Source organism: Daucus carota, chromosome 1, assembly GCF_001625215.2.
Source record: "Daucus carota subsp. sativus chromosome 1, DH1 v3.0, whole genome shotgun sequence".
In the NCBI taxonomy this organism is placed as follows: Eukaryota; Viridiplantae; Streptophyta; class Magnoliopsida; order Apiales; family Apiaceae; genus Daucus; species Daucus carota.
Genome location: NC_030381.2, coordinates 36,182,059 through 36,252,243, shown reverse-complemented (window position 1 = coordinate 36,252,243; position 70,185 = coordinate 36,182,059). Strand labels below are relative to the sequence as shown.

Below are 70,185 nucleotides of genomic sequence, written 5' to 3'. Positions count from 1 at the left end.
GCAAAACAGCCTCAATTTCAATGCTGGAAGTTACTAGGAAGATACGACAATAAAACCTTATTTAATATAATAAAGGGCTAGAGTTGTTTACCTATTTCATAAATTAATAAACGACGACTCAAGAAGAGCTAGAAAAATAAAAGAAAATTACAGTTCGGGTAGAGTATCCCCATGAGTTCTGCCACACCATGCGTTTGTTGCCCTTCTCATCCTCGAATTTTATATCAAACATGTTCGCAAAATTTTGACCAAGGCAGTGAGAAGTAGCTCCTTGTATACCCCGACCGGTATTAGGGATAAAAGCCTACGACCCAATTGCAAAACACATCACAAATGAGAATGATATGTATCCAATAAAACTATTAAAATGTCAATACAATATGGTAGTTGCCGCAAAAACCACAGCTTTTACCTCCACCGATGTTGTGTAAAGGCCACCAGCAAACTTCTCCATTTCACTCTTTTTACCCTTTACAACTGGTATTGCCAAGTACTCTTCATATATCCTTCTATATAATTCCAATATCGCAAGTACCTAAGATGATAACAAAATCACCCTGATTAGAAAATTCAGATAAGATAGGTGATTCCAAAACACATCTGCAGTAAATAGAAAGCCTTATCCAAGACTTTGAAGCTAAAGCATTGGAGCAGAGGTGTTTTAATCAGTGTTCTAAAAATCCCCGATTTAACCGATAAATCCCCGATTAATCCCCTGCAAGGTCGGCCACCGATCCGATTTTTGAAATCCGATTAATCCTTGTATATATTTCATAATCGAAGTATATTTTGATAAATTATTAAAATTAAAATACTATATTACTTTAAATATGAATAATTATAGAGTTTATGAATATAGTAAATATATTAGTCACTAAATAGCTAATATAATAATAATTAAATATTAAATAATATTTTAATATTAAAATAAACCCGATTTTAACTCCGATTAATCCTTCCGATTAATCCCCGATTTCTGATTAATCCTTGAATCGGTAGCTCAACCGATTAGGTCCGATTCCCGATTTCTGTAACACTGGTTTTAATATATGAATCAACTCCAAAGAATATTTAAAACTATAAAACAGCGAGAATATGCATTTAAATTTATGTGGGAAGGGTAAACTAATAAATGCAAAAAGTAATGTCAATCTTGACAACACAGTACCTCGACATCAGCTTCTTCCTTTGATGCAAATGCTGTGTGGCCTTCTTGCCAGTGGAACTCCCGACTCCTACAGTTGGAATAGGAAGAAAATATCACTTACAAGGCTAAATGACAGGTAATCCGCACATATTCTACAAGCGTGCAACCCTATGTAGGTATTTATTAAATATTATTATGGTGACATCTTACAGAGTTAAATTATGATCAACTTTGTCTGCCGCCTTGGAATTATTATACAAGTTACTTTTCCAGTCAAAAAGAGGTTGAACTTTAATATTTCACCACTTAGAGGATGGCAAATAAACTTGCTGCATGATTTTGCCAACTCTAAGCAAAAAGGGATGTATATGAAAACAACCACTCACTCAAAGCTCCTAAAATTCATGTTAGCCTGACCATGTAACTTTAATTTATAAAAAAGAATAAGTTAACGATAGTAATATATGTTGAACTACGCCTATTTCTTCTGCCCTCCACAAGACTATCAGATAACTTCTCTAATCATCTTCAGCGATGGAAATATTTAAGTCTAAAAAAGCATTTCATGACTTCATCTCTTGGTTAATAGCACTAACAGTGAGAAAAAAGTGAAGGTACAATATAATTACATAGTTCTTTCATAATGGTTCTACTAGTTAAATCAAAATTTTACGGTAATGATATACGAGTATACTTTATAGTTTATTCCCGTTCACTATACCACCCAAAAAAGGCAAAAAAAAAAAAAAAAAATAGTACTGAAGAAGACCTGATAAATGGAGTAGGATTGCTGAACTCCCAACGGACAACATTGTTCCACTGATTCAGCTTCAAAGGCAAATCTCGGTGACCTCTTATCCACTTTGGGAAATATGGATACATCACTGTTTCACTTGTAGGGCGGATAGCAATAGGAATCTCTAGGTCAGATTCTCCAGATTTTGTAACCCATGCAACCTAACACATACAACAGTACTTAAGGAAAGTGCACAATACCTCTCAACCACTTTTTAGGATTGAAAGGTGCATATAGAGTACAAAGTAACACATACATACAATAAATTTCAGGAAAAATTAATAATTAGCCACCACAGATCATGAGATAAAAACTCAACCAAGCTAAAACCTACCACACCGTGTGAAAATCATGCAAACTCATTCACTACTCACCTCAGGAGCAAACCCCTCAATATGATCCGTTTCACGTTGCAGTGCGGCAGGAGATACAAAAAGTGGGAAAGAGCAATCCTCGATCTCCATCTTGTCTATCTCTTTCTCAAAAAATTCCTTCCATTAAGATTTTTTTTTAAAAATGAGTAAAATTAGGCTCTCTGCTAGTGGGAAAAAAAGGATGATTTACAGCTGCAAATTTATCTTGTCCTCAACACAAAATGACAGAATCATTTAGTAAAATCAATTGTACAGCAAAGATACAACACTAGCAACAGAAAAAACTACACACTTTCATTAGCTTCCAAATCTTCCAAGCCCACGGCCTTATGATGTAGCAACCTGATATATCGTAGTACTCAATCATTTCAGCGCTAACAACCACCTGAAACGATCAAGAAAGAACCAAAGGGTAAGGTAGGACACTTTATCCCAAAGGGTAGGTAAGTTAAAAAAAAACATTATTAATGCAGAACTTGAACACTCAAAGATGCACAATAGTCAGTTCATAACAGATGTTTCTGTGTCAAAAAAAATGTATTTTCTAAATGCCTTCAGGCATAATTTGCAGTGTCTACAATGTCAAAGAGATACAAGGGAACCTTAAAAGAAACATGTCACTGTTACCTGAGAGTACCATTCTCCAAAGTTCTCATCCTTTTTGAAGGAGAGGCCAAGTCCAGTTTCCTTCTTAACTTCCTTCTTCTTACTTCCTGAAACATTACAGGTTTGTAACTCACACACACATCACATAAAGAAAACCAGAGGCAGAGCATGAAACATGCATTCAATCATTATAATCACAAATTAACAAACATAAAAGCAAACTGACCTCCTCCTCCACCTCCACCCTTGGCATTAGGTTTCTTCTTAGCTTCATTGGTAGCCATCTCCTTCAAAATAAATTGCTATTAAAAACACAGAATGTCAAACTATATGATAGCCATCTTCTACAATATGATGATCAACTATATGATACATGAGCTGTGTACAGAGATAACTAATCTTAATTCCAAAATTAGAAGCAAAAATTTAGTTTTAAGTAGTTTGACTATAGCGAGATTAGTTCAAACACAAGCCAGATTCTTGGAGACACCGAAACGATAAACAATCAAACCCACATACATTTTTTTTATAGAAAATCCTGGTAAGATCCCACAGCGAGAACCAAATGAGCTGTTCACAAATTATAATACATAATGCAGTTCCTGAACAACATTTCTGGGCTACAAGGCTACAATCAAATCGAGACATCTCTTCATATCTAATTTCCGACACTAAGTTCATCTCTCTTAATTAACACTCACTTCTTAATTCAACTACAAATTAAGCTAAAATTGATAAAAACAAGTAGAGTGATGAAGATAATTAAACTTAAAATCAACGCAATCGATGATAAATATGAGAATATTATACCTGTTAATTGAAGAACAATTAGCTTGAAAGAGCCGCCAATAGGGATCAGAGGCGCTGCTTATCTTCTGTGTTTGTGTGTCAACGTTTATATTCTTCAGACAAAACCCTAATGCTCTGTATACATATCTGACCACTTTTATTTATCCCAAATCTATTATATATCTCATACTTGTCAAGTATGAGTAATTTAATTCGTTGAGACTAAACTGCCCTTCCACATTATACATATATATTCATAAATAGTGAGGGTATTATTGAATTTTTATACTAACATATATTTATAAGACATTAATGTCTCTTAATTAATATACATTAATTACTTTATAATTAAAATTCCAATACACATAAGTATATAATATTTATAATTATGATTTATTAAAAAATAAATATCTAGTGTTGTAAAAAAAGGGCAATTAATAGGAATAATTAACATGTTCATTATTTGAAATTAATCTAATATTATATATGTTAAAATAATATATAATCAATTTTTAAACTTTAATTTTCCCCCATAAATTTTTGTATTCTCGCTGATTTTCGAGCTATCATTCAAATCTCTTACCAAGTAGACATCGATTTAACCGGATTTTACCAAATCGGATCAAAATCCTTCTGATTATCGATTAATCCGTTAATTCGGTCGATTTTTAAAATTTAATTATTATAATTTAATAAAATTATATATATATATATATATATATATATTAGAATGATTATAAATATAATAAATAACTATATGACAAAAGACTCTAATTCGGCAAGAGTCTCACGTAACAAATTTTCAATAATTTTAGGTGAGTGGTATTTTAATTATATAATAAAATTTTAATCCCTTTAATGTATATTGCCTGAATCCATTTTATGCGTGTTTTTACGCTTATGTCCTCCGACTTTTGACCGTATTTACTGATAATGGTGTATAAAATCCGAACTTCGTACGTACAATACATTGCCCGCACGTGTTCATCCAAAACAGGTGTCCATCTTCGGACATTATCAAACCGAACCTACAGGTAAAGACTTTCTATTTCGGTGAAAACAGCTAGAGCTCCTTAATATCTGGAAAAAGTAAGCTTACCCACGTACGTGTCCTCTCCTTCAACCCTTAATTTCAAAATACCGTCCTTTTCACCTTGAGATTGATTATTTTGTTAATCCCAAAATCCTTATCAAGTTTAGATGCAAGAGAGGTTTCATTTCTTAACACAGCTGAAATATTGGAGTACTGGCTGGAGCTTTTAATTGGTGAGTTGCTTTCTTTTTTTCCCGCGTTTCTTGATTTCCCGTATGCTTCGATTTTGTTTGGCTTTGATTTATTGTACTCTAGAACAATAGCTCTATACACAACTCAGATGTCCGTTTTTTGATAGTTAATATCGATGGAAGATGTTGTTGATGATTGCGGAGGTAGTGAGAAGAAACGAAGAAAAGAATCCCTACTTTCTAATGTTTGTGAGTATTGAATGATCTGTACTTTTTCCACAAGTTTAATTTTTTTGTCCTTTATTCATCAATGTAGTTTTTTTTTCGCCATTAATAGTGAAAGGCTTTGAGTTTGTTTCATTAATGTTATTCAGTCAGTTATGGGCTTCAAATGATGAAAGAGAATAAAAGTCCTCGGAAATCCAAAGTTGTGTTGGGCAGTGATTTCACAGAGGAGTACTTTAAGAAGATGGGTAATATTATCCAACCACTTGCTGTTTTTAAAAATATGTGTTTTAAGATAGTACATGAATAAATATTCTTGATGTTTTCCTGCAGTTGATGAAGAATATAGTAGTTGCAGTTTGTTGAAAGACACTCCTCATGTTGATTCTTCGAATATACATGGTAATTTATTTTAATAGTTTGTATGTAGATCTTTGAATTTTATTTATTATTATTCGTTTGCCATTAGTAGTTGTAGTTTGTATGGATATTAGTAGTTGCGGTTATTAGTAGTTGCAGATTGTACGGATATGTAACTGATTTTTGGTCAAGATTTTGTTTGTATGTGCAATGTGAAGTCATTTCGGGGTCTTACAAGGGAACAAAGCATTTCATCCCCCGGATGGAATTATCTCCATCCGAAACCCGTTTGCCCTTTCGGTTATGTAGAAAGCAAATGCCACTGCAAATCTGCTATGCAATGACCATCAACAAATCACAAGGGCAGTCTCTTGAGAAGGTTGCTTTGTTCCTACCTAAACCAGTCTTCACCCATGGCCAATTATATGTCGCTATTAGTCGCGTCACTTCTCCACAAGGTTTGAAGCTATTCATAAATGATGAAGAGGGTAACACTACCAACATCACTGCCAATGTTGTTTACCGGCAGATTTTCTACAATTTACCAGTCATTTAGTTATGTTGGTTGTAGAGTGATCGTAGTTACCTTCAAACTTACTCTGTATTTTGGAACTAAATGACCTGCAGTCTATGTACTAACTGCTGAATCAGCATCCAGATGTGTAACTCTTTAAGCTATGAATTGTGTAGTCCTTTTGCTATTTAGTTTGATCAGTACACATGCATGAAAACATCTTGAAATAGTAATATGTTATTATGCCTTGGTATTTTGGTCACAACACTTGAATTAATGTGACTGGCCAATTCATTATGTGATCAAGATCATCTCTTAACATTCGTTTCATTTTCTGATAATGACTGTTTAGTTTAAATATTACAGTATTATTATTCAACACAGAATTATGTCATCACCAGTGTTTTCAAATTAGTCCCGAGAAAAAAAAACTCATGATCAAATTTAGAATGAACTGGATTTTAGTTTGGTCTTGAAAAAAATTTGGAAAATAACAAAACAAGGTAGTAAACTGTTTCTCTTTATTACTTTATGACTTTAGACAGATAAGAAAGTTACATGCAAGTACAGTTTTTGGTGTTGTATGAGGACCACACAAACAGTTTTGACTAGATCTAAATCTAATATCCCCTTCCATTGTCTCTTTAGGTTAAGCTTCTGCCCACTACATTCATTTGTCCGGAACTGAGGTATCTCTTAACTTTTGCTGCCTTACAGATTTGTTCCTTAACAATACAAGTTCACTAAACCTAAAAGTTTTTTTAGATCTTTGTTCACAGAGTACGTTAAGATGCCTTTCAACAAGTATGACAGAATATCAAGCTTGAATGATTGTACGGATGAATGGCTGATAAGAGTCAAAGCACAGGCTGTTTGGAAGGGAGTTAATCGAACCACGGGTGAATTCAAAGCCTTGAATGTAGTTTTCTTCGATGATTCTGTAAGTTTTTTGTTTTATACTTCTTTTAACTATAGTCTCAAAGGAGTAGCAACGTTTCACTAATGAGTTTGACATTATGCATGAATAGAGTGAAAGAATTCATGCCTTTATGAGCAGTCAGATTGCTACAGATCTGAAGGTGGAGTTGGTAGAAGGACAGATTTATAATATCCAGAATTTTAAAGTGAAATTTTACAATGGCGATGAAACAAATCGTGCCGTAAGAAATGAGAAGCATATCTATTTTTCTGCTGATACCATAATTGAAAAAGATAATGGTCCCGGACTTAAGATACCAGACCACAGCTTCGATTTATTCCCATTGTATTCTATGATTGGAATGTTAACAGACGAGAGGTTCTTGACAGGTACACTACCAAACCACATGTCTGTACATAAGCAACTGTATATGAATATTAATTGGCCCAGTGTTGTGTCATATGCAGATGTAATAGGGGTTATAACAAATGTTCAGGACAGGGCAGTGTACATGAAAGATGAGGTGGAAAAATCACACGTTCTGTTCACAATCACAGATGGAAAGTGTGTACTCTTTTTGTCTTCACGTTCATTATTACACATGCATATAAACATTTAACACACATTGCACGTTTTGATTTGTTGGTAACTTTGTAATAGGACTTCAATGAATGTGACCTTTTTCAATGAGTTTGGTGAAGCATTTCTATACGAAAGAGCCAGAGCAATAAGTGCTCCGGAGATTATTGTAATAACAAGTGCCAAAGTTAGTCAGTTTAAAGGTAACATTTTTACACTACGACAATAATTTGTGGATATTTACTTGCAAAAAATTCTACCAGTGATTTTTCAAATGCAGGTCAGTTGTATCTCACCAATTTCCCAGCGACACGTTTTTACTTCAAACCTAAACACCCCAGTGTAGAAAATCTCAAGAAGAGGCAAGTAGATATCTGTTGTTTGTACTACCGACATACACTATCAATCTGATTTTAACTACTTAAGATTATATTGTTGTCAGAGAAACTGAACCAGGTTTCTATGTGTTGCCCGAAGAGGTTGAGGAAGAAGAAGAGGTTTTGCAAACTGTTAAGATTAATGAATTGAAGAAGCTGACTGAAACTCATATTGAGGTATAACAGACAGAACCACTTTCGATTCAATGTTATTTAGTAATTGCAGTAAAACATGAATTTAACATTACCTGTATAATCTTCAGAAGAAAGTTGTTTGCCAAATGTTAGTGAAGAAAGTTGATGAGAAAATGAGTTGGTACATCTGCTTCTGCACACAATGCGACATCCAGATCCTTTTAGAAGATGGAACTTACAAATGCACAGGCTGTAGTCGCATTATTCCATATCCAGATAAAAGGTAAATTCTCGGAACTCACAAGTTATTAATTTAAAGAAATTTTACTAATATAATTAAAAGTTAGGTTCCAACTTTATACACTGTGTTCGGATGAAACTGGAATCATTCCTGTTGTGTGGCCAAATGATGAAATTGTCCGTATAACTGGGAAAGAAATTTACGAGGTGGAGGCTGAACTAGATGAGGTAGAAACTTTAATCATTCCTCACTCTGATACTTCTGTTGATCCAGTTATAACATTATAATATGTATTCAAATCTTATTTTGTCTAATTAAATTGTAGGCGGGAGATGATCAAAAGTTCCCAGCCATACTTAAATTCCCCCAGAAAAAGCTCTACAACTTTACTATCATGCTTACCAAGGAAAATGTGAAAGAGGGATCTAATGTGTATAAAGCAGTTCAGATATCTGAACCAATGGATATATCTGGGGATCATTCACCGTTGAAGGCCACAACAAATAATCAAGTGGCAACTGAAATCATTGACGTAAGTGTATTTTTATCTAAATTTCTAAATTATTTTTGGTGAATGATGAAGTACGTTTCGAACAGACACATGTTCAACAGACTAGATCGAAGGTAGATACTCCTCTCACCGGCAATTCCAGCAACAAGACTAAACCTCGGTTTACTGTTAATTTGGACAAGTCTGAAGCAATGGATTTATCTGGGAATGTTACACCAGTCAAGAGCAGCAGAGAACATGAAGTTCCAACTGAGATCACTGATGTAAGTGTATTTTTATTAATAACTCTAAATTTTATCAGGATGAGGTAGTAAATGATTTTTGCATGTTTCGAACAGACAAATGTGAAAGAAACTCAACCAAAGGTAGATACTCCTCTCAGCACCTATTCCGCTTGCAAGACTAGACCTCGGTTGAATGTGAATTTGGACAAGTCTGAAGAACCTACTGTTAAGCAGCCAAGGGTCCGCAACATTAAGAAGGAGAAGGTGAGACACTGTTAATACTAAAAAAGTACTAACTAAAATTTGCTTCAGTCAAACTAATTATATAAACTAACGTGTGACAGGTTTAAATATCTATGGAGCTGTGAAGGTCATGGGGATGATGACATTAAACTATGTATGAATGGAGCACATTAATTTTAAGGATGGAAACTTGAACATCTTATTTTGTTGTAATATTAGACCCAGCACTTTTGGTGTGTCATCCCAGATTTTCTTGCGTACTGCTATATATATAACATTGCCTATCACTATTGTACTATTAAACCAGTACAAGGATGTTTTTTGGGTATACTTCACTAACTACATTTCAACAAACAAGTCAGAAATATTCAAAGCTGGAACCAAACTTCGTACTGTCATTTATAAGATCCAACCACTACATTTAATACAGATCTAAAACTCTACTACATATCAATGTATTTGTACAAAGAAACAAACAGACATCAGAGAGAACACAAAAATACAATGTCAAAAACTACTTCTGATTTCCTTAGAAATGTGCACTCAGGGAGAGCAGACTGGAAAGTAAAAGTCCGAGTTATTAGAGAGTGGAGAGGTTCCAAAGATGGCCAATTGTTCAAAGGATTCAATCTTCTGCTTCTTGATTCAAAGGTTTTCTCGATGGTTTATAATCTGCTTTCTTATGTCATAGTTTTCCTAAACGTTTTTTGAAAAACTTCCTCTTCTTTCTCAGAGCTGTCGAATGGTAGTATACGTCCCGGCCTCTTTGGCAGATTTGGTTGGGAGAATGGTGCAAGTTGGAAATCTCTACATGATTAAGAACTTTGAAGTGCAGGATTACACAGAGAAAGACAAATTCAGACCAGTTAGAATGGACAAGAAGATCAAATTCACTACGGCTACAAAGATAAGTGACTTAGACGAAAATGAAACTTTTATCCCTAAGAATATGTTCGATTTGTTTCAGTTCTCAGACTTAAAAAAAGTGTCAGAGCAAGTGCTCTACCTAGCTGGTATTACCCTTTCATTTCCTCAAACTTAAGAGAAACTCATAGCGGATTCCATTTACTCATTACTATCTCATTTTTTAGATGTCATAGGCATCCTTCCAAAAAAGGAAAAGCTTAACGATTTCAACAACAGACACGGCAAGCCACAAAAGAACATTAAATTTAAGCTGTTTGATGGAAAGTAAGTTAATATTTCAAAACAATAAATTTTCAGAAAAGACAAAAATACAGATTGTTAAGAACTAACAGTTGTACTCTTGCAGGACTAAAATCAATGTCACATTCTGGGACTCATTTGCAACTCAGTTCATGGAAGCTTTGGAAAAAGTTACAGAAGAGCCTATTATACTCATTATTACAAGTGCAAGAGTTACCAGCTTCCATGGTAATATAACATTCTTTCAGTTCTCAAAATATAAAATGAAAAGACATATGTGACTAACTGATATGTTTTTTTTTGTAAAGAGCAAATTGACATATGCAATTATTCTCCGACCACCTTCTACATTAACTACGATCACCACACTGTTCACAAGCTACGCAAAGAGTATGTAAACATTCAATACTGCTCATTTATCTTCATATAGAAAAAAAATTCACATCTAACTTATTTTTTGGCAATTCTACAGTTTAAACAACCCTGATTTCAGTAAGAAGCAGATCTGTGCTAAAACAAAAAGCCTAAATCTGTTGACTGTGGAGCAGATAAAAAACCTCGGAAAGGATTCTATTGAGGTTAAACTCCTGTATTCAATATCAAATGTCTTACTCTTTTAATTTAAAATCACCAGTCCTATGAAACTGTGAAGAGAGTAACAAAAATTACTTATACTTATCTGTTTTCCGATATAAGGATGAGGTTGTGTGCAAAGCTATACTCAAGTGTCTACAGGAGTACACTTCCTGGAAATATTTTGTCTGCACATCATGCTATACGAAAGTTGAAACAGATAACAACGGCTACACTTGCGGAGCATGTAAAAGAGAAGTTGTTGAACCAAATCAGAAGTATGAATAATATATTATTATATTAAGCGTTAATGTATCAACTCAGTATACTAAATATCTTGGTTTGCTGATAGGTTTGCTATTCATGTCATAGCATCTGATCAAACTGGGGAACTAGATCTTATGCTGGATGACAGGGCAGTTAGAACTTTATTGGAGGAAATAAATCTCAGTACAACAACAGAAGTAATTTCCATAGAAGTACAAAATATCATACATATTTTTTAATGAATTTTTAGTAATTTTTACTTTCAACTGTATAGGATGATGGAATAGCAGAAATGCTACAAATGTTGAATGGAAAAGGGTACACTGTCAAAGTCTCCATTAGTCAGGCAAATGTGGAAAAGAAAGACAAGGTTTTCCTTGCAACAGACCTTTTTTCAGGATTCGACTATGAGGAAAACAAAGGAGGGCAACGACAATTACAAGAGAACAGCGAAAGCTTCACTGCTCAGGTGACTATCTTCCTACAACTATATTGAAAACCAATGTACTTGCATTAAAAAAAATTAGCACAGCTTCTAATCTTATTGCATTCAAAATGAACAACAGCCGTCTACTTCGTCATACCATCTTGATGACATTTCTCAGCTGAACTACAATGCCACTTGACTGAACAGGGTACTCAGGAGCACAAAAGTGGTACTGTGTTTTATTTAACGAGCTATGTCTGAAGATTGAACTCCTAATTTTCCATATTAAACTCAGCCTGTAATATTTTCTACCACTGTAACCTATGAAACTATTTGATTTGTCTAACATTGGATTACACCTTTGTATTAAATATTTGCTTAGTACTAATCTGTGGTTCAACTTATCAAACTCTAATAGACATCTTGCTTACATTCCTAAGTCATCCTATAACTTAATGATCTATATATATATATATATATATTCTTTCTTTTTCTATTTCAAGCATGTTACCTAATTAAAAATTTAAACTCACAGTTCCCTGTAGGACATAACTGAAAAGAAAAAATCTTCTTCTACCAACCTGAGGAAACAAATAAAAACCTACTGATATTAAAACTGGGAACATTCAATTCATGTTAAAGTGTACCAAATATCCATAGACATTAATCAGTCAATAGAATATTGTTCGAAAAAAAAGATACACGCTTAAAAACGTAGCACAAAGTTCAGATATTATATTCACCATCAACCAGAAGCCTTCTCTACAACCACCGTGAACCGATGATATGACTCATCCTTCCACTTGAACCAGCAAGTGTCACCAACTTCAAGCTGAAGATCATCACGCATTTGTATCCAACCATCGTGGATCGTTGTCCTCTTATTATCAGCACGCTTACGAATCTCAAGCTCCCAACAACGACGACCTCTGAAGATGCTGATTTCTTCTCTTTTGCCCCACCAATCAGTAAGAGTTCTGTACTCCGCAGAAATATCCTATAACAAACAAGCTTATGAGAAAATATACAATTATGCAATGTCATACAAAATATGAAATAGATTAAGATGTTTGGGGCAATACCACTCCATGACAGTACTCCAGCATATGAAATGGCTGGACTACCACCGCAAAAAATGAAGCAGGCCTGATGGACTGCAGCATCGCACCTACAAATACAAATCTAATTAAAACTCAATCTCTCTTTTGGAACAATTTGGAACTTACATTTTACATTGAAAAATGTTAATGTCATAGAAATACCCGAGTGTATCGTATAGGTATGAAACACCAACTCCACATTACGACCATCAAAACAAGTTACATCAAACTCCTTGAGGTTATCAAAGCTGAAAACTACCAAATCAAAGAAATTCAAATCCTCCAAACGTAGGTATTCAGGAATTGAACTTAAACCAGTCAATATGCCATCCTGCCTATTGTAGTGGCCTCTAAACTCAGCACCATTGTTAAGGAAGTATTTAAAACGAGTAGGCAACGTAGCAGCAAACTTCCCAAGAAAAGACTGAGGTGGAACCTATTATTAAAACATAACACTTAGGACACAATCAAAAAACTAACCATAAAATAGTAAAGCAATCTACCACCTATACTCTGTGAAAATGCATAAACAACACAAACTAACCACTGCATCACCGAAACCATTAGCAAGATTGAGATGTTTTACAAACCTCCAACCATCAGGCCTAACACACACTACAAAACATAAAAATTTTAGTACATTCAAAAATACCAGACAACCTAAAGCTTTGGAAAATTAGCACTTCCACTCCAAGTCAACAAAAATCGACAAAAACATATTACCAGGTTGAGGAGTACATTTCTGAGCAGAGTGAACAATAGCCGGGTATTCAATTTCACAACAATCAACACCAATGATATAAACTTTGAAACAATCCCTTCTACATAATTGAAAAATAAGCACTTCCCCGCCAAATAAGCCGAAATCGACAAAAACGTCATGCATGCCTAAGAACTCACTCCCATCCCGGTCGAAGGTCACACGAATCTTATAACCGTTACGAAACTTGAGCTTCACTGAATCAGTAACCCGATGACCAAATCTGCTAGAAAAGCTTGAGGGGATGGGCTGCCAACAAGATGTACAGAATCATATTTTGCAAAAGATATAGGCCATGGAAACAACTATATAAAATAATAGGAAATACATACCATTTCATCAACAGAACAATCTATACAGTCAAGGTGCTTCACGAACTGAGGAACATACAAAGAGGATGCCATTTGGAAGAGATAACAAAGTCGAAGAGGTTACACTATCACTCAGCTACGCATAAAAACCGACTGAATCTTTATTACTACGAGATTGAGCAGATGTTTGTCCTTCGTTTAGAAAACAAATTCCTCAAAAAAATACAAACAGTGGACTGTTAAAACAAGCTTTTCATGGACCCAATCAAAGCCCTTTGAAAAATTGTGCATAGCATTGAAAGTCTTAACGTGTAACGGTTACAAAAAACTTTTTTACTGCCCAAGAGGCAATTAGTGTTAGGACAACCCCCAACAACTATAATCAATATTTTTTAGCCTTTGTTTTTAGGATGTTTATTTTCATAAAAAATTGGCTTTGTAACATCTTTATTAAAAAACAATTTGTTTATTCATATTTGCTTTTACGATTTTTTAATAGATTAAATTAATAGAAAAAAAATAAAAACGGGAACCATGCGTAGCGGGCAAAAAATACTAGTAGTGTATATTTTCTGTATTTATATTTTAATAAATATCATAATAGTGAGGATATGTGTATATATACATCAACATAGGGGTCGTTTGGGTAAATTTAAAAAAAGTGACTTATTTCTTAAAATAAAAAAGTGGACGATTCATGAGAAGTAAATCTAGACTTACAAGTATACTAAAGTGTTCGAAAGAAAGTAGAAGTCCTGATAAAAAGATGGAATTTTCAGTTTCTTATATGTGCTTCTGAACTTTTACACAAACGGGTCAACGGGTAAAAAAAAGTGGAAACCAATTTTCTTCGAAAAGGAAGTCATAAGCCGGAGGCAACCTAACATAATGATGATATGACTTCAAATACAAACAAATATTACGTTTATAATACAAATAATCTTAATTTAGAAAAGATGAACAAAAAAATATAAGATATATTGAATTTTTTTTTAAAACAACCCGTGCTTTGCACTGGTTAAAAAGCTAGTTATAATTAAAGTAGCAGTAATAAGTACAGTAATAATATTAAGGAAGGGTGAAAATGAAACACTTTTCATATTTTCCATGTTAGGTGCTTCTGGTTGTTTTATTAATCATAGTAAATTCATCTTTTATTAGAAAAAAATGTTTAGATAATAACACCATGTTGAAATAAAAATATATTTTTTTATTCCAAAAATTATATATATTCTCTAATCAAATTATATCTCAACAAAATACTTACAAAAGAAAGATGACTTTATATAGCTCTCCAATAAAATTATTTCCAGATATTATCCTTGTTTATTGTTATGAATAAAATAATTTATTTAAATTTTTAAAAAAACATTTAATATAAATAAAAATTATTAATTATTAACTAGTGCACAATGATAAATAACTGACTGGATAAAAGTGAATAATGATTTCCAAACCAAATAACAACTAGAGTATTGGCCCATACTTAAATATTTAAATTAAATTATAAAAATATTATTATTAAAATATATGTACCAATGGTTTGATTATATAATTTGAGTATTTCGAAAGATTTGAAAATGAGAACTGAATCCATATCCAAAAATTTTGATTTTCAAATTATCAAAATCGAAACCAATTCAAATCACTAAAAGAATGATATTTTCATAGAATCGGTTTCAATAATCATGTCCAAAGATATACCTAGAGCCTAGAGGTGTACGAACTTTGCGGGACATCCACGTATATCATAAATCAATCTATAAAGAGAAATGTATCTCGTGTAAAAAGGTTTATCAACTTGAAGAAATACAAGATATCTCTGAAATTGAAGATAAATTTTTCCAGAATACTCTTTTTACATGTGCTATAGCATTCAAAGTATATGAACTGTGTCGGTTTGTGTGTCTTGTAGAGTAATCTTTTATGCGCAGCATCATCATCTGTTATCTGCTTCTGCGAAATTTGAATATCTCGAGTCGGTGACGCGTGTCCTAAACAAAACCGCCACGTGTTCATCTTCCCATGCATGTCCAACACGTTGCACTCTGTTCTTCCCTATAAAGCTCTCCTTCAGATCCAAGTTTATAGACCCTCAACCTTTACACTATCGTCTTGTAATCTCTTACAACTCGTACAAAAAATCTTTAATCTTTAAACATTATCATTTTGTTGCTCGAATATTTGCAAGTCAGAGGTGTTGTGATATGCAGAGGCCTACGATGGGTTTAAGAAAATATGGTGCGTTTATGATGGTTATGGTGCTGGTGGCTTTGGCTGTCAGCTCATGTTGTGGAGCCACCAGTGGAGATGTGTGGGGACATGACAAGGCTGAAGAAGCCAAGGTAAAGAGTGAAGAAGCTGTTGGTGATGCCAAGGAGGCTACAGAGTCATGGACAGGTTGGGCCATGGACAAAATATCTGAGAATTTGGGTCTTAAAACGGAAGAGGCTGCTGATGCTGCCAAGAAGGCCAAAGATAAAGCCACTCGTACTGCTTCTGGTTAGTTCTTTCTCCCTAATATTGTTATGTTTGCGGTTGTGGTTGCCTTTATTATTGCCGTTGCGGAACCAGGATTTAATTTGACTTGACCGAAATATTTAATACTGAAATTCTTGCTCATTGTTTAGGAATAAATGTTCAATGACATGAGTGTAGAAATTGGGAATCGAATCTAATTAGTTTAAGGATTTACAGGAAATTTATCGTAGATTTTTAGTCAAATTGGAGTGTCCGTAGATAATTTGGTGAATTTTTATTTTGAAGAATAATCGGGGATTTATTCAAATCGAGGATTTTGGAACACGGATATGTAACAAAGTTTTTTGTTTTGTTTGTGAACAAGCAGATGCAGGAGAGTATGGGTATGAGAAAACAGGGGAGGTAAAGAATTCAGCTGCAGAGAAGGTTGCCCAAGGGAAGGACAAAGCATATGGCACAGCCGAGGAGACGAAACGAATGGCGAGCGAGAAGGCTGAGCAAGCATACGACTCCACTGGGAAGGCCAAGGACAGTGCTTACAAAACCGCAGAGGAAGCGAAGAAGGTGGCTGCGGAGAAAGGAGAGCAGGCCTCTCACTTGACAGGCAAGGCCAAGGACAAGGCGTACGAGACTGCGGAGCAGGCCAAGCAGGAGGCCTTGGAAAAAGGGAAGGAGGCCTATGAGATGACGGATAAGGCCAAAGACAAGGCCTATGACTTGACAGGGAAGGCGAAAGACAAGGCAGCTGAGAAGGGGAACGAGGCCTATGAGATGGCGAGTAACGCGAAACACACCGCCTATGACTTAACAGGGAAGGCGAAAGACAAAGCAACTGAGAAGGGGAACGAGGCCTATGACATAACAGGGAAGGCGAGAGACAAGGCCTATGACGTGACCGGGAAGGCGAAAGATGAGGCAGCCGAGAAAGGGAACGAGGCTTATGACATTGCAGGGAAGGCGAAAGACAAGTCCTCCGACTTGACCGGGAAAGCGAAGGAGAAGGCAGCCGAGAAAGCAAACGAGGCCTCCGACATAACAGGGAAGGCGAAAGACAAGGCCTATGAGGCCGCAGAGAATGCGAAGAAGAAAGCAGAGGAAAAAGGAAACGAGGCCTATGAAATGAGCGGGAAGGCGAAAGACAAGGCTTATGAGACCGCAGAGAGTGCGAAGAAGAAGGCGAACGAGGCGTATAACACGGTTGGGGAGAAGGCAGAGCAAGCCAAGGAGGCGACAGAAGGGAATTTGGAATGGGCTAAGGAGAAAGCAAAGGAGGGGTATGAAGCTGTGAAGAGCAAAGCTAAGGAGACGCTTGCACCAAATATTGAACGTGCTAAGAGCAATGTCAAGCGTGGGGAGGAACTTTGAGGTTTTTGTAATTGAGTAGCTTTGTTTCTGCTGGATAGACTGGGAGATCCTCTCTGTATTTGAGCTTGCTTTCTTTGTTTTGTTTGTTTGATGTATATTTGTGTTTCTCATGTATGATGGAATGAATGAACGTTGTTTTCTGGTCGTTGATTAAGTTTGGGCTTTTGTTAGATATAGTTGGAAAGCCCAGCACTCTGATGGGATAGAATAAAAACGTACACTAAAGGAACAAAAGGCCAACAATGTTTGTTGGATCTGTAGACCGCAACAGTCAGTGTTCGTAAACATCGGAATTTATAGGTTGAGGGATCGGGGAGTCGCTATAATAAAATAATAGTATAAGATAAACTTGTTACACGTGAGTAATTATTATATTTTAAACGGAATTAAAATCGAATCGAGGATTGGTCGAATTTAAGAAATTCAATCGGTAGAAGCAATATATGCGTACGTATTGCTATTGGGACTGTTTGACATACCTTAAAAAAGTTGCGAAGAATTATTATAAGTGATGAGTAGACATCAACTTATAAATTGATTAAATGTTTATATGATTAAATAAACAAAAAAGTAGTTGTAGCAAATGGAAAAAAGCTACACAGCAGCTTCTGACTACTATCCACAAAATCCTAAATAAGCCGCTCAAAAACAAAAAAACTTATCTCCCAAACAGTCATGCATAAGCTAGCTTACAAATAAAAAAAGCCACTCCGGTGTTGGCCAAACATCCATTCTCTGAGATATTAGTAATGTTTTGTTCTTGATATTGTAAGAAGACATTTGGTTTTGTTATAATTAAGATAATGAAAATTTTCCCTTTCGACCTTATTTAGCAACATAATATTAGGACAATTCTAACTCATGACAATTGAATCCGACATAACTATATCTGAAAATTTAGATCTGAATCTGATCCGAACCTGAAAATTAGAAAATTAAGCTGACTCTATCTCTATAAAAGTCAAATACTCCTAATATTTTGTTCAAAAATGAAATGTTAGTAAATTCTCTATTGCCAGATTTTGACTTCCAAAAACAAAATACTCTTATATAAAATTGCAACATGTTAACATGGTGAAATTGTATTTTCACACCATGGAGTCATGGACCCATACCTTCACTCCTTTACGATATGCTGTTGGTTGAGGCCACATAGTTGCATTAATAAAACGATGCATGTAAATTGTGATCACAGCTGCGGATATGGTGTTGTGTAGGTAGCAGCAGCATATGTATTGTTGTTCGTCCACACACATTATAGTCTTCTCTGACGCTGATTTGATTACATTTTCTAGCCATTTGATTTTATGTGGATTACAGTTTTTTTTTATTACCACAACTTGCGTATTCCCAGCTAGGCCTGCCGATACTAGCACATCAGTTTTCTATTCATTTACATGACATGAGCAATGGCATTTTGGTTCAGCAAATGAAAATTTTATAAAACTAAAGTATAAATATGTATGTTAGATTTATGAAATAACAAAATACTAGTTTATAACTCAGGTGAATTATAATATTTGTTATGTTATGATACATGTATTAATATTTTACTTCTATTGTCAAGAAAAAATAAAGTCCATAATAATATGAGTTTTCTAATTAAAATAGATTTTTTTACATATCTAATAAACATGTTGAGGTTAATACTTGTATTGTTTATGTTAAATAAGTAGTTTTATTTAATATTTTAGATAAGTTTTTAATAATTAAGTACGTAAATAATTATTTAAAAATTGTTGCTAATAAATATATTTTAATGAGTTTGTTTAAGTAAATACGATCGATCAAATTTTAAATATTTCAATATTATATAATACAGATTGAGAGAGTAAAATATACGCGTGTCGAATAAACTATTCAGAGATTTGGTAATAAGATAAATCGAAGTGGCATTAAATTGAATTGGTAATAAAAAAATCAGCTTACACCAAGCACAAATCAGTTTAAAATCGTTTTGTAATATTGGGGCTGTTTGGCAACGGCTTAAAAGCTGACTTCTGAGTTAGAAGCACTTATTTTGTATCGTTTGTGTAAAAAGTCAAGAAGAATTTATAAAAAGTTAGGAATGCTAACTTTTGTCTCAGAACTTTTACTTATTTACCAAACATTTTAATCAGTCTTAACTTACTTCTAACTTCTACTTCACTTATTTATCTTAAGCAAGAAGCACTTAAACTCACTCAAACGGTCCCATTATAAATTTTATTCATCTAATCACATCATGAGCTATGAAGAAGCTAGTTCGACGTACCCAGCAGATTTTAAACGTTTGCACGGGATACACGACGCGTACTTTTCTCCTTCGGCTATAGACTCCTATCACGCAGATTAGCGTCAACGACTCAACTTGATTAAAATTAAATTTGGGTCTAATAAATTAGTACATTATCTTATTATTTCGATGTGATTGTTGCTGCCAAAATTATTCTATATAAAACATTTTAATCCATATCGTTTCGGCTTGTATAAATTTCACTACTGCCAAAGGTCTGTGTACAAACTGTCTTTGACTTGCTGCTTATTACTGTCGTCAGAGAGACACCGATAGATTCAAAGGAGACGCTAATTTTTCGCTATTTAATATTATGCCTTCATAATAATGTTAATATAAAATGATTAATCAAATAGTAAAATAATAAGCACTTTCATTTTTACTTTTTTGTAAGGAATTACTTAAATCTTTAAATTAGTTGTATAATTATCTCGATACTATAATGCATAAGATTTTTTAGGAGTGCGATTAAAAATTGTTCTACTGTTAAAAAAATGCTAGTAAAAAAGTTTGTTATAGATTTCAAACAATAGTTTGATATTTTTTTTAATATCTACATATTTTTAGTTAAATTATGAAAAAATAATTTTTTGGGTGAGATTTTGATAATAAAATCTATAATAATTTCACACAAAACTTAAAAAACGGCTTATTCAAAAAGTACGAGGACTTACTTTTCTTAAAATAACTTTTAAATTAATTTCTTATTCTCAATAACCGCTTTTATATTTATCAAACAGAACTGATGTTACCATCTGCAACAATGATATCAAACGTATCTGTAATCACTAATTTTCAAAAATATTCAACTAATCGTGTTTCAGCTTATATCAAACTCGAAAATGTGATACATGTCTCAAATTTGTTTTAAAAACGATCCAAATCTTACAGAAAAATTAAATCCAAATAATATATGATTCGGATATGAGCACTCATGTACCCACTCAGATTAGGTCTCATATTATTTTTTCGTAAAAAATCCTATCCGAATATCCTAATATGATCAAAAGTTCATATTCGACTTGAACTCATATAGAGATTATATTTTTAACACATTGCATTTGTAAAATATGATTTATTTATCATGATAATACACATTACTTTCTTATATATTTAATATACACACACACACATGCAAATAATTATAAGTTGTGATATATAATTATTATATATTTATACTATTATGTTTATTTAGACTAAATTATAATTATTTGAAAATTGAAATAATAATGATGTTTAATGTTAGTGGATCGTATCCGTCTCATATTCGTTGGATCATAAGCTACTCGATTAAAAGATAGAAAATACGATCCTCACTCATATCTAATTCATATTTGGATTCCAAATACTCGGGATGGATTTGTATCCGAATAAAATGATCAATAACTCAAATCCAAACAACCCAAAAATAATTTGATCCGATATTTGAACAGAGGGATATCGGGTATCACCAAATTATTTTACAGTCCTAATCGGTTATTATAATAATCTAAATTTATCAGATATTAGTTATTTTTTATTTTGTTTTTATAATTTCAAATCCTTCCAAAAGGGTAAACCATGAATAAAAAATAGAACCAATAGCTTGCATCATTGAAAATAAAAATCCTTTTATGAAATTATATATGATATAATCTGAATAAATTGATAACTGCATAAATTAATAAATTTTGTTGATAGAAAGCATAAAATGAGTGCCTCGCATCTTGCCTCTTGGTTCTGTTACGGGGGTTGGGGCATGCTGCTTCCCTCCGCACAAACAAGAAGACAACTGGAACCGATATTAACTTGGCATCATGCAAGTTGCTAGCTGCTGCCTGCTTGCAAATTGCAACATATAACTTCGCGTGTACGTGTTATCCGTCTCATTTTTACTGTCGGTTACTCCGTCACTTCTTTATGTTTAACACGTTTTTTCACACTCATTTAAAATATTGTTTGATAATTTATTTTTTTATTTTTTTTCTCTGAAAAAACTTTGATGTCTAAATTTTTATCCGAAAAAAGAAATGTTTTAAAAAGGTTATAAAATTATATTTCATAGAAGTCTCAAAATGCGTGCAAACCGTGAACGCAAACAACCACGGGGACCGAGGGAATCAAAATTTACATTTCCTACAAACAAATTATATATATTGAAAACTTTAAAATTCTGATTTCAGCAATTAAAGTTTTACATTCAATAATAATTTGTCAAAATCAAATACGCACAATTCGTTATTTTTGAAAACTATTTATACTTCATGATCTATTCTTCATGATCTATTCTATTTTATACTTTATGTAACTCTATCTTTTTTGGCACAAAAAGGTACACCCCTAAATTATTGTATTTTGTTGATGGTCCATTTTAAAGCATAAATGTCGAATTTTACATAAAACAAAATATTTAAAATTATGCTTTTGCACAAAATAAAATATTTAAAATTTATTACACTGTAATAATATAAAAGATCAGGTCACTTAATTGGAAAGGCATCGAATCTGGTTACCTGCAAGACCGAAAGATACTGAAATGCATTGGATGTTGTATGATCTTACTTATGTTCTTGTTTTGAATTGGAAAGAAAAACTATATCATCATTCGAAAGATTGCATTGAGAAAAGTTAAAATATAATGATGTCTAAGTTTTTATGATAAGGATTATAACAAATTAATGAAACAAAATGGAATTATGAATATTTCTTTTTATGTGGGTTAATTCTGGTTCAAATAATTTGAAAACAATGGATAAAGGAATAAAGATGGAGTAAATACTTTTCGTATCACCCATTCACCCTTCATTAAAAGTAGAAATTTAATTTTCCAATATAATTTTTTGTTTTGTGAGAATTAGTCGAATTAAAATTTGTAGTTTCCTTCACGGTTTCTGCTAACTCCCGGTTTGTAACCCATTTGCGTTTTCGAAAAACTTTTTTGATAAGATTTGGTTCCTCATCATAATTTTTCTTCTCCTCCTCCGCGAAGAAAATTTATTTCACTAAACCATTCAACACTACATTTCCGAATGAACATTATCCATTTTTTAAATACAAAATTAAGCTCCTAATCATTTTAGTTATTCAACTGTGATCAAATATTATTAAAAATGTTTGGGTAAGTCCCATGTGAAGAAGGCCATGGGCTAAGGTATTATATTCTTATTATAGCACACACTATTTTATTTGTTGTGCACTAAGCCGGGGGTCTTCACGGAAACAGCCTCTCTACTTTAAGGGTAGGGGCAAGGCTGTGTACATCTTACCCTCCTCAGACCCTGCTGTAAGCGGGATATACTGAGTATGTTTGGTTTGGTTTGGTTTGGTTAACTGTGATCAAATATTATTTATTTTAAGAGTAAACTTTAAAATTGTGGCTAAAATTTATACCGATTTTCAAAAAATTGCCCAGAGTTCTAAATTCTCATAAATGTGGCCAAATTTTGACTCCACTTTTTAAAAGTGTGCCTCCCGTTAAATGTCACTAACGGAGTAACAGACAGAAGGGTAAAAATAAGTTTCAAATTGTAAGAAAAGTTGCCAAACTTTGGTCCATTTTTTAACAGTGCGGCTCCCGTTAGTGACACTTAACGGGAGCCACATTTTTAAAATACGGAACCAAAATTTAGCTATTTTTCGAGAATTTGAAATTCTAGCTAATTTTTTGAAATTCGATGTAAACTTTGATCATAATTTTTAAAGTTTACTCTTATTTTAATAATAAAAGATATAATAAAAAATTACACGTGACCTGATCAACCTTGTGAACAAAGGGAATGTCTCCAATTATGCATCCGAAAACTTCCACTACAAATACTCTAATAACCACATGCTAACACGCCTCTTAATTTGTGTGTGGGGGTCTCAGGTCTGGGGGCAACAGGGCAAGCCTCCATTTAGCTCTTTGTTTGGTGGTAGGGGTTGGGTCGTGCTGCTTCCTTTCGCATCCTTTGAGCAACCACCAAATTTTATGTGGCTGTATATCACCAAGTTGCTAATTCCGGTAATCATTATTTTACTTTCGCTTTATTTTTGGTTTTATGTGTGTTGTCCGCGATTAATGCTCCTTCAATTATTTGGAAAAAGATGTCGAAGTTTTATACTAATTACTATTTGAATGTAGTAAATCTGAGAAAATTAATGTGGTATTTTGTGCATTGAAACAGAGAGCTACTTACTGAAGAAGCTCACAGAAATGTGCATTTTGAGATGTGAATTGAAAAGGACGGGCGGATGGGGTAAGGTCATATGCTCCATCAATCCTTTTTTATGCTAAAAGTAAAAAAGAACAAATGAGAAAATTTTGTCTAAATATTTTTTTTTTAAATTAAAATTTTGTCTAAATATTAAAAACAAAGCGGAAAATTCTCATTTTAAGGGAAGTCAGTTATTTTGTTTGTTACTTATTTTTAATAAATATATTAAGCTGTATTAAATTAGTTGTAAGATAATACTACGTATTTGAGATTCTGTTCCAATTTTTCTTCCAAACATGACAGACATGAATAATTTTGATTGGATGATTTTCGTGGATACATGTGATCTTCTTATTATTAACATACATAGACCGGTCAGACATTGGCCGCTATTTGAATACCTAATATTTTTATTATTTAAATATATCATATATGAAGTAGTTGAATCTTATAATAATAACAGAAATAGTCAAATTTAGAATAATGAATATTTTATCTTTACTAGTATAAGAAGTTCCGAAGTAGCACATGAATCTTGACCCTAGATGAATAACTAGCAGAAGCGAAATGCATGAATTGTCTTCCAAAGCCACACATATTTTGTTGAGTATACAAATACGCGACCTGCATGGTCCCCAATATGTCTCGTATATTCACAAAAGATACTCAAGGTTCGTCATTCCTATCCGATTCTGAAGTGAGGGCATTTGTGTAAAGCTGTTATAACTGTCAGGAGAATATGGTCATTTCATACTGTAATTCTGTTACAGAAGTTAGTTACATTGCTGTGTGAGTTGGTGGAAATATAAGCTCATGTATTTCATTACTAAGGACACAACAGTGAGTAAGATGTATAATCTTCAGTGCATATTATCACAGACATGGCTTTCTGTTATACACTTTGATTGCTTGTAGTTTTCTTTATGGTATCAGAGCTGCAATTAGAGGTGTAGACACTTGTTCTGCTGTTGATTAATAGGAAGATTGTTAAATCGAGTACTCGTAGCTGTGTTCAAGCTCTCAAGTCTGTATCAATGGCGTCTGGGAGTAGATTTTCGTTTGCTGATATGCAAAATCCTCTGTTTTTGCATCCGAGTGATGGACCGACTTCGATAAATGTGTCCAAACTCCAAGGAGCAACAGATTACAGGTCGTGGAGGCGATCTATGGAAATTCAGCTATCATCGAAGCGTAAGCTCGGTTTTGTGACTGGATCTGAAGAACGAAGCATGACTGATGCTACTGATGCAGTGCAGTGGGATACCTGCAATAATATGGTGATTTCGTGGCTGCATAACAATTTATCAGAATCAATCAAGAAAAGTATTCTGTTTGTGAACTCTGCGTATGAGGTATGGAAATTGTTAGAAAAACGTTTTCAAGTTTCCAATGGTTCTCGCAAGTACAAACTTAATAGAGAATTGTTTAATCTCAAACAAAATGGATCCACACTAGTTGAGTATTTTACTGCTTTAAGCTCGATTTGGGAGGAAATTGATGATATGAATGCTTTACCTGTGTTCGTAAATCTAACTGATGAAATTAGGGCTTTTACTAAAGCACTAGATGTTCAGAAACAAGAATCGAAACTGTTTCAATTCTTGAATGGACTGGATGATGCTTATAATGCTCAACGTAGTCAAATTCTGATGATGAGTCCTTTACCGACTGTTGAGATTGCAACATCTATGATTCAACAAGAAGAATCACAGAGAGATATTCTCAAGCAGTCTCAAGGACCAGAAATAGCTGTTATGTACAGTAAATCGAATGTTAATGCTGATAAGATTTGTTCTGAATGTGGTGGAAAAGGTCACATTAGAGAATCATGTTAGACAGTTATCGGTTATCCAAAGTGGCACAGTAAGTACAAAAAGAGTACTAAAGGAACTGTGATTGCTTCTGGAAAGTGGAATAGAAACTCAGGCCACAGAGCTGCAAATGCTGTGATGAAAGCAGATGAAGATGAAGAGCATGATAAACAGATTGGGGATGAAAATGTTGTACTGAGTTCTAAACAGTTTGAACAATTGCTCAAAATGCTTCTAGTTTTAAGAGATGAGTTGGAGAGTCCTTTTTCAGGAATGGTGATGTTATGCAACAATGTTGAGAAAAATGTTGATGAATGGATAGTTGATTCCGGTGCTACTGATCACATGACTTCTCAGCTGGACATTCTCACCAATATCAAACTTGCTGCTTCTCAGATGAAAATTAAACTTCCTACAGGGGATACAGCAGTGATATCACATATTGGTGATGTTGAATTGAGCAATGGTTTGAAGCTGATTGGAGTGCTGTATGTTCCTACATTTAACCACAACTTATTGTCAATACATAAATTGGCACATGATAATGCTTGTCAGGTTATGTTTACACCAGAAAAGTGCTTGGTAATTGGGAATCAGACAAGGGAAGTACAAGGCATAGGTTACTTGAGAGATGGACTGTATTATATGTCAAATGCTCCTGAGAAGTCAACTCTGGTCTGTAATAACAGTGTTGTAGACAGTCAGACTGCAGCATATGAGCTGTGGCATAACAGACTTGGTCATGCACCCATGGCAAAAATTTTATCAATTTCTGAGATAAAAAATAAGGTCAAAGTTGCAAAAGCTGGTGTATGCATTACCTGTCCTTTGGCAAGATTCACAAAGCTGCCATGTGCATTAAGTGACTCACATGCTGAAAAGGCTTTTGAACTAATTCATGCTGACATTTGGGGACCATACAGAGTTACTACAAAAGGCAAGTACAGATACTTTCTGACAATTGTTGATGATTTTTCCAGGATGGTCTGGGTCTATTTGCTGCAATACAAGTCTGAATTCTGTAAAAGTATCATCAGTTTCTACAATTATGTGGTGACACACTTCAAACAATATATTCAGACTCTTAGAACTGATAATGCTTTGGAGTTTAAAGATAAGCAGAGTATTGAGTTTTACAGTGCCAAAGGCATAATTCATCAAACATCTTGCCCATATAAACCACAACAGAATGCAAGAGTTGAAAGAAAGCACAGGTATATTCTTGAAATGGCAAGAGCACTTAAGTTTCAATCAGGACTGGAAGTGGAATTTTGGGGAGATTATGTGTTGACATCTGTCTACATAATGAATAGACTTCCATCTTCTGTATTGAATGATAAATCTCCATATGAAGTTTTGCATAATGAGGTTCCAGATTATGATGCTATGAGAGCATTTGGCTGTCTTGATTTTGCTTCTAATACATCTGCAGTTGGAGATAAATTCTTGCCAAGAGCTGTTCCTTGCGTGTTTTTGGGATATCCACCAAACATTAAAGGTTACAAGCTGTTGAGTCTTGAAACTAAGGTGGAATTTATCAGTAGAGATGTGATATTCAAGGAGAATGTGTTTCCACACAATGCAAATTCTACTGCTGAATATTTGGCACCACTGCCTGTGGCACTGCCACATCCTAAACCTGCTGTGGATTATGACTGTGATTACCTGATAAATTCTGAGTCTGATAATCATGCACAGACTACACATGAAACTGAGCCACTCGAGAATCAAGCAGATGACTCATCAGGTAACCAATCAGCAGAGTCACAAGAAAATGAAAATGTCTGGAGATCAACCAGAGTGAAGAAACCTCCTTCCTGGCTTAAATCATATTCAACAAATTTTGCTGAACATGATAATTGTGATCCTAAACCAGTGTCTGCAGTCATAGATAAAGTAGTGGATTCTAAATTTCAATGTTTTCTGACTTCAGTTACAACCAATAATGATCCTACTACATTCAAGCAAGCTGTATAGCATGCACATTGGATTGCTGCTATGAATCAAGAATTGGATGCACTTGAAAAGAATGGTACTTGGATTATTGTTGAGTTACCACCAGGTAAAGAAGCCATTGGGAGTATGTGGCTGTTTAAAACAAAGTACAATCCTGATGGTACTATTGGAAGGTTCAAAAGCAGGCTGGTAATCCTTGGTTGTAAGCAGACACAAGGTGTAAATTTTGGAGAAACTTTTGCTCCAGTTGCCAAAATGGCAACTGTTAGAACAATGCTGGCAGTAGCTGCTATTCAGAACTGGTTAACATTGCAAATGGATGTCACCAATGCATTTCTGCATGGTGACCTTGATGAGTGTTTATGGAATTACCACAAGGTTACTCAGGATGGGGAAGCAGGATAAGTGGTGATAACTCTCATATTGACAAGAAATTTGCCACTGGAGCAAGATTGGTATGCAAGCTTGTGAAAAGTCTATATGGACTGAGACAGGCACCAAGGTGCTGGTTCCAAAAGTTGTCATCTACTCTGATTCATGATAATTACCAGCAGTCAAAAGCTGATTACAGCTTGTTCACAAAAGTCACTGGAAATGAAATAACACTAATTCTGGTGTATGTGGATGATTTGTTAATCACAGGAAGTTCCAGTGCACACATTGGTGAGCTTAAGAACATGCTGTCAAAGAACTTTCATATGAAAGATCTAGGAGAAGTGAATTATTTTTTGGGACTGGAAATTCACAGGTCTGCAGAAGGGTTTTTTGTTTCACAGAAGAAGTATCTTATGGATCTTCTGAAAGAATATCATATGAGTGGAGTTACTCCAAGTAAGTTGCCAATGGAAGCTCATGTTAAACTGACACCAGACAAAGGGGTGCCACTGCAAGATGCACAACCATATCAAAAATTACTTGGCAAGCTCATATATTTGACAGTAACAAGGCCTGATATAGTATACTCTGTACATATACTCACTCAGTATATGCAGAAACCTACATCAGATCATATGCAGGATGTGAAAAAATTGTTGAGGTACTTGGCAGGAAATCCAGGTCAAGGTATTCTACTGGCAAGTAAATCAGCTGCACTATTAACTGCATACTGTGATTCAGATAGGGCCAGCTGTGCATTCCCAAGAAGGTCTACTTCTGGATCTTGCATCATGTTGGGAAACTCTCATGTCTCCTGGAAAACTAAGAAGCAGACAGTTGTAGCTAGATCAAGTGCAGAAGCTGAGTACAGGTCCATGGCTCTGGCAAGTTGTGAAGTGACCTGGTTAAGAACTCTACTGAAAGATATGGGTATTACTCAGTTGCCTCATACTGTTCTTAAGTGTGATAATCAAGCTGCCTTAGCAATTGCTGCTAATCCAGTTCTTCATGAGAGGACAAAGCATGTAGAAATTGATTGTCATTTCATAAGAGACAAGGTGGCAGCTGTTGAGATAGTCACCACTCATGTACCTTCTTATGCACAGATAGCAGACATGTTTACTAAGCAGTTATCAGCAAAACAACATGGCTACCTGATGTCCAAGCTTGGTGTTTCAACCTTTGAGTCACACTGCAAGCTTGAGGGGGAGTGAAGTGAGGGCATTTGTGTAAAGCTGTTATAACTGTTAGGAGAATATGGTCATTTCATACTGTAATTCTGTTACAGAAGTTAGTTACATTGCTGTGTGAGTTGGTGGAAATATAAGCTCATGTATTTCATTACTAAGGACACAACAGTGAGTAAGATGTATAATCTTCAGTGCATATTATCACAGACATGGCTTTCTGTTATACACTTTGATTGCTTGTAGTTTTCTTTAGATTCCGCTCTTTTATTTCCCTTCGTATGTCCTCTCATTAGTCATTACTTGATTAAACTAGATTTAGATTATCCGTTTCACGATACAAGCATTCATGAAGACAGTCGATATAAATCTAATTGTAAGATGTGGAAAATTTAAAGAATTTGAATAAGATTAAATTGCAATCTGAGTATGTAACGAGACGACACTGTTTTCAAGTGTTTTTTTATAAATCCAAGTGGTTACTAAGAAAAGGATTATTTTACTTCAAAAGAAAAAGGATTATTTCTTTTCGACCTCAGTTTTGATTTCGGGAGTTCAGAAGAAGAAAAGGAAATATTCAAATATTAAACTATTAATTTATTCCTGTTTACTTAATGAAATAAGATAGATTAATCCAAGTATCGAGCTTTACGTTAGCCGCGCAACACCCATTAACTCTGCATTAACATGATATTGTCCGTTCTGGACTGTGGTCAAGTCCGCACGAATTTATTTTTGGGCTCCTCCCAAAACGTCTCATATTAATGGAGTTCTTTGCCTGCTTATATTCAAGATAAATCTCTAATCGTATAGAATACTTAAATAAAAATCATTAATATATGTTGTAAATAAAATATAAAAACTATGTAAAAAAAGTTCAACCAAGTAACTAAAAATCATTAATACATATCGCAAATAACAAATATGAGAATTATGTAAAAAAAACTCAACTCCAAAAATACTTTTTCATCGTATAAATATATTGTCGAATCTTTAGAGAGATCTGTAAGTAATTTGTAAGAAAAATTCATACCATTTACTCCCTCCGTCCCCTTTTACATATCCCCGTTTGACTTTTGACCAATCAAATTGACTATATTTTGACTGAAATTTTACATATATCATATAATTCAAAAAATAATAAAAATTATATCATTAGAAAGTATACTTAGTGTATTTTAATATGCAATTTTCAGATTTCGAATATAATGAAGAGATAATTTATAATGTTTAGTCAAAATTTGGTCAATCTGACTGGTCAAAAGTCAAATGGGGACATATAAAAGGGGACGGAGGGAGTATTATGATATTCGAGCGATAGTCAATCAAAGATAGCTTATATCATCAAATCACACTGTTGCACAATGCCTTGAGGGTTAACAATTTCTACACAATGCACTAAATCCAATTTATCCAATCCTTTTGGAGATGCCATTAGAACATCTTTGTTGAACCTATAATACATTGTACTTCGATAATATTATTTATATTTTGAAAATAATATATTTTTAATATTTTGAATTATTATAAATAAAATATATAACTTCAATATGTTAATAAATGATGTAAAATCTTCTTATGGGTGTGTAGATATTCAACACATATAGTCAGTATGAGAAAGCTGGCTATATTTATAAAAAAGAAAAATGTACAATATTTGAAATTAGTTTTTTTATATAATACCTATACATTTTTATTTATAATATATAATGATAATTTTTAATTAAAAATTCTATATTATTAGAAATACTCTAAACCTTTCCTACCACCTCACTATTTTAGAAAAATTAATATAACATGATCAACACAACCAATATGCCAACTAAAAACAAACTAACGTATAAAAGTGAATAAAATGATGAGAAAATAAATGAAAAAAGGGAAATTGTAGGATGGAAGTGGCCGTGTCGTCGCGTAAGTCATGGTCATCATCTCTGTTCCGTAGAGGCAACTTAAAACGTGTAACAATAGCAACCACCTCGTAGACATCAAACACTAGTACAAAGGATAAACATGTCTCAGTAATTTCTACGTAGTAACATTTCTATTATTATATTATTACTTAAACTCCAAAAGGGTCCCCCATTCAATCATGCGCACACACACACTTGTGTATATAGCCTTCTCTTCATGGCTATATATATGTGTGTGTATGCATGAGGTCTGTCGTCATTCATCAACTCTCCCTTCTTTTCTTTGATTTTCACAGGATTCTTGAATAAAGCCGTTTGGTGGTTTGTGTTTTGTGTGTGTGATTTCAAGGTGTTTTGGTGTGTGTGGAGATTTGAGACAAGAAGATTTGATGGTAATATTTGCGAGGAAGGAAAAGGAGGGAATGAGAGTGGGGAATAAGTATGAGTTAGGAAGGACACTTGGTGAGGGTAATTTTGGAAAGGTGAAATTTGCTAGGAATCTTGATTCTGGCCACCCTTTTGCTGTTAAAATCTTGGAGAAACAGAGAATCATTGATCTCAAGATCACAGATCAGGTGAATTTTTGTTTTTTGAAATTTAAGTGTTTGTTAAATTTGGGAAGATTCTGATTTGTTTACTGTCTGAAAAGGGATCTGAATTCTGACAAGTGAAGTACTGTTTTTTGGACAGATTAAGAGGGAGATTGGAACATTGAAGCTCCTTAAACACCCTAATGTGGTTCGTCTACACGAGGTATGTTGTGTTTGTCCCGCTGGGTTTCAGTATTTTATTAAATTCTTCGTTTTCGTCAGAAAAAAAATATTTATCGAATGTCGCATGCTTGGTGAATTATGTTTAGTAAGGATATTGATCTGATAATTAGTTTTTGCATCCTCATTCGGTACACAATTTGGTAAATGTTTTGAGATGTTTAGCATTGTTTATATCGTAGTTGTACTAATTATATGGTTAAAGTGTTGATTCTATCCAAAAGTTATTCAATTTTTTGTGTTAGCGAGAAAAGGTCAAAGGTCATATTAAGAATAAGACGAAAGCAATCTATTCTGATGGCTTGATGATGAATATTAATGAAAATTTAACTTAATTACATAATGAAGAACACGCAATTACAGAGATAACGATGGATTAGTTGTTAAGTATATATAATTAAGCAAGAGGCATCAAAATGATGGGAAAGGACAAAGGGGAGGCAAAAATGTGGTCTCAAGTACTCTTGACAGCAATTCAATTCATTGGTCTGAATTCCAACTAAAACCACTTTTACATCCTTTTGTTCAAGTGCGTGTTTCTTGTTTGTTTGAAAGCTGAAACATTGTTTTCGTGTGCTTATGTTTTTATGGGGGGTCAATTTATTTATTTTGGAGGGGAAAGGATACAGCCAAACTGGGGACTACCTTCCATGTTCTTGTTGAGCCCACTTATACAAATTGGAGTTTTGTAGTTGATTAGAAGTGTAAAATAATTCAGCGAGAATGTGACAATGATCATTATCCGTAATGAAGCTCTAATGTTTACGCTAATTGGGTGGGACCTTCGGGATTTGGAGCAACTTGTGCTCCAATAATTGTTGGGAGATTTCGCATATTTGTTGGAACTTGGAAGATATCTACTGGGCCTTTAAGTTTAAACTATACGAAATAAAGTATTGCTAGTAGCTTAAAATAGGAGGTCGCTTTTTATTTTGAGTTTGTTGTTTATTGCTTTTGAGCAAAGAGAGGATAGTAACGAACTAAGAATCTGGTTTAGTAGAGTATTGTCGAAAATGATATTCTTTATGCCCGGGTTCTTGTATTTTAGTATCGCCTTTTCTCCTGTCGATTATAGTTTATGTTTAAGATCAAAAAATATTTCGTAATTTAGACTGAGTGGGGTTTATATGTTAAGCCCCTCTGTTTTGGTTGTTAGATCTTCGCTCAGGATGATATTGGTTAAAAATTGAGCACCAGATAGAACTCTGAATTCGGGTGGAAAGACAGAATGATTCTTGAAGCAACTTAAATCACGATTAACTGCACTTTCCGACTAGATAACTCTAGTTCCAGCTTTGGATCGTCCTTGAGCAAAGTTTTGAACTCTATTATGACTTTAATCTTTGACAGCTAAACAGTTTTTACAACCAACGTATAAGCATGCTGCTGCTTAATACATTTGAGATGGAGAATTCTGCTGTAATAATATAAATCGCTAATTTTAGTTTCTCTCTTTTGAATATTGACTTAAACACAGGTCATAGCAAGCAAAACCAAGATCTACATGGTCCTTGAATACGTGAATGGTGGTGAATTGTTTGAAAAAATTGTAAGCAGCTTTTGGTTATGTGATACTGAGAGTAAACTTCTATTTCCTACATCAATTAACAGATAACGTTATATCCTCGTGTTGTTTTTGCTCTACAGTCTTCTAAAGGGAAACTCTCAGAGGCTGTTGGCAGAAGGCTATTTCAACAGTTAATAGACGCGGTTAGCTATTGTCATGATAAAGGCATTTTTCACAGGGATCTTAAGGTTTATATCCTGAAATATTTGATGAACTCTCTCTAGTCACAATAGATTATAATAGTTCAATTTCGAAAGTGAGGTTGCAACTAATTACTGATATATGCAATTATTTTGTTGATGAACAGCTTGAGAACGTACTTGTTGATGCAGTAGGAAATATAAAGGTTTCCGATTTTGGCCTGAGTGCACTACCCCAGCATCTACAGGTATGCATCCTAATCTTGCATATCATAACCAAATTAGTTTCTTAGGGATCGAGACATTTGCTGATTTTTTACTATATTAGGATGACGGATTATTGCATACAACCTGTGGCAGTCCCAACTATGTTGCTCCTGAAGTTCTCAAGAACAAAGGCTATGATGGTGCCACCGCTGATACTTGGTCATGTGGAATAATATTGTACGTGATTCTCACAGGATATCTACCATTTGATGATAGAAATCTAGCAGTTCTATTCCAAAAGGTAAAAAACTATTTCTCCCCATTTATGGACTACGGGTTAAGTTTTTACAAATTGCAAGATCATAATTCTAATTTCTGAAAGTAATGCAGATCTTCAAGGGTGAAACTCAAATTCCAAAGTGGTTATCCCCAGAAGCCAAACACCTTATAAGGCGGATTCTCGATCCCAATCCCAGTACTCGAATAACAATGTCAGAAATTAAAGAACACGATTGGTTTAAACAGGACTATACTCCTGCACATCCCGAGGAAGACGATGATGATGTCCACATAGATGATGAAGCCTTGTCAATAAATGAGGTATTATGCACAAAAATAAAAAATCTGGTTTTGTGTTTGGTTGTTTGGATCAGATTTAGATGTCGGAATGAAGTTAAACTAAAAAAACGCTAGTGGAAGAGAAGGATGATGATGGACATGAAATGTGATCAGAGTGATGAAGATGATATAGTGTAAATTGGAAAATGAACGAAAGGGATGGATAGATATTATGCATGTTTAATAGTTAGCCTAAATTTCATTCCATTCCAGACGACCAAATCTCTTCTCTGTCATTTAAAGCAGCTTAAAAATTTAAATTCTTTTGTTGCAGCCCCCTGGAGCAGAAAAAGATCTTAATTCACCATCCCATCGCATCAATGCCTTCGAGCTAATTGGAATGTCCTCGTGTCTGGATCTCTCAGGATTTTTCGAGAAAGAGGTAGCTCCCACGGCTAAACTAAACCACCTCCATAAATATAGAACTTCCATGATTTTTCCACATCATGTTTTCCAGCTAAGATACTAGATTCTAAGATATGTAGTTCTATCATTGGTTTTTTAGGATGTTTCGGAGCGGAAGATCAGGTTTACATCAAATTATACCCACGAAGAATTGACCGAGAGGATCAAGAGTACAGTATTGCAGATGGGTTTTAGTGTTCAAAAGAAAAATGGCAAGGTCAGTTCAGTTATTTTCCAACTAGTAACGTCTTTATATTTTTCTAAACAAGCCTGAAACAAAAAAGGTTAGATACCGGTGTTGATATTGCTGAACATGGTTTATCACGATCACAGCTAAAAGTGACTCAAGAGCATAAAGGCGGGAAAAACTCGGCTAATCTATCAGTTGCAGCAGAGGTTAGTACTTCCAGAAATAATACAGAAGTACGCCACCCTTCAGAGGAAGGACGTTCCATTTTTATGTATTGATCTATTTTTCTCTGTTGGACAGGTTTTTGAAATCAGCCATATGTTAAACGTAGTTGAATTAAGAAAATCTTTCGGAGATGGCAAAGTCTATAGACAGGTTCGCATATATCCCTCTCATTCCCGAATCCTGAATTAAAATCTCCCTGCACAGTTGTACATTTCTGACATACGTATACGTTTTGCAGTTGTGCGAGAAGTTGATGCATGATCATGGTGTATCGCGTAGTCAAGAGCTTTTGGCAGCAGAGTTTTGAAGGTGAGGACAGATGTAGATACCCAGGACAGCAATGTTGTAAATGCCCTCTTGAACTACTTGTACAGAGAACTCCTTTTCCGGTGCCAATTATGAAATGCAAGCTATAGCGCCTTATGAACAAAGTGTGCTTACAGTGTGGTCATTAGTAGAATAGAGTAATTTGGGAGTAGTGTTTCTGCTTAGTATACTGCCGTGCAATGCCGATCAACAAATGAACTGCTCAGCAGGACCGAGTTCGTAAACGTAATTACTCCCTCCATCCCATTGAATTATATACAATCAAACAAATATATAGAAATTAGTGGATGTAATAGTACTTATATTATTAAAAGTTATTATTTTTGGAATATACAAAAATGGAAGGAATATTCGAAAATAAAAATCATAATTAAGAATCAAACTGCTTCTGAGTTTGGTCATCCATAACAGTATTGTGAGTAATTGAAAAATAGCAATATTTTTCGCTCCAATTTATTGGTGCAGAATTATTTCCTGACAAACAAGGTTCAAGACTTCAAGCTTGCACGTTTTCTGACAAACTGGAAATTAAAGAATAACCATTTTGATGATCTGTTGACGGTAATAATTGTAAAAGAAATAAATATTGACAAGCCGAGCAATATATAGACAAGTTAAGCCATAACAGCAACCAATGCGGCCTTGAGCCTGTTTGCCTGGTTTTAATAAGCGAAACCGACTTGGTTAAACTTTTTTAATCAACTTACTTTAATTTTATGAATTTTTTTAAGTAAAATTCAATTTTAATTATTAATATAAATAACTTATCAAATTTATATTTATTATTATATTTTTAATAATTCACAAATTATTACTCTTATAATATAAAATTACTCAAACAGACAGCGGTTGTGAGCAGCTCAAGCTCAAACTCATTTTAATAAGACCGACCCTGCTCCAGCTTATATACATGCTCGAGCTTATATACAAGCAGAAGTTGAACAAGATTTCATACCCGTTTAATTACACGAACTGGCAGCTTGAGCTCGAACTCATGTAATAAGACCCGGCCTTGCTCGAGCTTGTATACGAGCAGAACTTGAACAAGATTTCACACCCGTTTAATTACACAAGCTCGCTAAACTCAACTCCTGAAATTAAACGAATCAAGTTCGTGTAGAAATTTAGTCTGTATTAAGTATAGTTCATGCTCATTTAGCGGCTCGACTTAACTCGTAAATTAAACGAGTCAAATTCAAGATGAAATTTGGCTCAATTAAGTTAAACAAGACGACTCGCCCTACCCGATTTATGTCCAACTAATCCAACTTGAAACTCGGCTTGACCCGAATTAGAGCCCCCATGTGGATCACTTGTCGCATCAAGTTGCTATAAATTATAAATCATTATTTTAAATACACTAAAACGATTTACTAAAACGGGTTTACAGACGGGCTCCTTGTCAATTGGCATTGCTTTGAAGAGAGAACTATTATTATTGATTGACACTTGACAGAGAACTACTTACTGTGGTATTTGATAAATAACTGAAAAGCGTAAATTGAAATATATTTCATCGGAGTAAGCTATTACAAATTTTTATTGGATCAAATTTCTAGGACCATCTCACCTTAGACACTGATTCCTCAAGCTCCCTCAAACAATACATACAGTATATAACTGACAGATCTATACATGCAACTTTATGTACATCACTAAACTTTTTACACTGTACAACAAGTAGTTTGCTCACAGAATAATATTTATCCCCTTGCTGCGAAACAATCTAAATATATATATACATAGATGAGATTGTTTAACTTACCGCAAGCTTATCTCCAAGCTCTTTTCTGTACACTTGAATCAAGCTGCTACCATCAACCACTTGAAGCTTGTCATTCAACAAGTTCTTGTATTGCTGATCTCTGTCTTCCAAGTTGCGCATTAGATCAACCTGGGATAAAACATGCCAAAGGATACAATCAATTTCCAATACAAATTAATGGAGCAAATTCAATATATTGGTTCAGAACACAAATTTGTAGTTCACTATATGAAACTTGTATTAGTGTCTTAGTGGGTAACTCCGTAATATGAACAGAACCACGACCTAATCAATTGACACAAGTTATGGGAGTAATGGAGCAGGAAAATGATATTGGTTTAGAACACAAGTTTGTAGTTCATTACATAAAAACTACTTGTATTAGTGTCTTAGTGGGCAACTCCGTAACATGAACAGTAATAGACGGTTGCAAGTAAGTTTGGCTCCCAATAGTCCCACCCGTGATAGAACATAACACAACTATATGCTCTACAGTACGTATTTCCGTAGATTCACATGCAAACATGGTACAACTCATTTAAACTACGATAATCTGGCTGTAATGACTGGCAGCTACAATTTACTAGTTCCCTTCAGAAATGACCTTTTTGTAAATAAAAAAAAACACACCAAGCAATTGGGTGCAAAATGATGCCTCGGCTTGAAACTAAAACTAATATATGACAAAGATACCTGGATCGGTCAATTACTATTTGAACATCATTTCTTTACCTGCTTCTGAAATAGGTCAAATTCATCAGAGCTTAAGGACCCATCACTATTGGCATCCAAGACTTGCATCATCTCCCCGGCATCTTCCCCTTGGGCACCCAGCTCCTCCATTACCTCCGTTAATTCCTCAATACTGATTTTACCATCTCCATTCTTGTCTAGAAGACGAAATACTCGATGTCTTTGATCACCCTCAAGAGCTTTCTGGTTTGTGGAAGGAAAATCTTTCAGACGCAATGCTGCAACTTCAGCTGCAGCCATCATTATAGCCTTAAGACGCTTTGCCTGCAGACAAGAACATTAAAAAGAAATTACCTAACGGGCAATGACCAATATCTGCAAAAACAGGAGAAAGCTGTATGAAGAAGCTCATACTCTCACTCTCACTGTATACATCTACATATTATGTCTTGCATATATTTAGCAGGGGTGGGCTTAATTTGGTGATATGTCAAATGCATTTCAAGAAAGCCCATCTAATACACAATTTATTTGTTCCTATCATCAAGAGAGAAGATCAAGTTCAATTTCTCACAATACGAGAAATACTTGATGATAATTTATTTTCAATAGAGAATAAATTACCTTAATATCAAAATTGAATTATATATATAAAATAAAGTAAAAATAATATATAATTATAATTTAATTTAATAAAATATTTTACAAATCTACTCGTGCATTGCACATAAGCTAAGTATATAAAATTCATAAATGTAAACCTTCTAACATTATTTATCCACAGTTCGCCCTTGCTAAATGCCTAACTTTCCTTTAACATATCACTTGCTGCATTTTATATAGAGCAAAACTACAAAATTTGATACAAGAAAATTTCAATTAGGTTGAAGTGGCTATGCAATGTCAAGGATATAAAGTTTGTTACCTCCTCCGGATTAGTGAGGCCACCCTTGTACAATGCGTGAGATGCTATACCACCAGCTGCCAGCATGTCCATCTCTACAGTCCGTATCTGTATCTCCATTGGTGGTATAATTTTTCCATTATCACTAAGATCTACTGCCATGTGTAAACTTTTGTATCCATTTTCTTTAGGCCTTGAAATGTAGTCTTTGTATCTGTTAGGCATTTCTTTCCACAAAGATTGGATCACTTCACGTGCCCTAAAGCACGCTCTCTCACCTCCTTCTGTTGAAATAAATTCCGATGATGGTTTTAATATGACTCGTAGTCCTAAGACGTCGTTTACCTCTTCAGGTTTACGACCATCTTTCAACAGTTTCTTCATAGTACTATACCGACTTTTATAGCGGCCTGCAACTGATATTTCTTCTACCATCTTTGCTAATATAGGATCAGATTTAAGTGACTGAAACAACTGTTCCTTGTATGTATCTAGAAGAGGCTTGCCTTCTGTTTCATGATCCCTTAACCAGGTTGTAACATACAGATAAGAATTAGGAAACAAATACTGAAATGATAGGTCCTCCAACTGCAAGGATAAAACATGGGTTCCGATAGCATGAGCTAAAGGAGCATGTATCTTCATTATCTCAATAGATACAACTTGCTGCTGATACCTTGGCAGGTAAGCCAAATTTCTCATCATATCAAGCTTGAGAGCAAGGTCCAGAATCAATGCCCTGAAGTCATAGTATGTAAGGCAGAACTTTCTTAATGCAGAAGCAGTGTCGTCATCGAGTACTTCAACTTTCGAAGAAATATTCTTCACTCGCAAACTTTCATGCAACAGATGAGCAGCACCGGTACTGATCTCCTTTCTCACTTCTTGCATAGATATCGCTCTTGCATCAAAAACTTCTCTCAGTATACCAGCTGAAATAACTTCTACATCCATCTGTGCACGAATTCACTATTGTTATTCAGAGCTGTTACTGAACAAATAGGAAAACAGAAAAGGACACATGATATTCCAGATGTTTAGAACTTCTAACCAAGAAGAATCAACCAGCAACGTAAACATCAGATATGGACCAAAAAAGTACAACTAATATTATATCTACAAATATTTAAACCTCCCAAAGAAAATGCATAATCACATTGGACCAGTACGTATGTGATAGTTAAATGTCAAATTGTAAGCTGAAGTGCCGAACTTTATACAGAAAAGTAAACTTGTAGTATTGCTTGTCCTTCCATTTGAAGCTAGGACTGCAATTATCTTGAGCCGCTCATGTGTTCATCTAGTTTTTAACGAGCCTAGCCTGAACAGAATTTATGACTAGACTCATAAATGAGCAAAGCATCAAACATGGTGAACTTCGGCAGGAAAAAAGGGTGATTGGGCAAATATTGTGTGATAACTGAAGAGGTTCCTTAAGAAAATAAGTAGGACTTGAAGCATTCGCACCCCAAATTTGTAGGACTGACCTTCAGTTTCTACTCTCTTCTTTATATTTGTATGAATGGCACGGATGAAAGAAGTGAAATTTCAGATCTAATTTCACCTAAATTCATTCCTTCCAACAAAGCAAAGCATAAGTATATACTTTATCCGAAACATTTACTTCATATTTACATCTTAACTAACATCATATTCAAACTCTTTAGTCTTTCAATATTCATCTGTTGTCACATCCATTATTGATTATTCATACATATAAATATCAATATTAAAATATCGAGCAAAGCTCGTAAACACCTTGCAAACATAGCATACTCTTTTTGAGCCGAGCTAATGTAGCACAAGGGTTAAGAAAAGGTTAAAAAGAAGATATAAAATCTTATCTCTGCCTAGAAACAATAGGATATCCTCAGATACTTATGTATTACACACACGAGGATTGTTGCAAGTCTCCCTCCCATAACCCCCTCACCCCACCCACTCCCCCCAATCTGTGATCTATTAGAAAAAAAAAGAAGACAAATAGCGTGCTTTCATTTCATATAGAAACTAATTTGGCACAAAGAACAAAACTGATTATTTTTCATAACAGGACTAGTGAATTTGTAGCTTTGTACTCCTATGAAGATGATCTCTAGTGCTATGATCATGAATTTAAATACTGTAACCAGTTGATTTGTAGCTGGTTTGTAGATATTGTAGGTTTGATAGTTAACATCATTACATGACCGTTAGACACACACACAGGAGTGTTCTCAAATTACAAACTAATGTAAATTAAAATTTAAGAAATGAGAACTCATCACAGCCCTCCAACAGTTTAAGTGATTTGTATTCTTATGCCAGGTGACTTGTATTCTTGTAACACGTAATTTGAGTACATTTGAACTGCCGATTTGGAGTAACGCAAGAGAGGTGTTCACTTGGATGGAATGGAATGGAATGAGGGGAGAATGGAATGAAAAATTATATAAAGTTTTATGGAGAAAGAAGAAAGTATGAGATATTAGTGACTAAATATAAATGAGTTTGGATTTCATATGATAAAGATTGTAAGGAAACATGATGTAGAAATGGAATGAGCATTCCTTCCAAAACATGTGGATTAGAATTCTTGTTAAAATAGTAGGAACGGAATGATTGAAGGAATAAAAATTATAGACATAATCTAATCAACACCATGTCAGAGTACAAAATTTATTCCATTCTCCCTCCATTTCATTCCATTCAAGTGAACACAACCTAGGAACCATAATATATCCCAAGGCACCGCTTACAGTACACTATCAAATCACTAGTTTCTTAAAGCAAGTCCAACAATGTCCCAACTCCTAGCATGTTCCTAACTAACATAATAAAAAATTGCTTTATCCGAGTTTTTGCTTTTAATTTTTCAACTAAGCTCAAGTACATACATATACTGATATACATACACTCAATCACACTAGTAATAGACTAATAGTACATGAATGAGCAAAAAGGGATGAAAAAATAAAAGGGGCCAAACAAAACCTGAAGATCGGCAAGAATAAGAGCAACAGACAAGGCCCTAGACAGAGGAGACCTTCCATCAGGTGACATAGGCAAGGCCTGTAATATAGGTATGCTCAACTTAAGTGTCTTGAACAACAATCTGGAGGAGCATGTAGACAAGACACTCATGTCCATCCTCTCAGTCAGTTCATTAAAGGCCCCCACTAATTCTACAACCATTTTCCCTCCTGGCTGTTCTAAAGTGGCCGGAACCGGCGCCGGAAGTCCAATTGCACAGGCTCTGACGGCGGGGAGGCGGCGGCGGAAGTGGGGTTTGCGCAAGATTCGATCTTGGAGGAGATGGAGAGGTGGGTTGGGGTTAGTTTTGGGAATGGAGTGGAGGGGACGGTCGGAGAGATGGGTGAGTTCCATGTTTGAGGGGAGGAAGAAGTGGCCGGCGGGGAGTGATTAAAGTGTTTGTTTGGATTGGTAAAGAAGGGAGGGTACTGTTGTGTGGTGTGGGTAAGGAGAGGACACGTGGTCGGATTTTGCAATAAAGTTTATTGCATCATTTTTAGTTAATACTTTTTAGTTAGTAAATTCTTATTAATCTTTTTATACATTTAAAATTAATGAATTTTTCTGGAGTTAAATGCAATGTGTGTACCTAAAGTATGCCTCTTGTGCAAGGTGTGTACCTAAAGTTTCGATTAAGCAAAATGTGTACCTAAACTATACGTAATGGTGCAATGTGTGTGCTTCTGTGAAGTGTGGTTAACAGACGTTAAGTGTGTCTTCTTTCCCCTTCATTTTCTCCCTCCATAAAGCACATACTTGCTCTCTCAAACACTATACATGCATAGTCATTAGCTCCAATTTCACCAACCCATACCAAGGCCTCATCAAACACTACCTTGCACTTCTGTGATGTAGCTTTTATGTATATACACCCTTGACTATCTAAGAACTTTGTAAACCAAGAAAGTTGAGTTTCGAGTGACTCTGGGGTATAATCTTGTCTGATATGTTCTGTACAAAGAATTCATGCTCTATAGCCGTGGAACCAGCAACTGCAAAATTTACACCACTTGACTTATCAGCAGTTGTGTTACGATAAGGTGGTTATAAATATGGTAAAGATAACAATTTAGATACAAAGTCGATCACGAGGCATTTGTCAGAATATCTGTTGGTGGGATGCTGAAAGAATGTTTTGCCATAAGGAGGGTTGTGTTGCCAGTGTCACAGAGGGAGTCTCCAAATGCATATATTTTTCCAAATGACCGCGTACAATTCATTTGGCCATGAGCGGAAGAAGATAGTGTGAGAATGTTGATGATGGTTATTTTGAAGGCAAAACTCATGATGTGTAAGCTTTGTTAATGAAAGCTCTTGATCAATTAAATTTTGCCTAGAATGCAAGAGATCTGAACACTATGAACTTGTAATTCTTTTAAATTCTTGGTACACTGGACTGGTAGAAAATAAGAATGTCTTTAATTTTAAGACTTCCTGAAAATATAAAAATTGTATTTTCATATAAATTTATGTTATTATAAATCATAAATAATAAATTATATAAAAGTAATATTATTTATATTTATGTAAAAAATAATAAAAAAATATTATATTGAATAATCTATTTTTACAAATAATATTACATTGTATATGTGATTGTTTACGTTAATTAATATGATTTTTTTTGACAAATAAGGCTTATAACCTTACAAATGAGTATTTGTTCTAAGATTAATTTATAAACAAATTTTAAATTATAAATTGTGAAAGAAAACTACATAAGTTAAGTTTTAATGGTTTTGAATATTAAATTCTTATTAGATATTTACATAATTTTTTATACAAAAATCAAAGATTTTAAGATAAATAGATAAATAAATAATTTATTTAATCAAATTAAGTACTATATTTAATATATACAGTGTTTTATCAAATTTGGACCCCTTAAAATTTGAGTCCCGGCTCAAATGCTCCACTTGCACATGTTAATAGGCTACTTTACTTTTCGAAATGTTTATTGTAATTGAGGTATAAATACGTTCAGATTCTTTCAATTCGTTGCCTCCTAAACTATTGATTTTTAAAAGAAATGTATTTCTTTGAGCACAAAATTAAAAAATTAATTTAATTTGAGCACAACTAAACAATATGAAAACAATTGAGTAAATTAATCTAAACCAAGGATAATTGGGAATTTGGCATGCGACCATGTCTTAAGAATAGAGAACAGTCTTCGAACAACACACAAGCACATCGAGGTAAATTATGACTACAGTAGAACCTTTTAAATCAAAAACTCCTCTGCACAGCCATGCATGAACCCACATGGATAATACATTTTCATCCAAGCAAAAAATGAAGACCGCGGCTAGGAAAGAGGGAGCAAGTATGTGCTTTATGGAGGGAAAGAACACAGACTTAACGCCTGTTAGCCACACTTCACAGCAGCACACACATTGCACCATTATGTATAGTTTAGGTACACATTTTGCTTAATTGAAACTTTAGGTACACACCTTGCACAAGAGACATACTTTAGGTAGACACATTGCACTTTACTCATTTTTCTGCTACACCCATTTTTCTTTCTTTTTTTCATTATTTTATACGTATGTTTGAACCTTCATGTCCAAATCATATGGAAACAAATGAATGAGATGGAGGGAACATATATTTTCGAATCTGAAAATGAAAATGAGAATTACTGTTTATTAAGTTCAACCGACGAATAAGGAATCTTTAAATTTTCAACACACAAGGGTCTTCTAAAGAGTCCTTAAATTCTGAGTCGGTTATTTTGATGTGTTAAAGAAATGTACGAAAACAGATAAAACCCAGAGTTTGAGAAGAAAAATCATTTTAAAATTCTTTATCTTATCAAATCAAATTTATTCAAACAATATGAGATTATATGTCTGTATTTATGTGCGCACATTTAAGAATAATCTAATCGTAATCAATTTTTGATAATTTTTTAAGATTTATATTCCCTCCGTCCCAATCATATTTTTGCGATAATTTTTGAAAACCTTTTTTTTATAAATAAGCTTATATGTTTAAAAAAATATAAGATTCTATCTTATGTGAATTTAATTTAAAATTTTAACCTTTAAACTAACATGATAAAGCATTACAAGTAAATAATTTATCTGAAATATTCATAAATTATTTGTCATTTAATTTTAGTCAGAGAAAAAAAAGTTAAAATGACACTCAATATTTCTATTAGGTTCCACGAAACCCACTGTATACCCAATCACACACAAAAACTCCCTCTTAAACCCTACACTCAGCTCCCCATTTTTCATCACCATTTGCAGCACCCCTCCATGAACACCCAATAACACCTTGAAATACACACACAAACACAACATCAACTCACCCATTTCTTGAAAATGTCAGCAGCATCAAGAGGCCTAATATCTCGCTTAAGATCTCTCACACTCTCCCCAAAGTCTACACCTTTATACACCGCTACAACATCAAGAACAGCAACTTTTACACCGACCCAGTTGAGATTTTTCAGCTCCGAGACTTTAATTGATGATACCCACGAAAGATCTGGAGTGATAGAGCTGAAGCAAGGTGTTATGAAGCCTAATTCAAGAAGAACAGGCTTGATTGCGGTGAAATGTGGGATGAGTGCGCTTTGGGATAAATGGGGTAAAAGGGTTCCAATTAGTGTTCTTTGGGTTGATGATAATATTGTATCTCAGGTTAAAACCCCGGAAAAAGAAGGCATCACTGCCCTCCAGGTGCGATCATGTTTGTATATGTGTTTGTGTGTGGGGGGGATATATGTAATGTTATTTGATTAGGGTACTTGTTGGGGTTTTGTTTTTTGTGTTTTGCGGGTTTGGTGTGAATTTTATGAAAATGGTCTTGCTTGCTTGAAGTTTTGATTTTTACCGGAGAGTGTTAGACCCTTTATATCTTAGTCTTAGAAGAGGTTGTGAAATTGCCAAAATTCGATGAGAGGCCTTTTATGTTACACGGGATTTGCATAGTCGGTATGAGTATCGGTCTTCTTTAGGTGATTTATGTGTATAGCTTTTCTGGATACATTTTGTATATTTACGGATGTTTTTATGTCACTTATAAATATTGGGAATTCCTATCTCCTCCTATTACATGATACACATTCTGAAGATTGATATAGAATCTGGTACTGTGGTTGAATTGTGGTATTTGAGCCTTAATTGATTATATTGTAGTATTTTCTGAATTATCTCTTTATTAGATGGGTGCTGGGTACCTGTTGAAATATCTGTTTTTTTTTTGGTGGTGTGGTGTTAGTTAGATTGGTTGCGGGCATAAAAAGGAAAAACATCTGACTAAGCCAGAAGTGGGACATTTTAGAGCTCAGGGGGTCCCCATGAAGAGAAAACTTAAGGAGTTTCCGGTGACGGGTGATGCGCTTCTCCCACTCGGTACATCATTAGGCGTTCGCCATTTCATACCTGGTCAGTATGTTGACGTGACTGGAATTACAAGAGGAAAGGGTTTTCAGGTGAGTATATGCTCTTTTCTAGTCGATTAATTTATTTTGGTTTTTCATTCGATATGCCCGAAAATAGATAAATTTGAACTTTTATAATCATCAATATCTGTATGCAAAATATAGTAATATACTACAGTGATTTGTAAGATCAGATCTCATCCAGACACAAATATGTCTGCTTACCATGTCCTTGTCTGGGAATGTTAGAATGAAATTATTTGGTTAAAAATGGAGTGTTGTGCTTTACTTATTACCTTTTTGCCATGCTCTTATTCTCTCAGACATCAATTATTTTCTCAACACACTTTAACTTATAATCTCACTCTCGCCCTCCCTCCCTTGTGCCTTCACTTTTAATAATGTTCACTCAGAGGAAGTGAATTATAACCAATGCATACTAAAAATGTTGCAAATACTACTAAGTTTTCCTTCTTGTGATTAGATTTTAAGTTTCTGCCATAATTCTTTGGCTATCAGGAAAGCAGTACATAATTTGGCAATATACTGATTGTTTTGTATGTAGGGTGGCATGAAAAGATGGGGTTTTAAAGGAATGCCTGCTTCTCACGGTGCGTCATTATCACATAGAAGTATTGGTTCTACTGGTCAGAGGGACGCTCCTGGAAAGGTGTGTGGGGACTTTTCCTGAGATGCATAATAAGTTCATTTATGCTTTTTTTTTAAATTTTTGTTTACGTTATGTTCTATAGTATCTCTTGCTGTAAAATGCCTGTCAAAATCAATTTGTATAGTTTGTTTATACACGCGTCATGGTTTTATTAATTATTCTAATGATTTTTGTTGGTTCTCTCATTTTCACACTTCTTTTTTTACTATATAAAACTAAGCTAGATGACATTGTTTTATTTATCCCTTTTTTTTGGAATTAGATATAGGGACTTAACTACTTGAGAAATGACATCACACTGCCTCAAGTGTGCTTGCTAGTTCTAAACTTTCAAGATTGGTAGCACAACATCTGGTAAAGATGACAACTTTAGAAATGTCTGAGATTATGTTTTATAACAAAGTAAATAAAGTAGGTTAGGAGATGGCATACTTTTTTTATTGATCACATTCACACAAAACAATCATTTGTGGGGACATGGTAGGATGTTGATGAGTATATGCTTTTTGGTTCCCATAGAAGGTAATTTTCTGTGTAAACTCAGTATGACTTGAAAGCTTGCTTCCAGCTTGAATGTAAAGTTACGGTTGGACAATTCATCTTTGATTAAAACAGGGCATCATGAAAACAGACAATTAGTAACATGATATCTTGTATGAATAGAAAATATGTAATTTACAGAGTTTAGGATCAGAGAGAGCTCAACGAAGAGTAGAGAAGAAAGAAGAGAGATGTTGGCATCACTGATGTTAAGATTCATTTTTTTTTTCCCTTAAAATAATGTGAAAACTTTGATCAGCGCAGAAATAAGCAGGTTGAAAATTCTGTATAACCTAAATATAACGCGCTGTGCTGGACGTCCCTTGTCAATGCATGACAATAATTAGTACTAGCCTAAATGCATAGAAGTTTGTCTGAACAAGAAAAAGGAAGAATTCTGTGTATATTGACTAAATAATGTTATGTCTGAATATGCATAGAGGTGCATGAGAAGTAAGCAGTTAAGCACTTATTTGGAAATTTACCCTGCTCATACCAATTCTAGCACAAAAATGTATGCGGGAGGGGTTGAAACATAATCTACCAATCGTTTTTTTTTTTCTAGATTGAAATATTTCTGCCTGATGCAGTGACAGTCTAATAGCATTCTTCAGATTTACTTGTTTATTGATGAATCTGTTACAATTGTAATTTTGCCATATTCTGCTTGAGAAGTTGCGATTTTTGACTACTATATAGCAGGGAACTATCCCCCGGGGAACAATTCTCTTGTGGAAAAGGTCACATCTGATATTCTGACATTTTAGGGGAAGGTTTTCTAGAGTTATTATACTGCAGGATTGAAGTATAAAATGCCAATTTTAGTCGAACCAAATCTTTGTGTGTAGAAGAATGGAGAGTTGTGCAGAAAGTAGATGATTAATGCCTCTGAAGACTTCAATATTTTTAATTGAGCAAACGTGTCATTAAAAATTTCGTTATCGTTGTTTGCCGTGAATAAATGTATTATTTACTTCGACTTGATACCAAAATGTGTACCTTTTGCTCTGGAGTTCCTTAGGAAGATAAATGCCTAACCTTTATATAGTGGAAATAGTAGATATTGTGTTGCAAATAATTTCTGTGATTTTTACAGGTATTTAAAGGCAAAAAGATGCCTGGGCGCATGGGTGGAAAGCAAAGAACAGTAAAAAATGTATGGGTGTATAAAATAGAACCTGCAAGGAATTTGATCTATGTGAGAGGCCAAGTATGATTTTCCAACTTTTTCTTTTTTGTTTTCTGTAACTGTCTAGTTGTGGATGTAAAGCAGGAAACTGGTTTTTTTAACTGTCTGATTTTCGGATGGTACATTTTGGTCATTAAGAGCATCTCCAACAGGCTTTGGAAGAAAGTGAACAGAATTGGAGAGAAGTGAATATTATATTCACAAAAATAAGTTAAGAGCACCTAGATATTTTTTAAAAGAGAGGAGAGAGAAGAGGTTCTTTAGTTTTTAAAGAGCTTCTGCGTGCCTATTGGAGCAGTAATTTTGGACATCTTTAAATTTAAAGTTAAAGACCTTGTTTGAAGAACCTATTGGAAATGCTCTTAAGTCAACAAAGTGATTGTAGGTCTATATGAATTTTTTTTTATCATCTGGGACTGGGGCTTCAATATCCATTGTTGATTTGGATGTTTAGAAGCCCCGCGGGCCTTTAGAATAGGTGACATATATATCTAAAATTACAAAATTTAAGTTTGCATGTTGGAACTCATGTCTTAATCCAAAGGTACCTCTGCTTATATGTTTGAAATTTTGTAAAACGATCTGCTAATGATGTATTGACATTACTTTTCTGCAGGTTCCAGGTGCTACAGGAAACTTTGTGTTTATTAAAGATGCAGTGTACAAGAAAACAGATGCATCTTTGCTTCCATTTCCTACATATCTCGCTCCTGAAGATGAGGACCCAGCGACGGTAGAACCTCTAATAGCTGATCTTGGGGATGTTGATCCATTTATGGCAGCAGACTAGCTGAGAGATCTAATCCGCCTCAAAATCATTAAGGATCAGTTTATGCCGATGACCTTGGTTAAAAGTACTCGTGATAATATTTTTCTTCGACTTTTACCCCTCCGGATTCTGTCCATGGAGTAGTCATAGAGTTCACTTCTACAGCCAAATTAGCAACTTAGTTATGTAATTTGTCATGTATTCCATTTTTGAAGCTCAAACAGACTGGAATTGTTTTTGGAGCCAATGTGGTCTTTAAAATAAATGTTGAAACAATTGATCTTGGGCAAGGAACTGCAAGAATTATTGCTTGGAAATGTTTAGTCAACATTTATTGATATCCATACCTTCATTCAAGTGAGCACCAAATTTTCAGGTTATACTTTGGGGGCAAGTGAAGCTCATGCCAGTGTCCTGGAAAACTGTATAAATAATTTATACTCTTCACTAATCACTAAGACTTATAATGTTCAATAGTCCACTACTTCAGTGCCAAGATATCATTTACAAGATAGAGATTATATTTTCTTTGTAATGTAGTTTGTTTAATTTGCTGCGTAATTCTAAAAATACACTAATGTGCAAAGCCTAGGACAAATGGAGCTCCAGTTCCTTGGAGCCACTGGTCTCCTTGAAGAAACGGGCCAGCAGTGTATGGTTGAGCCTCATTCTTGTCAGTAATAACTTTGTAGCCTCTCCAGTTGACCCTTTGTGTAGTACCTGAGCCTGGACCGCGGTTCGCGTACTCTCTGTAAAACAATGTATCGAGTGCAAAGCTCCCTTGCCATGGCATCCATCCAGCTGGTTGTATGAAGTCAGCTAGAGTTGATTCCATGATCAGTGTCATGGAGTATTGTTTCCAGGGCCTTCCCAGGAAAGTTTGGATCTGGAATCTCTGCGGGAAGAGTTTTTGCTCAGGGACAATACGACAGTTCTGAATGACTATGCCTGTTGGTTCGCGCTTGTCTGTTCTCCCCTGTGCAGTAATTGTATTTTTCTGGCTTGGACCTGGCATTCTGACGATGATCAGACAGTTCTGAATAACAACGGCTCCGTCACCAAATATGAAATCCACGGTGCCTGAAATGACACAGTTGCGGTAGAACTGGCGATGCGTTTGCGTGTACAAGGTATCTTGGTATCCATCAATTCTGCAGTTATAAAATGCAGACATATCTGATTGACTTCTGAGCGCCACTGCCTGATGTCCATCAGGGCCTGCTGTGTTCTGGAATCCCATACTCTTAGCCACGAATCCCGCCCCAACTGCAGCTGCAAGAAATGACCATCTGGTTAGTACATTTTAACTTTCCTTTTCAATACAATGATTATGCATACATAGATGTAGACTTGCCAAATGTTGCACTCTGCATTGTTGAAATTCCTTTGGCATTGCTCTTATTGCCTGTGACCATCGTCTTGCGCGGTCCATCTCCATACATATACACATTCACTTGATCCTTGGTAACAGTTACATATTCATTATAAGTCCCTGCTTTCACATATATCACAAATCTCCCTTGGTGGTTCTTTGGATATGCAGCAAGAGCCTCATTGATGGTCTTGTACTGACCACTTCCGTCTTGTGCCACAACTGCATTGGGTGTCCGGCCCGCGTAATCACTGGCCAACAATTTCCTATCTGCAGACGAAAGCCATGAAGGATAACCGGCCTTATCACCCTCCAATCCCTCAAGCTGGCGTCTAGTAGGTTCAGTCTTGTTCACAGAAACGTTAAAGGACTTAAAAATATCCTGCATTGTTGAAACAATAGCCAATGCATTGCTTGTCAATTGTGTGGCATTCATGAGTCCATTCGACATTGTTTCATTCAGCTCACGGGAATTAGCACATCCATCAATGCAAGTCTGATGATACGCAATGGCTGCACTCAGCCAGTTCCTCAACTCGGCCTCTCTGTCTCTCATTTTATGCAAATCGGTATTTCCAACAGAAGACAATGAGTTCTCCAGCTCATCAGAAGCAAAGTTCAACAAGCTCTGGCAATCATCAACAGCCATCTTTTCCTGAGGCCCCTTGACAGATTTTCCAATAATGCCTGATCTGTCTAAGGCCAATTTAACTTCTTTAAGGGTAGAGTCTAAAGCAGCCTGAATGAATTCCTTAGGACTTGCAGTCTGATTATTAACCAGAATTCCCAAGCTATTAACACAAGCCTCCTTGTAATCCGTGGAATGGCACACCGATGCCACGGGCTTTGAGGTATAGGCCAGAGGATCACTCTTTGATTCCGCTTTTGTTGATGATGATTTCTTGTGCACAACATCACTGCTGAGAAGGCCTATGACTGCACCGACCACCGCGACACCGGCCACTGCAAAAAGAACCAGCTTGTTCATCAAGACTATCCTAACTTTTCGAAAGATTTGGCTGTAATATGATCAAGGAGGATGGTGCTCCCATGGGGATGATTTCAAAAGGGGCTTGATGAAATGTTGAAAATTAGACATGCATGCATGCTAATGCTTATTAATAATCTTAATATGAGTGCACGTCCTTCAAACAAGAATTCACCATTAATATAAACTGAGGTTGGTATTAAACCGTTACACCTTAATTCTTTAGTGCACGTTTAATGTTATCTTATGTTACATTTGCATAAAATTAATATGAAAAACACAATTAATTAAAAGATATATGTCTCAAAGTTAAAACAATACAGTTTAGGTTACATTTTCAGAAATATAATTTAATGACCACCTATGACTATAAACAGCTATTTGCAGTAAGTTTTATGCTATATATTTGCAAATATTTATGGACCACTATAAAATTGCATATAAATTTAACAAGTTCATCCGGAACTAAATTATTATGTCGTTTTAGTGTGTGAAAACTAAAAAATGGTTGAGTATATGTGAACAACTATAAAACTGCATATAAACTCAACAAGTTTATCTGCCTTTAAGTGTTATAAATTCATGACTTTTAACATTATTTATATAATATTTTATATATAATTTTTAAAAGAATCGGTTATTACAATCTTGACCGGATAGAATCGAATAATTTCAATTCGATCCGATTCGGTTCATAATAAAATTTTGATCCGGTGCGGTTCGGGAAAAAATGAAACTTTGATTATCGGTTTATTCGGTTCAGTCCCGTGCTCACCCTTCACATCATGTAGTATTAGGGGTCGATTTCATTCAAAACCAAACTCAAAATATCAAGAGGCCTTTATAGTTGATACTGCTGGAGATTAGAAATCAGTTTAGTGGGAAGGTAAAGATATCAAGCTTGGATGTAATTCGAGTCAGAGAAGAAAATTGAAAAACGATCTCAATTTTTTGTCAGCTTTTGGTCTGCTCGCGTATAACCAATATAATAATATTAATATAAAATGATATTTTATAATAAATATAATTTTAAGCAATAGTTCTGATATGAATATGTTATATGTATATGTGTGCTCAAGCTGGAGTGCGTTTCGAGTTCTAACTTCCAACCAGGCTTTCGGAGTTCGAATAATGTTTTAGCCAAGTTTGGTATGTACTCGAGTTCAACTCGTTCATTCGTAGTAGGGCTGTTAATGAAACGAATATTTAATGAAATATTCGGTATTCGAATTCGTTTAACATTATTCGTATTCGTTTGTTAGCAAATACAAATACGAATTCAAATCTTAAAAAATATTCGGTTTGTTAACGAATACAAATTCGAATAGATAAATATTCGTATTCGCTATTCGCTTAATTATTCGGAAATTAAATTATATATATATATATATTATTTTATATTATATAGAAAAATATTATATTTTTATTTAATAAGATTATGTACTGGTAAGGGGAGCTCTTCTGGTTATAGCCACAGACCGACAAATCAGAAACAAAATGTCACACCTTCTGGTTTATCCAGGTTTGTTCAATCAGTAATTTGAATTTTATATTATTTGAGTTGGATGACTGTAGTCTGTATTATTAGTACTTTTTATAGTTTGCTTGAATTGGTGAAGTATGGGAGTTTATAACTTTTGTCACATGTCAGCAGTTTAGTTATTTTTTTCATTTTCTTTTAAATGAGTGCCTTAAACGAATATGAATAGTTCGTTAACTTAACCGAATACGAATACGAATACAAATAACTATTCGGATAATAAACGAATACAAATCCGAATATGTATATTTAAACCGAATACAAATACAAAAACTATAGTATTCGTTTCGAATTCGTTTCGTTAACACCCCTAATTCGTAGTTGTTTTAAAAACTTTTCAATCTCAAGCATACAAACTCACCGATGTTCACAATAACAGAGTTGGAAAAAATGACCCTAAGTATGAGTTAGTAACGCCGAATAATAAAGTCTTTTCAATTTGAGAAGAAAACGCTAGATCGTGTAACGTTTTGTTATTTTTCGATTAGGGTTAATCTAATAGAATGTTACATAAACTAGCATGTTAGAACGTTAGACGATGTAGCGTTTTTTATGAATATCCAAAACAGCGATGATGTAGTATTAATAAATGGGATCTAGGACCATTTTTCTGAATCCTGATATTCACGACACTAATAATGGATATATTGATAATGGGGGCCAATACCCGAAGCATAGTTATTTTAGCAACTTTTTAATCTCAAGCAAGTTTGAAGAGGCTTGTATATGGAATGTCGTGAAATAATATCCTACAATTTTTATTTAGGACACCCTCGTCTTTTTATTATTCAAAATAAAGAAAAGAAAAGAGGAGGGTGCGAAGAGAAATGACAAAAAGATATGAGAAAATCGACTTGGAAGAGATGACGGAGGAGTGAAAGGCAAATTCGAAAGAATCCAGAAGAGGGAAAAACTGGATTTATCTCCAACGGATCACCCTTACCAGGAAAAAGTATTTTATTTGGGTCAGACGATTTGTTTAACCTCGACTTACATATGAGTTTGAGTCGAATCGAGACATGTTAAACAATTTGACGTTCAAGCTGCTAGCAAACAGTCTGATATGAATTACAGCCCCAGGGACACCAAAATGGTGTAGAACCAACTCTAATCATGCAGAAAAACTGTGTTTCTTTTTTACCAAGCAGATGGTGTTGCATCTAATTCGTTCGACACTGTTTATTTGCATCTAATATGCTGTCATCTGACGTTAAGTTTGAATAATGGAAGAGTAATGTCAACTAAAAGGGGCGAAAACATTGAAAATAAAAGGCCACCAATCCTACAAACTTGTGAAGCAAAGAAGACACTGATGGGAAAATGGAGACCTCCATCACTCTCTTAATCCCGAATTTGTTGCCCAGCTGTGACTTGAAGACAATCAAACCCAAAACTAATGGTGTCAAAACTTCAGCAAGTCCCAACCCCCCTCACTCTTGGATAGTGGACACTATAGATTTTAGTTCATTTAAACATGTGGTTAAATCTTCAATGATATGGATGGGAGCCTTGTCAATGAAGAAAAATGGTGTTTATCTCATTTTCCATGTAATTGTACTTAGCTGTGGATGTGGAAACTTAGGATGTGAAAGTGAGTTCATGTTATCTAGTTGCCAAACTCTGGGAAAATAAGACAACAATTACTCAACCCAGGAAGAGTTTCAAATTGTACTGCATCATCAGATGGGATACCAGAAAAATCGGGAAATAACACTTCAGCTCTACAATCATGTTGTGAGTGTCTAACAATGGTAAAGGATCATATAGCCATATACAAGACGCACATATGAACTTTTATACAAAGTAAAGCTTTGCATATTTACATCAAGTATATATTTGAAGATATGCTGCAATTTTATATGTTCGGAGTATTTACATGTGCATTGTACTGTGAAAGTATTGCTAGCTTGTTGAATCTTGATTGAGAATGGAGGTATCATGGCAGGGGCTCTTGTGAATCTCCCAAGCGAGACAAATGAAGATAAGCATCAGTCCCTGCATAAATAGCACAAATTACAAATTGTAACACCACAAGGTCAAAAGGCAATCTTAATCTTATGTAGAACACCCTATATTCTAGTCACTGTTGCGGATTAGTTGGCAATGAAGTCAAGTAAGGTTGCAGATTAAAAATAATAGTTTAGTGAACAACAGGAATGCACCTGAGTCCTGACCGTAAAAAATCTACATTTAAGGTACAAGTGCAATACTATAGCTACACATTTGGATAATTTTTTTATTTCATTCCTCTAGGTGTAGCAATGTTAGTGCTCTAACAGATTCAGTGATTCATTTACAAGGCAATAAAAAAGAAGGTTAAAAGGCATACCATATCCTTCCATAGAGATAATTTGCAGATCCCCTCCAAAATACCGAGCATACAAACGGCTAATCGGGAGCCCGTATCCATACCCAGCCATTGTCGCCACATTAGCTGTTTCGAGATCTGGCTGCTCACACAATGGGTTTTTTGCAGTGCTGTAGAGATATGTAAAAATTTTAGGCAGACCACTTCTTGCTATGCCGCCACCTTCATCAGAAATCTACATATATTAAAATGATACATGTGTTAGCAAGCGTTCGATACAGTGAGTTACTGTAACAGTAGCACCTCTATACTCTAATTTTATGAACATACACAAGAGATTTTATGCTACAAAATTTATGGATCAGACCTTGATGGTAACATCTTCTAACCCGTCAGCCACTATAATTCGAACAGGAGGTGCAATTTTATCCAAGTCCATAAACCTCTCTTGGACAGCTCGCAATGAGTTCTTAACCAACTCAAAAACCATCATATGCAAGTGATTTGGAACATACCTGAAATTACAAAAAAATATCAAGTATTCAAAGAGTTAAAGTATTTAATAAATATTCATTTATCATTAGCCATTATAAATGCATAACATATATTAACACATCAAAGTGATTGACATTAGCATTTTATCGGTGTGTACAAACCCCTTACAATAAAAGGGGCTTTCATGTGAAGAAGAAACAGTAAATCAGGAAAACTAGTACTCACGGGAAAGTAAAATTAGAATCCCCGTAGATATTAACATCAGGTGCACTGCCATATTCACGCAGACAAATGCCACGAGCATCCTCACTGGCACTTCTTGCTACCTCCAGAGGAGACATTTTAGTATGTATGTAGCCTACAACATCTGGAGGAGGATTGGGATTGTGTAATTCCACATGTTGCCCTAAGTTAAATCCAGGATTAAAATTTACAATCATTTCAGTATCTTGCCTAATACAAAACCATCAGTGACAAAGAATCGAGATAAACATTACAACAGAGAGCACATACCTATAAGCATACGTATTCCAATCCTAGACATGTAGAAGCGATCCAGAAACTGGTGAATTTCTTCTAGACCGTCATTATGAACCTTTGGATGCAGAGCTTTCTTCAATTGTTGGACTCCCAAGGCCATTGTGGGCACAACATTATTGTGTCTCACCTTGATCATCTTAATCATTTTTGTGAATTCTAACTCATCATTATTGTCCTTGATGTCAGGGAAGGATTTAAGGTCACGAAATGAATCCAAATACCAATCGCGCACCTACCAAGTAAAAGAGTGAGGAAAAGCAAGTATAAAACTGATTAATCAAAATCACCAATTTACATGTTTACAAACCACCCCGTAATCTACGCTCCAGTGACTCCACTGATAAAATTAAGCACTAGAAAGACACAAAGGATATTCTACCTAACAATGCAAAAGCATTTCTATTGCCTGTCGAAGTCCATCAAGGATTCCTATATCTTTGTCTAGAGCCTTTACAATGTAATATAACAAAAGCACACTGTATTAGCATTTTCGTGAGTTCCACATCCTATTTATGTTTGCCTATCACCATTCACCCCTATTTACTCAAAGCATGGGAATCGAATGATATATATTGAGAAAAATAACAGGGATCTTAGCAGAAACTAGGAGAGAAATCAAGATTTCCTCTATTATTTAAGGTAACAACTGAAAACCTCAAATGCCAAAATTCACAATTAAATGCATCCACCAATCTCCCACAGAATCTATGCTCCCTGTTTTTCTAAAAGAGGCCGGCCCTTTACCACATGGGGGGAACAAGATACACCATTACCTCTAGGCTACCAAGACGCTCCCTCTGGCCTCTTATATCAACAAAGCTAATTAATCACATTATGAAGTCTCGTTTTTCTTTCTTTGCTAAATTTACGAAGTCCCATTCGATGACTAGATACAAATAAAGTATTGATGGCTAAATTCCTGCTAAATACTTTAAACAATCAAACCATATTCTATGTCATACTTGTAAGTAAAAGGACAAATTAAAGAGAACCCGAGGGAGGGACGGAAAGAGGGAGAGGGGGAGAGGGGGAGAGAGAGAGGCAGAGAGAGGGAGGGAGGGGGGAGAGAGGGGGAGAGAGGGAGAGAGAGAGAGAGAGAGAGAGAGAGAGAGAGAGACCTTAAGAACAGCAGGCTTATCAGATAAACCATAGGGTAGTTTCTGAAGCTCAATAGCTCTGCGAGCAATCCTGATAGGGAGCTCTTTGTGAAGAAACTGAGCTGAAATCAAAAGATTTCTGAGAGTGGGCTTGGACCCAAATTCCATCATGTACCGGAGACTCACCCCGGTCTGCTTCATGCACCCGCATCGATGAACTTCATCCAACAGGCTCTTGGAGAATGACTCGCACAGCTTCTTGGCGGCCATTTCAAGAAGGGCATGAAACAAATGGAAATTAAAGTCGAATAGTAGTGTCAGCAGTTGTGTAGATATAGGCATAGAGCACTACTGTCTCTGCACATAGTGACAAACTAACTTTTAATGTTAATCACACTTTTCAAATTTCTTTACGATTTTTTGAGGATTAGTCACGATTGATTGGATCTTTCATGATTATAATGATGATGTAATTATTTATTTAATATTAAAAACTAACAGACATCCCTATATTACATATTACACATTTTATAGTGGTTTATAAATAATCAAATATTAAATAATGATTTATTATAAAGTTTAAAAAATCATATGGACATAATAGATTGGAAATAAAAATTGATAAAATCATAAGAATTCAAATATTGATGATGACAATATCATAATACGGGATATAATATTTCCTGTAACGATTCTTTTCTGGGTCATGTAAATATCTAGCAATGTAGTTCATCATGATAATTAACCTTGCCGTATTACATAATAGATTGAACAAGAAATTTGAACATTAAAAGAATTTGTAAAGTAAATAAGAAATTTGAACGTTAAGATCGTAGCAATATATAATATACACACGTTGCCGGGCACAACAAACTTGACCATTAACAGAATAAGATCCAATGTGGAAGTTGTAGGATTGAGTGTTAATGGGTGTATTAACGAGGCCAGCTCCACTGATACAGGGAAGAAACACACTAAAATGGACGTCGAATTTTTTCAACAATAAATAATTTTATAATTATGATGATTGAATAAATTAATGAATACAAGTCAATATGTCATGTACCTTCTCCTGACAAATATAAGTGGCTGTTCAAGCCTGTAACTTGGTAGTATGAAAAATGTTACCAGCACATCCGGCCAAGGCAAACCACAGAAGAAAGAAGATAATGCCATTAAAATCAAGAACCCGAGCATAATTTGAACTGTGCTAAGTCTGCCGCTGGATGAATAGATGTCCCACTAAGTATTGCGGCTTGTTTTAGTAGTTTATATCCCCTACAAAAATTGAATATTTACTAGTGACTATTGGATATATGGATCACTTGAAAGCAGCCTGTCTTGCTTCACTTTTAAACAAAGTGTGCGCTCCTATGACTATAATACATCCCATTATACATCCCGGTTGCTTAGCTGTGAACGCCCAATATGCGAGATCCTAGATGAAGAAATTAGTGGTGCCTCTTCGTCTACACTTTGATCAGAAGCAGAACCGAGGCCTCTACTATTTGTATCATCATCGTAACTATCTGTCGGCTTCTTCTCAAACTTCCATTCCTGTTGACCATAAATCCAAACCAAGATTAAATACAGCATCCCTTTTAAGATAATCCAACAATTTTAAGGTATAATACGATGGTAGTAGATAGAAACCCGGCATACTTGATGAAACTCCCTTCTAAATAATGCACCTAACCCTTCTCTTACTAAATACTGGGTACCTAAGAGCATCTCCAACCCTATAAAACCCTTAGCTAAAAGTCATTACTACATGCTAAAAATAAAAAATTGAGAGATTTTGTAAAAAAAAACCAACTCCAATGGGGCATTCCCCTTGTCTATAATTATAGCCAACCTACTGATGTTGGCGATATTTGGCCAACCTCTAAAGGCCTGTAGCAAGATTCCACATTATCTATTGCTCCCTTCGTCCCATTTAATTATATACGTTTACTATTCGGAACGCACTTTAATGCTTCAATAAAAGATACTCCCTCTGTCCTAATGAATTGTATACGTTACTTTTTGGCATGTTTTTTAATATGGTCACAGATGATGTGAAATTTTGTTAAGGTCTATACGTCGCTAGAGGTTGGCCAAATATAGCCAATATCTAGAGGTTGACTAAAATTATAGACAGCTGCAATGTCTTATAGGAGTTGAATTTTTTTTTTTATAGAATCTCTATAATTTTTTATATATGGTATGTATTAATTAATTTTGGCTAAGGGTTCAGCGGAGTTGGAGATGCTCTAAGTATGTATGTACACATTCATTTTGTAACTTTCATATATTAAAATAATTAATTTTAACTATAACTAAATAAATTAATGAAACTTGGATTTTAGGAACATGACATTTGCCTTTAGAATATGATAAAGGCACGAGTTTCATTAATTAATTGACCTGAATGAATGCGGGGAATAAATTAATGAAACTCGTGCCTTTATCATATTCTAAAGGCAAATGTCATATTCCTTCAACCCAAACCCTTGGTAGCTATTCTCCGCATTCATTCAGGTCATCCTTTAGAACAGATTAAAAGCTCGTATAAATACAGTATGTAATTTGTAGAGATTTTATCCTTCTCCTGCTCATTGATCACTTTATATCTATAAAATGTATATACACATATAAGTCCTAAAAGAATATAGGGGGGATAAACTACAAACAGTTAAATCCATAAATAACATGAGATATTGCAAAAACTGACCTGTGTCATTCCTTCTGGAATACTTTCAACTGGAAGTTGAGATGAACGAACATCCCTGACTTTTATGTAGTTATAAAAGACAACACCACATAGTGCTGAAGCAAATAAACATCAAAGAATAATGTTAAAAGCATATGGAGGGGGGTTAGCTTTAAGAAATATGTTAATTAGATACCTATTGCATAGCCAGTAATGTTTAGTCCAGTAATAATAGACTCCGGAAATATTACAGTTGAAAGAGCAATCAATATCCAATCTTTCAGAACACCAGCGACTCGAACTGTCACTGCTCCGGTTCTACCAATCACTAAGAAAATTGAGAAGTTCAATGCTAGAGCACAAATGGCATTGGAGAAAAAGATCCAGAAATTGAATTTAATCTGCGAGACTTCCATCCCAGGCTGCTCCAAGAAGTACCAAGGCACAAATAGAAATGCAAAACTGCAAGTGACAAAATATAGCAACACAGAAGTTATGTAACAGGGTCATCTTTTACAAAATTTATGAATTGAAAACGGGAGGCATTCCACTTTTTGTTGCCCTAAGGAAAGATAATACATGCGTAATACCAAGAAAAAAAGTAGCTTCATGCACTAAACAACACTTGCTCCTTGCATAAAAAATAGAAGACTCTTTTCAGTGAATATCACCTAGTCAATAATCTTGCCTAGGTACAGGAATAATGATGGAGCAAGGACATCTGTGTATTAAAATTTATATGTACATTTTAAACTTTCAGCAATGGTTGCACAATTTTTCTAAACCTACTAGTAAAAATATATATATTGAAAAAGCAATCAACTTAAACCTGCATGGAGCGATGTAATATAAGCTTGTGATAGGATTGAGTGTCAAGCCTTTCTTTTGAAGGAGGACTTGGGTTAAGACTAGCCTCAGAGCTTCTGCAAATATACCTGTGACTTGGTAAGCTGTACCAATCACATTAAAATGGATTTCCCCATAAGAGGATACAACCACTCCAACACTGACCAGCAACATATTCAAGAAAACGTCCCATCTTAATTTGTCTGTGCCGCATAGAACGGCCATGAGGAATGTTGCCACAGGCACTATAAAATACAGAACTATATGTAAGCAACTCTTCACTATATATAGCAAGGAACGTAAATAATATCTGAAACGCATACTTAGGGCTTTGAGCATCTGAATGAAAGCCACGGATATATGCAAGTATGCTGTGTTACCAAACCTGTGTCGATAAAATAAGTGAGCGTTATTATTTAAGATACAAATAGTGCATGCTAACTTTAAATAATTTGAATTTACAACGCATGTTAGAGTAATTGTCTTCCAAAAGTTGTCATTATCAGTTAGGGGACTAGTAAGGCATAACTTATAATCCTTCATTGAAAAATTCTAAATTAGACACTGAAGCAAACTGTGCATGTTATACGAAGTAGAAACAGCTCAGATAAGGGAATGTAATTTGTTTTTGGCTGGGTAAATGTTTAAAACTTTAATTCCTTACCTCCATTCCACTCCTTGCAGAATAAGCTAGAGTTTAAACCACCCAATATTAGCAGCAATCTCCATTCTCCATCATACTGTGTTTATTAACAAATCTCATCATAGATAATTTGCACACCCTCATTTTTTTTTTACTTTTTAATTCTACCTGCATTATTTCTGCTGTAACTTTGTTCATTCCATTCCATTCTCACCAACTAAACAGAGTTGTACCAGTTTCTGTGTATATAATGTATCAAAATCAACTTGAAAATATATAATTGCGGAGGAATTTATTTCACAAACATATATTGTTGGTACTCATCCAAAAAGAAAACTGTGTTTATATTGTTTGGTAAAAATAGATCGATTTATTCATTGATTCTATTCTGACTGCTGTCATTTGACGCAAGTAAAGTTATGTTCAGACCTAAACTATTGCAGGAAAATACTAATGTTAAACAAATTCAAAAGTCATATAGTAGTGTCTTATTGCAAACACAGAGCACCTAACTCTAATAATTAACAACCACATTATGGCATGTGAATTTGAACAGGACCAAAGAACTCCAAAGTCCATACTATAACCAGAGCTATATCAGCAAACTATAACCATGTGGAGTGATAAGATTATAACATCAGCGGCAGAGTAAGAATGATAGCAAAGAGAAGCAATCTCACAGGAAACAACACTAAATTAAATTTCAAGGAATATGAAGAAGAGTTTCCCATAAGCATAGAAGCAGATAGCACAATCACAGAATTTGCTCTAGTGCTTACCAAAGACTTGAAGCAAAGAAGGCACTGATTGGGATCACACATGTAGCGTATCTGCCATAAGCAATTAAAATATAAGAATGTAACATAATCACCTAAAGCAACATACATTCTGTAGAATCATATACACAGTTTTAAGTCTTCTCAGACAAAATTTGATTCTTACATTTCAAATGTCATTTTAACAGGAGATACGACCTGCCAAACAAGTAGGGTAAACATTACAAAGTCACTTCAGCGAGCAGTTATTTTTAAAACACCAAAGAAATACAATTAAACTACACTGAAAATCTTGATACTTTAGTTCTCAAAATGATATTAAGATGCAGATCTAATGTGGGACAGTACTAACTACTGAAGACCGTGCTCAATATTTTTGCTACCCATTGTGTGTTTGGAAGATTCACGCTAGAGCAATGTCTACACTTGTACATATTAACTAACCGCAAGAAATCTAAGCATGAAACAATACTAAAACGCTGAAAATTAGTTTTGCTGCATTACAATCAATTTACTTGATAAATAGAAGTATACAGGTATCCTATTGTTAATTGCAACAGTAGTCAATCAAATGTAGTAGATGGCTATTAGAAAACCCATGTCTAAGGGAAATTGATAAATTTTAGTAGAGTATCACCTTAATAACACGAATGAGAAAGAATGCCACTGCTCCAGAAAATCCCATATGAATCATTGTAAGTGTTATAGGAAATGGAAAATTGAAGTACTTCGGAGAGAGAACCCACTGCATTATATAATCAATAATTAATTAGACATTATAAAATCAAGCAATATATTCGTAAAGTTTCAGGTCATAATGGAGAACTAGACAAATGTGACAAGGAATATTCAATCACATATTCACATCAACCACATCCAAAATAAAAATCAAGTACAAAGGCAGTAGTGTAAGCAATTAACATATGACCATGCATAGAAGAAAGGACACATTTAATTCTTATGTTTCCAGTACCATTTAAAACAACTTCAGGTTTTACAATGGAATTACTGGACCCGACCCCGTAATTGTGAGAAACCTTAAAGGTAGAAATGTGGGATATATAATTATTAAAAAATAAATAAAATTTTGTGGAACAAATGCAGATAGAAATAAAAAAAAGTTTAAAAAAATACTATAAACCACGAGATGTACAAGTGCAATTCTGTATTTAGCATTCCTCTATGATGTATATATTTTTTCATTCGGACTTTGCGCTTCCTTTTTTCAGCTCTGATGCAATGTTTATAACTAAAAGAGAGACGCGTGATACTATGCCAAGCTATAGGGTGGTCTTGAAAGAAATAATTGTTGGGATTAGGCCTAATAACTGCAATAGAGATGCCAATGCACAACACTGATTTCACAAAAATAGGCAAAAATGGGTACACTAATTAAATGCAAAGTAATACCTTGTTGTAGAGGATAACTCCAGACGAGAGCAGAATGTAGACTAGCAGGTAAAAGTAGGTCAAAAAAAGTGACTTGTCGATCATTTTTCCTTATTGATGTCTTTCAGAAAATTGCCCTTCTGTATCAAGATCTGGACACTTTTAAAGCTTTAAGGCCAGATATGGTTCCTAGTGTGTAAAACCAGGATCATCCAGCTATTTTAAACCATGGTGAGCAGTATGCCAATGTCACCTAAAAATTTGCTTCCAATTGATTCATAAAACTTTCGACGTTAATATAAATGAACAAAATGTGAAAATCAGTAAATGAGATAAGTGACAAACACGGTAAAGTTGTTTCACATATATTTTCAATGCAAAATGTTGAATTTGAAAATTCTCTCTAAAATTTTATTGAAGCACGCAAAAACTACAGAGAAGAAATGTTCGCACTGTGACATTAATCTAACCTCAATCTTTTCTTTCTTATAGAGTAATCACCAAACACCAACATATGTGTTTTCTTTGATATTATTAATCAACTACAGAATAAAGATACAATATATCACTATTAGCATGTCCAATGCTAAAATACATATTATGACATGAAAACATGATCAATGGTGCTAACATAAAAAGTGAAGTCCAATGCAGAGAACGCACCTCTCTAAGGCAATACTAAAAATGGATTTGAAGTAAGACTATGCTAAGGGGAATCAAGTATTGATGTTGCTAAAATTGCAAAGCAATAAAAAAGGGGAGATAAATGGATGATTAAAGCAATAAAGCTAGCATGCATTTTTTTCAAATATGATTAGATGCAATTTGGTTCTGTTTAGAGTTATTTAGCTCCTTTTTTTTTTCAAAGACTATGCAAAAGACTTCAGGTTTTGTTTTAGCACCAAAAATCACTTTCTGATTTCAAATTATAACAAAAGTCATGTGTATATAATGTTATTCTACATCCATATTTGGCATTGCATCGAAGAGGTGTGTTCTATACTTCAAGTCAAATTACTTATATAGAATCACTCATTGCATTGGACATGCTCTTATGACTAGGCATTTGATAGTATTCCATTTCAGCTAAGATAATTCATTCTATGCAAACAGTAAATGAGCTCCGCCTATTCTAAGCTACATTTGCTAAGAATCTTAAAATCATGTTAATTTATCATATCCAAATTATCCTTCTATTTCAAAGTTTCACCTCATTTTATCTAAGTAAGAACCAGTCAAACACTTAGAACCCACTGATAATCATAAAGATAACCTAGCACGGCTACTAGCCTACTACCTTACAAAAAGTAAAAAACAAACAAAAAGATGAGGTAAACTGTGATTGTCTCGAAGCCTACCGAATTGACTCTAACTTGAACTACACACCAACATCAAATAATTAAAGCTTATGATGCTCAAGCCAGCTCTCACATGAGTTCAAACAAAATTTCCATCACATTAACGATACTCTTATGTGGTTTTGGCTGTTAGGATATAACCAATGCGAATGAGCGATTATGTTGTCATTTTTCAAGCACAATGCTCATTCATATTATAATTCCATTCCAACAAATCATCTCCCACTTAAATAACTCTACTCTCCAACTCCGTATTATCCACAATCATCATCATATTATTACACCTCCATTTCCTCGACAATTCCAAAATCTGTTTCTCCCAAACTCCGCCACTCAGCTTCCTAAAACAATCAATCAAACGAAGCACCAAGCCTTATTTCCAAACAAGACACCGCAAATCAAGACATTTCAACCACCGAAAATGCAGTAATCAACAGACTAACAAAACCTAACTTCCACCACAACGTAACACAATTCCAATCAGATCAAAACAACACAATGCGCATTCACATGACACGCATCACAAAAACACAAACAACAAGTCTTAAACACAATCAAATCACAAAAACTAACACGTATAACTACAAATTCGCAGCTGATCTTCAGCTACAGTGAATCGAAGTAGATAATCTAGTCATTTGAGCATAGTAATTAGATACAGCATAATGAAAAATAGATACAGATTATTGTATGTATATGTGGATGAACTTACAATAACGCGAGAATATAGAGCGAGTGTAACAGCTTTGTCTTAATTGGCTCAGACCAATTTGTGAAGACGGTAGAAATCAGAAGACGCGTCCGTATTCTATTTACATGCACCCTCTCCCACCTTATTATATCTCTAATTTTATGGACTTTTCTTTACTTAGTATTGTCCTTGTTTTTTATTCTTTATATATTTCACAAATAAGGAAGTAAAGGTAAATTGTTTTAGAAATGTAGATAAATATTTTCATGACACGTGGAATGAGTGAATTGGTGGTTTACAAAATGTGTGCAAAAGGGTTAGATTATAAAGTGATATTTAAAAATTTTATATCTTGTTTTATATATTGATAAATAAATATAAAATAAATTGAATTTTTTTGAAAAAAATTAAAGAGAAATGATAAAGATTACATGAGAGGACAAGAGAGTTGCGGTCAATGTCACCGTCACGCTAAACTCGAGTGGTAAAGATAATAAAGTACACAGCACGAGCGGCTTTTTCTTACCAAACATAACTTTATGAACTGCATTTTTTTTTCATTTTTCATTTTTTTTTGTAATTTCTTGAATATTGCATTTGGATAAGTTGAAATGCCGGTACAAGAGTTCATCCATCTCGTTTAATGAATTAAATGGGCTTTGGTTTTTTGACTGGGCTTTGCATAAAGGATCCATAAAACGGACAAGACGAGAGGGTAGCCCATATTGTTACATATGATATTTCTCCTAGGTAACTAACTATTTTTAACTTGATCTTAAAAATATAATTAATACTTTCATATGACAATGCAATATGATAAATTTAGAATTATATCCAAGTAATTTATCTGCAAGCAGGTGCAAAATTTGTTAAATTGAATATAAAGTTTAATTATAGAATGTCACTAATATTGTAAAATGAAATTATGAAATATTTTATTCGATCCCAGAGAGTATATTTGAGGACCCTTTATTATATAATTTGTAACCAATCAAACAGTAAATGATATTTAAAATTATTTTAAACATTAATATAAAATTTCTAAATTATTTATCGAAACATAACTCCTATATATAAAAACAACTAACAAAAAGATTACCTCTCCTGTACACCGGAGCATATAAGAGAAGTTTATTGAAGCGAATTTGTGAGCGGTGGATTTAGGTTATTTTAAAAACAAAAGAAACAAACAGTTAACTTTATTCTCTTCAAGACTTTTTAAGACTCCAGACTCCGCGTGTTTGTTAACAGAACTGGATCGATAAAAATACAGGGACAAGTCCCCTAGATCTGCTGTAATGCTTTCATGCTTTGTATTTTAGTTTGGAAGAGGAAGAACTAAACTTGGCTGTTTTAATAGCTCCAAAACATTGACCATAAGATAATATGATTGGCTTTATTACCCTACATATCTTTAATTAGACAAAAACCAAAGATTATGTGTAAGGTGTTTGTAACCTAACCGCCTACTCCCATCATCACACAAGTCTGAAAAAATCAGACGAAATGTCCGGCACAAATTCAATCCGTAAATAATAAATTTGGACCAAAATAATGTCAGACTTGGATTAATTTAAAATTATTTGAAAAAAAAGAAGTTATTTCCGTGTTCTGGTTAACTCAAAACCGACCAAATATTAAGTAAGCGAAACATACAATTGTTGGAAATAATAAATAACTGAATTGAGAGTATCTATCCAAAGATTGAGCTTCCTGGAAGTAGTTCCCTTTTTCTGTAACTTCCAACAGAATCCAAAATTCCAGTTCATCAAAGAAAACAAAGATTCATGTGCTGCAGAGACATTTGAGCGGCTGCAATTATTTTTCTGAATGGGACCAAATCTTTGACAAATATATTCACGTAGGAGTACTATTTATATGTGTTTTTTAGGATAATTGTTAGTAATTGTTTATACAAAGAACATATGAATATTTTTTGAATAGTTCTGTATATTCCAAATTTTGTCCTAACTTTTTTCCTCATTTTCCTTTCCAAATGACAAATTGGATGGTTTACAGATTAATGTGAGGTAAAACCAATCATATAATACCAACTAAGATTTGGGGGAAATTTCAGAAATAATTATTGAGTTATCTAATATTTTATTTTTTCTTGATATTTTATAGTCAGTGATGGTATACTTCTTTCTTTTTTTTAGAATTTATAATATTTTGACATGGATAGTATTTCTCAGGATCTTTCATTCTTAAACCTATAACAAACGGCATAGATGTCTTAGCAGAAATGGAATCTAAACCCACATTATAGTTACAATAAGCAAGTACTTTCTTTGCTATTGCCTGCTGGTTTTGCTTCCTGAGGATTATGATAGGATCAGTTTCTGAACTTCCATTTTTTTATCATTAAACTATCGATATTTTGCTGATTGTGATAATTTTGTGCACTGCTTAAAACATCTAAATATGGAATACATGTAGTAGTAGTTGAAGTTGTTTTATTTTACTCCAACCGACAGCAAAGGGAGCCACGGGGTTGTCGGTTAACTAAAGAAATTGAATTTCTATGCAGATCCTGTGACCATTCCATTTTGGTTTTGTGGATTTGGCTCTTTACAATCAATCACTTTCATTGCTTTGACCAGCTGGATTAAACAAGCACATTATATATCTGAAAAATGCCTATAAATCTACAATGATGCTCGTTTTCAATGAAACTGGAACTAATTGCTTGATCTACTGATTCAGGATTTATTGAGAAATTTTCAGATAAATCAAAAATATTTAATAAAATCAAAGTGTAATCTATAAATCGATTAATATTTTTTAAGGACTGATGAGAAATTAATTGAAAATTTTTAATAAATCAAGAATTTTTAGAATAATGATAATCTTTGTGAATTTAGAGAGAACAATTTACATGGACATTCAAGAGATGCATTATGATAGTTGGAAATACAGTTTGTAAGCAACAATAAAGACAAATATACCTGAGATTAAGAAATCTTGGTAGGGCCTAACATGTGTCTTATCAAAACTTAACCCTGCTTTGTCAAGCAAAGCACACCATAAACTAGTTTAGTATTTTTCCGGATTAAGTTGATCACTCGCCTCTTCTAATTGTATCCACAATAATGATTTTGAATGCACCTACGATAGCATTTCTTTGTTACATTGATTATAAAATTTGATTGCTCGTAATTATGATCGGCGTTCAGTTTATTACCCAAAAACCATGACTAGCGGATAACAAGAGTACCACGTCACATGACGGACTTCTTCCCAGTCGTAATAACAGAACAGCTAAAATCCAGTGCAATAATTGCAGAAAAATGGGAGCGGAGTTTGAAAGAGATCTGGGAAGAGTTGCATCAATTTTATTGTACAATGTTTGTTGTGTTGAGTAAATTCTACTACTACATGCATGACATTAATTCCCTACAATCACGAAGAGTTGTTATCCCAGTGTACTTTGTGAATTCTCGTAGTAATGAAGGCACCACAAATTTGGTGTGCCTTCCAGTCTGTTTCCAGAACTACAAATCCACAATAATATCCAATCTCATACATCTACAGACAGTACTGACCGATATGAATAAAATATTAGAGCCTGAAATATTTTTTTTATTTTTATGACCGTTCTTGTATAGTTAGTTGCACATATATTTTTAATAAGAATCGTCAATGAGATAAAT

General features: G+C 34.5%; 10 protein-coding genes across 12 annotated transcripts in view; 4 read left to right on the top strand and 6 right to left on the bottom strand.

The window, feature by feature from the left end:
- The window catches only part of LOC108204743 (proline--tRNA ligase, cytoplasmic), an 8,468-nt gene extending 4,588 nt beyond the window's left edge, over positions 1-3,880 (bottom strand). Inside the window, exons 1-9 of one of the 2 annotated variants that reach the window (XM_017374325.2) lie at positions 3,734-3,880; positions 3,150-3,210; positions 2,945-3,030; positions 2,610-2,702; positions 2,318-2,434; positions 1,917-2,104; positions 1,169-1,235; positions 413-535; positions 152-304 (exon numbers count right to left, since the gene is read on the bottom strand). In XM_017374325.2, coding sequence (XP_017229814.1) covers positions 152-304; positions 413-535; positions 1,169-1,235; positions 1,917-2,104; positions 2,318-2,434; positions 2,610-2,702; positions 2,945-3,030; positions 3,150-3,207 — 885 coding nt within the window. In that variant the 5' untranslated portion in view covers positions 3,208-3,210; positions 3,734-3,880. Of the gene's footprint in view, positions 1-151; positions 305-412; positions 536-1,168; positions 1,236-1,916; positions 2,105-2,317; positions 2,435-2,609; positions 2,703-2,944; positions 3,031-3,149; positions 3,226-3,733 lie in introns of both variants that reach the window. The other variant, XM_017374326.2, reaches the window with a different exon arrangement.
- An 8,442-nt stretch (positions 3,881-12,322) lies between these two features.
- LOC135150084 (uncharacterized) lies at positions 12,323-13,962 on the bottom strand. Its single transcript, XM_064086250.1, has 6 exons — positions 13,891-13,962; positions 13,522-13,807; positions 13,343-13,413; positions 12,961-13,234; positions 12,781-12,866; positions 12,323-12,695 (listed from the first exon to the last, which is right to left on the bottom strand). The coding sequence occupies exons 1-6, from the start codon at positions 13,960-13,962 to the stop codon at positions 12,444-12,446; spliced, it is 1,041 nt and encodes a 346-aa protein (XP_063942320.1). The 3' UTR covers positions 12,323-12,443.
- Positions 13,963-15,953: 1,991 nt separating this feature from the next.
- LOC108195354 (late embryogenesis abundant protein D-29) lies at positions 15,954-17,869 on the top strand. Its single transcript, XM_017362318.2, has 2 exons — positions 15,954-16,371; positions 16,718-17,869. The coding sequence occupies exons 1-2, from the start codon at positions 16,077-16,079 to the stop codon at positions 17,713-17,715; spliced, it is 1,293 nt and encodes a 430-aa protein (XP_017217807.1). The 5' UTR covers positions 15,954-16,076; the 3' UTR covers positions 17,716-17,869.
- A 7,330-nt stretch (positions 17,870-25,199) lies between these two features.
- On the top strand, positions 25,200-26,000 carry LOC108221892 (uncharacterized). The gene has a single exon (XM_017395750.2). It carries the CDS (start codon positions 25,200-25,202, stop codon positions 25,998-26,000), a length of 801 nt encoding a protein of 266 aa, XP_017251239.2.
- Positions 26,001-31,527: 5,527 nt separating this feature from the next.
- On the top strand, positions 31,528-35,960 carry LOC108205265 (CBL-interacting serine/threonine-protein kinase 1). The gene is made up of 12 exons (XM_017375152.2): positions 31,528-31,982; positions 32,098-32,160; positions 33,655-33,726; positions 33,825-33,932; positions 34,052-34,132; positions 34,213-34,392; positions 34,482-34,691; positions 34,984-35,091; positions 35,215-35,331; positions 35,448-35,510; positions 35,605-35,679; positions 35,768-35,960. Exons 1-12 carry the CDS (start codon positions 31,797-31,799, stop codon positions 35,834-35,836), a joined length of 1,332 nt encoding a protein of 443 aa, XP_017230641.1. The 5' UTR covers positions 31,528-31,796; the 3' UTR covers positions 35,837-35,960.
- Positions 35,961-37,340: 1,380 nt separating this feature from the next.
- Positions 37,341-42,689, bottom strand: LOC108205487 (probable GTP diphosphokinase CRSH, chloroplastic). The gene is made up of 4 exons (XM_017375468.2): positions 42,192-42,689; positions 39,240-40,172; positions 38,354-38,638; positions 37,341-37,750 (listed from the first exon to the last, which is right to left on the bottom strand). The coding sequence occupies exons 1-4, from the start codon at positions 42,582-42,584 to the stop codon at positions 37,613-37,615; spliced, it is 1,749 nt and encodes a 582-aa protein (XP_017230957.1). The 5' UTR covers positions 42,585-42,689; the 3' UTR covers positions 37,341-37,612.
- A 2,732-nt stretch (positions 42,690-45,421) lies between these two features.
- Positions 45,422-50,149, top strand: LOC108205345 (large ribosomal subunit protein uL3m). The gene is made up of 5 exons (XM_017375270.2): positions 45,422-45,925; positions 46,471-46,680; positions 47,195-47,299; positions 48,936-49,049; positions 49,645-50,149. Exons 1-5 carry the CDS (start codon positions 45,566-45,568, stop codon positions 49,816-49,818), a joined length of 963 nt encoding a protein of 320 aa, XP_017230759.1. The 5' UTR covers positions 45,422-45,565; the 3' UTR covers positions 49,819-50,149.
- Positions 50,150-50,246: 97 nt separating this feature from the next.
- Positions 50,247-52,157, bottom strand: LOC108205347 (pectinesterase). Its single transcript, XM_017375271.2, has 2 exons — positions 51,152-52,157; positions 50,247-51,069 (listed from the first exon to the last, which is right to left on the bottom strand). Exons 1-2 carry the CDS (start codon positions 52,155-52,157, stop codon positions 50,372-50,374), a joined length of 1,704 nt encoding a protein of 567 aa, XP_017230760.1. The 3' UTR covers positions 50,247-50,371.
- A 3,180-nt stretch (positions 52,158-55,337) lies between these two features.
- On the bottom strand, positions 55,338-58,455 carry LOC108204370 (pyruvate dehydrogenase (acetyl-transferring) kinase, mitochondrial-like). Its single transcript, XM_017373764.2, has 6 exons — positions 58,159-58,455; positions 57,014-57,272; positions 56,726-56,906; positions 56,373-56,520; positions 56,027-56,240; positions 55,338-55,692 (listed from the first exon to the last, which is right to left on the bottom strand). The coding sequence occupies exons 1-6, from the start codon at positions 58,405-58,407 to the stop codon at positions 55,634-55,636; spliced, it is 1,110 nt and encodes a 369-aa protein (XP_017229253.2). The 5' UTR covers positions 58,408-58,455; the 3' UTR covers positions 55,338-55,633.
- Positions 58,456-59,292: 837 nt separating this feature from the next.
- LOC108204371 (probable sugar phosphate/phosphate translocator At3g17430) lies at positions 59,293-66,691 on the bottom strand. Of its 2 annotated transcripts, none has more exons than XM_017373765.2 (10): positions 66,554-66,691; positions 64,505-64,747; positions 63,732-63,839; positions 63,261-63,292; positions 63,098-63,148; positions 61,999-62,060; positions 61,659-61,920; positions 61,026-61,291; positions 60,851-60,945; positions 59,293-59,694 (listed from the first exon to the last, which is right to left on the bottom strand). In XM_017373765.2, the coding sequence occupies exons 2-10, from the start codon at positions 64,586-64,588 to the stop codon at positions 59,530-59,532; spliced, it is 1,125 nt and encodes a 374-aa protein (XP_017229254.1). In that variant the 5' UTR covers positions 64,589-64,747; positions 66,554-66,691; the 3' UTR covers positions 59,293-59,529. The 2 variants fall into 2 exon arrangements, with proteins under 2 accessions (XP_017229254.1, XP_017229255.1); XM_017373766.2 differs by having other exon boundaries at positions 64,505-64,736; positions 66,554-66,685.
- Between the last annotated feature and the right edge of the window lie 3,494 nt (positions 66,692-70,185).

Bases quoted from the DNA above. Each gene is read 5' to 3' on its own strand.
- LOC135150084 (XM_064086250.1), bottom strand. From the start codon at position 13,962: ATGGCATCCTCTTTGTATGTTCCTCAGTTCGTGAAGCACCTTGACTGT. The intron at 13,808-13,890 runs GTATGTATTTCC...TCTTGTTGGCAG, and splicing joins ATTGTTCTGTTGATGAAATG to CCCATCCCCTCAAGCTTTTC. The intron at 12,696-12,780 runs GTATTGCCCCAA...TGTTTGTTATAG, and splicing joins TGGAGTACTGTCATGGAGTG to GATATTTCTGCGGAGTACAG.
- LOC108195354 (XM_017362318.2), top strand. From the start codon at position 16,077: ATGCAGAGGCCTACGATGGGTTTAAGAAAATATGGTGCGTTTATGATG. The intron at 16,372-16,717 runs GTTAGTTCTTTC...GTGAACAAGCAG, and splicing joins AGCCACTCGTACTGCTTCTG to ATGCAGGAGAGTATGGGTAT.
- LOC108221892 (XM_017395750.2), top strand. From the start codon at position 25,200: ATGGCGTCTGGGAGTAGATTTTCGTTTGCTGATATGCAAAATCCTCTG.
- LOC108205265 (XM_017375152.2), top strand. From the start codon at position 31,797: ATGGTAATATTTGCGAGGAAGGAAAAGGAGGGAATGAGAGTGGGGAAT. The intron at 31,983-32,097 runs GTGAATTTTTGT...TTTTTTGGACAG, and splicing joins ATCTCAAGATCACAGATCAG to ATTAAGAGGGAGATTGGAAC. The intron at 35,511-35,604 runs GTTAGTACTTCC...TCTGTTGGACAG, and splicing joins ATCTATCAGTTGCAGCAGAG to GTTTTTGAAATCAGCCATAT.
- LOC108205487 (XM_017375468.2), bottom strand. From the start codon at position 42,584: ATGGAACTCACCCATCTCTCCGACCGTCCCCTCCACTCCATTCCCAAA. The intron at 38,639-39,239 runs GTAACAAACTTT...TCTTGTCTGCAG, and splicing joins GCCTCACTAATCCGGAGGAG to GCAAAGCGTCTTAAGGCTAT. The intron at 37,751-38,353 runs GTAAAGAAATGA...GTTTTATCCCAG, and splicing joins TTGACCTATTTCAGAAGCAG to GTTGATCTAATGCGCAACTT.
- LOC108205345 (XM_017375270.2), top strand. From the start codon at position 45,566: ATGTCAGCAGCATCAAGAGGCCTAATATCTCGCTTAAGATCTCTCACA. The intron at 46,681-47,194 runs GTGAGTATATGC...TTTTGTATGTAG, and splicing joins CAAGAGGAAAGGGTTTTCAG to GGTGGCATGAAAAGATGGGG. The intron at 47,300-48,935 runs GTGTGTGGGGAC...TGATTTTTACAG, and splicing joins AGAGGGACGCTCCTGGAAAG to GTATTTAAAGGCAAAAAGAT.
- LOC108205347 (XM_017375271.2), bottom strand. From the start codon at position 52,157: ATGAACAAGCTGGTTCTTTTTGCAGTGGCCGGTGTCGCGGTGGTCGGT. The intron at 51,070-51,151 runs GCAAGTCTACAT...CATTTCTTGCAG, and splicing joins AATGCAGAGTGCAACATTTG to CTGCAGTTGGGGCGGGATTC.
- LOC108204370 (XM_017373764.2), bottom strand. From the start codon at position 58,407: ATGGCCGCCAAGAAGCTGTGCGAGTCATTCTCCAAGAGCCTGTTGGAT. The intron at 56,907-57,013 runs GTATGTGCTCTC...GATTTAACTTAG, and splicing joins TGGAATACGTATGCTTATAG to GGCAACATGTGGAATTACAC. The intron at 56,521-56,725 runs GTGAGTACTAGT...TTGTAATTTCAG, and splicing joins GATTCTAATTTTACTTTCCC to GTATGTTCCAAATCACTTGC.
- LOC108204371 (XM_017373765.2), bottom strand. From the start codon at position 64,588: ATGATCGACAAGTCACTTTTTTTGACCTACTTTTACCTGCTAGTCTAC. The intron at 63,149-63,260 runs GTAAGAATCAAA...TGCTTATGGCAG, and splicing joins GTTAAAATGACATTTGAAAT to ATACGCTACATGTGTGATCC. The intron at 60,946-61,025 runs GTATCTAATTAA...TATTTGCTTCAG, and splicing joins CATTACTGGCTATGCAATAG to CACTATGTGGTGTTGTCTTT.